Raw genomic sequence first — 68729 nt, 5'->3', positions numbered from 1 at the left:
ACCATTAAAAGATTCATTCATTTTGGAACCAGTAACAGAGCTGTGTGTTGTCTCCATATTCTGGGAAATGGAATGGGTCGTGCCTGTCGGCTAGAATGTCGGATAAGTTGTCGTGGGGGGATGGAATGGAATATCGTAAACGGTGGAGACCGTTACAAATACTTACCTGGTTTCATCAATGTCGTGATTGCTGTTTGGTTTTATTAACTCCTGATGAAGTGGGTCTGGTTTCCCACAAAATGCGTTGAATTTGCCCGGACCCCACCATGTGACCAGCATGCAAGATTGCTGACAAGGCCTTTACTGGCACTTTTTGTTTACAAGTTTTATTCTGTATTTTTTGCTATAAAATTACTTAAAACCCCCAAACAACATATATTTTTTTTTAGCAGAGACCCTAGAGAATAAAATGGCAATTGTTGCAATTTTTTACGTTACACAGTATTTGCTCTGTGTTTTTTTAAATGCAACTTTTTGGGGCAAAATACACTTTTTACATTTTTTTATTGCAAAAAAAAAAACACAATACGTGGGAGGTGGCTGTGTCATGTCCTTCCCCCAAGGCCCCTCCTCATCTTAGTACACCAGAGTTGAGGAGGAGCCTAGAGTAAGCGGACCTTCAACAATTCTGGCAGGCAGCCAGTGGGGAGAGATGCCAGATCCTGTGTGGTATGGGATCAGGGCTGGGGACGCCACTGACTGTCAGATCAGGACAGGTTTGCAAATCCTGCACAGTCCCGATCTGACAGTCCCAATGCAGGAGCGATCAGCAGCAGGAGGAGGAGCTAGAGGGCTAAGAGATCACATCCCATTCCTCCTCCTGGCTCTCTTCTGTCACTACTCCTGTCAGTTTGTAGTGGCAGGATCTCTCCAAGTGGTGCACCCCACCTTACATGAGACCTGTGCACAGGGCAGCCTCCCTTCCTGCCCCCTGTCCCGCTCCTGCTGCTGGGACCCTGGGGAACTCACCAGCTGATGAAATGCCATGCCAAGATCCACTATGTACAATTCAGGGAAGGGAGGGGGAACACGTGCTGGAAGTGGTTATGTCATGGAGGATGGGAGAGTTGTATTGGGTTGGGAGGGAAATATTAGCTTGGGAGGCACTTACTTTAGACCTCTGCATTCTGTACATTACTCACTCCTGATCCCTGCACTGTGTACATTACTCACTCCTGATCCCTGCACTGTGTACATTGCTCACTCCTGATCCCTGCACTGTGTACATTACTCACTCCTGATCCCTGCACTGTGTACATTACTCACTCCTGATCCCTGCACTGTGTACATTACTCACTCCTGATCTCTGCACTGTGTACATTACTCACTCCTGATCCCTGCACTGTGTACATTACTCACTCCTGACCCCTGCACTCTGTACATTACTCACTCTTGATCTTTGCACTCTGTGCGTTACTCACTCCTGACTTTTGCACTCTGTACATTACTCACTCCCTATCCCTGCACTCTGTGCATTACTCGCTCCTGACACCTGCACTCTGTACATTACTCGCTCCTGACCCCTGCACTCTGTACATTACTCGCTCCTGACCTTTGCACTCTGTGCATTACTCACTCCCTATCCCTGCATTCTGTACATTACTTGCTCCTGACCTCTGCAATCTGTACATTACTCACTCCTGACCTTTGCACTCTGTGCATTACTCACTGCTGATTCCTGCACTCTGTGCATTACTCACACCTGATCCCTGCACTCGGTACATTACTCGCTCCTGACCCCTGCACTCTGTACATTACTCGCTCCTGACCCCTGCACTCTGTACATTACACGCTCCTGACACCTGCGCTCTGTACATTTCTCACTCCTGACTCCTGCACTCTGTACATTACTCACTCCTGACTCCTGCACTCTGTACATTTCTCACTCCTGACTCCTGCACTCTGTACATTTCTCGCTCCTGACTCCTGCACTCTGTACATTTCTCACTCCTGACTCCTGCACTCTGTACATTTCTCACTCCTGACTCCTGCACTCTGTACATTTCTCACTCCTGACTCCTGCACTCTGTACATTACTCACTGCTGACTCCTGCACTCTGTGCATTACTCGCCCTGACCTCAGCACTCTGTGCATTACTCACTCCTGATCCCTGTACTCTATACATTACTCACTTCTGACTCCTGCACTCTGTACATTGCTCACTCCTGACCCCTGCACTCTGTACATTGCTCGCTCCCGACCCCTGCACTCTGTACATTACTCGCTCCCAACCAGTGCCCAGCAATGCAGCCTTACCAGTGCCCAGCAATTCTGCCCACCCAGCAGCACAGCCAGCCTCTCCAGTGCACGGGGATTAGAGAGAGGAGCACCGGGGGACTTATCACTGTCAACAAGCAGCTGCAAGGAGGACAAATAGCTGGAATACTTGTGAAGCTTTTCCGGTGCAGGAACGGGCTCTCTGTGTCTCCACCCCCACCCTGGACAGTTCCAGAGATTGGTCCTGTTTCCCTGGACCCTGTGGGGCAGGGTCCAGGGGGATCTCTCCGGGGTGGACCGCTCCTTGTGGGGGCTCCAGTGCCTGAACGGCCGGGTGGGCTGGGTAAATGACCTTGGCAGGCCCTTGGAGGACACTTTGGCTCGTTTCCTGCGCCCCTGTACCTCAGGCCAAATGAGGTACTGCAGGCCAATGTTCGGCATTTCTCGGCTCCTGCGCCCCCCGTACCTCAGGCTAAATGAGGTACTGCAGGCCAATGTTCGGCATTTCTCGGCTCCTGCGCCCCCCGTACCTCAGGCTAAATGAGGTACTGCAGGCCAATGTTCGGTTCTGCTCGGCTCCTGCACCCCGTACCTCAGGCCAAATGAGGTACTGCAGGCCAATGTTCGGTTCTGCTCGGCTCCTGCACCCCGTACCTCAGGCCTAATGAGGTACTGCAGGCCAATGTTCCGTTCTGCTCGGCTCCTGCACCCCGTACCTCAGGCCAAATGAGGTACTGCGGGCCAATGTTCGGTTCTGCTCGGCTCCTGCGCCCCCGTACCTCAGGCCAAATGAGGTACTGCAGGCCAATGTTCGGTTCTGCTCAGCTCCTGCGCCCCCTTACCTCAGGCCAAATAAGGTACTGCAGACCAATTTAGCTTGAATTCTGCTCGTCTTGCGAGTCAACACTCGCAAACCGAGTCAGATTTTTTTTTTTTTTTAACCAGTTCCCGACCCCCGCATGTACATATACGTCCACAATATGGCACGTACAGGCACATGGGCGTACACGTACGTCCTCGCCTATTAGCGGGTGGGGGGTCCGATCGGGACCCCCCCCCCCGGTACATGCGGAGGTCGGGTCCGCTCGGGGAGCGATCCGGGACCACGGCGCGGCTATTTGTTTATAGCCGCTCCGTCGCGATCGCTCCCCGGAGCTGAAGAACGGGGAGAGCCGTGTGTAAACACGGCTTCCCCGTCCTTCACTATGGCGGCGCATCGATCGCGTCATTCCCTTTATAGGGAAGACACGATCGATGACGTCATTCCTACAGCCACACCCCCAAACAGTTGTAAACACACACTAGGTGAACCCTAACTCCTACAGCGCCACATGTGGTTAACTCCCAAACTGCAACTGTCATTTTCACAATAAAGAATGCAATTTAAATGCATTTTTTGCTGTGAAAATGACAATGGTCCCAAAAATGTGTCAAAATTGTCCGAAGTGTCCGCCATAATGTCGCAGTCACGAAAAAAATCGCTGATCGCCGCCATTAGTAGTAAAAAAAAAAAAATTAATAAAAATGCAATAAAACTATCCCTTATTTTGTAAACACTATAAATTTTGCGCAAACCAATCGATAAACGCTTATTGCGATTTTTTTTACTAAAAATAGGTAGAAGAATACGTATCGGCCTAAACTGAGGAAAAAAAATGTTTTTATATATGTTTTTGGGGGATATTTATTACAGCAAAAAGTAAAAAATATTGCATTTTTTTCAAAATTGTCGCTCTATTTTTGTTTATAGCGCAAAAACTAAAAACCGCAGAGGTGATCAAATACCACCAAAAGAAAGCTCTATTTGTGGGGAAAAAAGGACGCCAATTTTGTTTGGGAGCCACGTCGCACGACCGCGCAATTGTCTGTTAAAGCGACGCAGTCCCGAACTGTAAAAACACCTTGGGTCTTTAGGCTGCATATTGGTCCGGGGCTTAAGTGGTTAAAGTTGCTCGCAAATCAAAACGCTATTAAACCAGGTTACTCTTAAACCAAGATTCCACTGTATATTAAAAAAAAAAAAAAAAAAACAGGCAGACTCGATGGACCACTTGGTCTTTCTCTGCCGTCACTTTTCTATGTTTCTATGGCAGGGGCCCTAAGATAGCCAACTTTAGTGTATTTCACACACCTCACAAAATTGCTTCATCAAAATATTTACAATGTAGGCTGCAGACAAACCACTGTTGTTCTGAAATCCATATCTTTATATCATCTCTGTTCCTGTTTATATGTACAAAATATTTCCACATCACCTTCCCCAGAAGGCAACCAAGGACACAGATCAGCTTGTCATGAACATTGAATGGACATTGCAGCTGCAGGCGGCTACTTAACCACTTAAGCCCCGGACCATATTGCTGCCTAAAGACCCAAGGGGTTTTTACAGTTCGGGACTGCGTCGCTTTAACAGACAATTGCGCGGTCGTGCGACGTGGCTCCCAAACAAAATTGGCGTCCTTTTTTCCCCACAAATAGAGCTTTCTTTTGGTGGTATTTGATCACCTCTGCGGTTTTTATTTTTTGCGCTATAAACAAAAATAGAGCGACAATTTTGAAAAAAATGCAATATTTTTTAATTTTTGCTATAATAAATATCCCCCAAAAACATATATACATTTTTTTTTTCTCAGTTTAGGCCGATACGTATTCTTCTACCTATTTTTGGTAAAAAAAAATCGCAATAATCGTTTATCGGTTGGTTTGCGCAAAATTTATAGCGTTTACAAAATAGGGGATAGTTTTTTTGCATTTTTATTTTTTTTATTTTTTTTTACTACTAATGGCGGCGATCAGCGATTTTTTTCGTGACTGCGACATTATGGCGGACACTTCGGACAATTTTGACACATTTTTGGGACCATTGTCATTTTCACAGCAAAAAATGCATTTAAATTGCATTCTTTATTGTGAAAATGACAGTTGCAGTTTGGGAGTTAAACACAGGGGGCGCTGTAACATTTAGGGATCACTGTGTGTGTGTTTACTAGTGTAGGGGGGTGTGGCTGTAGGAATGACATCATCGATCGGATCTCCCCTATAAAGGGGATCACCCGATCGATGCGCCGCCACAGTGAAGCACGGGGAAGTCGTGTTTACACACGGCTCTCCCCGTTCTTCAGCTCCGGGGAGCAATCGCGACTGGGCGGCTATAAACGAATAGCCGCGCCGTCGTCCCGGATCGCTCCCCGAGCGGACCCGACCTCCGCATGTACCGGGGGGGGTCCCGATCGGACCCCCCACCCACGTCTAGCAGAGGACGTACAGGTACGCCAATGTGCCTGTCCGTGTCATTCTGCTGACGTATATGTACATGAGGAGGTCGGGAAGTGGTTAAAATCACATAGGTAGATTCACGTACAGTGGAATAAAGTTACGGCGGCGTAGCCTAGTGTTTTTAGGCTACGCCGCCGTAAATTAGCTAGGCTAGTAGTGATTCTAAATCAACTTACCTGCTAATCTACGGCGGCGTAGCCTAAAACGAGCGGGCGTAAGGGCGCCTAATTCAAATTGGTCGGAGGGGGGCGTGTTGTATGGAAATGAGGCTTGACCTCACGTTTTTTGACGTTTTTTGCCACTGCGCATGCGCCGGGCGCCTACATTTCCCAGTGCGCATTGCGGCTAAGTACGCCGTACGGGCCTATTGATTTCGACGTGGACGTAAACGACGTAACTCCCGATTTGCGGAAACGATTTACGCAAACTACGTAAAAAAATTTGAACCTCGCGGCAGGAACGGCGGCCATACTTTAACATTGTTATTCCACCTCATAGGTGGAATAGCTTTAGGCCGCCTAAGGCCTTACGGAAACAACGTAATTCGACTGCGGCCGGCTGGCGTACTTTCGGGAATCGGCGTACAAGCTCATTTACATAATCTACGCCGGCCGCAATGGAAGCGCCACCTAGCGGCCATCCGAAAAATTGCAAGCTAAGATAGAACGGCGCAAGCCGGCCTATCTCAGCTTTGTTTAAGCGTATCTCTGTTTGAGCATACGCTTAAACATACGGCGGCGTAGATTCGGAGTTAGGTCGGCTTATCTACTGATAAGCCGGCCTAACTCTATGTGAATCTACCTAAAAATGTGTCATTGTCCTTTCAATGTTGGGCTAACATACATGTTCTTCAATGCCAACTATCAGTGCCACCTATCATTGCTCACCAAGGCCCCCTACCAGTGCAGCTTATCAGTGCTGTCTATCAGCGTCCATCAATGCAGACTATCAGTGCAGCATATCAGTGCTCATCAATACCACCTATCAGTGCAGCACATCAGTGCTCATCAATGCCGCCTATCAGTGACACCTATCAGTGCTCATCAACGCTGCCTATCAGTGCCCACCAGTGTAGCCTATTATCTGGATTCAGAGACGTTTACGCCGGCGTATCAGTAGATACGCCGTCGTAACTCTGAATCTGCGCCGTCGTAAATTTAAGCGTATTCTGGAAACCAGATACGCTTAAATTAGGCTAAGATACGAGCGGCGTAAGTCTCTTACGCCGTCGTATCTTAGGGTGCAATATTTACGCTGGCCGCTAGGTGGCGCTTCCGTTGAGTTCGTCATGGAAAATACGAATGAGCTAGATACGCCGATTCAGAAATGTACGTGCGCCCGGCGCATTTTTTTTACGTCGTTTACGTAAGGCTTTTTCCGGGCGTAAAGTTAGTCGAACAAATAGCTGGCCTAGCCAATGTTAAGTATGGGCGTCGTTCCCGCGTCGAAATTTGAAAATTTTACGTCGTTTGCGTAAGTCGTCCGTGAATGGGGCTGGGCGTAATTTACGTTCAAAACCAATACGTCCTTGCGGCGTACTTTGGAGCAATGCACACTGGGATATGTCCACGGACGGCGCATGCGCCGTTCGTTAAAAGCGTCAATCACGTTGGGTCACGAGTTATTAACATAAAACACGCCCCCCTGTTCCTCATTTGAATTAGGCACGCTTACGCCAGCACATTTATGCTACGCCGCCCTAACTTAGGATGCAAGTGCTTTGTGAATACAGCACTTGCCTCTCTAACTTACGGCGGCGTAGCGTATATGCCATACGCTACGCCTGCCTAACGTTGCGCCCGCCTACGTGAATCTGGCTATATGAGTGCTGCCTATCAGCGCCATCAATCATTGCTCATTTATGCCTCCTCATCAATGCAGCCTATCAGCGCTCAATACCCATCAGTGCCACCCGTCAGTGTTCATCATTGCAGCCTATCAGTGCAGCATATCAGTGCCCATCAGTGCTACATATCAGTGGCCATCAATGCTGCCTATCAGTGCTCAATGCTCCTCAGTGCCGCCTATTAGTGCAGCATATTAGTGCCCATCAATGCTGCCTATCAATGCCACTTATTACTGCCTCCTATCAGTGCAGACTATAAGAGCTCATCGATGCCACCTATCAGCGCCCACCAGTGCAGCCTATGAGTGCTGCCTATCAGTGCTCATCAATCCCGCCTTTCAGTGCCACCAATCATTGCTCATCAATGCCACCTATCAGTGCCTCCTCATCAGTTCAGCCTATCAGTGGCCATCAATGCTGCCTAGTGCTCAATGCCCATCAGTGCCACCAATTAGTGCCCATTAATGCTACCTATCAATGCCCATTAGTGCCTCCTGTCAGTGCCCATTATTGCCTCCTGTCAGTGCTCATTAGTGCCTCCTGTCAGTGCCCATTATTGCCTCCTGTCAGTGCCCATTTGTGCCTCCTGTCAGTGCCCATTAGTGCCTCCTGTCAGTGCCCATAAGTACCTCCTGTCAGTGCCCATTAGTGCCTCCTGTCAGTGCCCATAAGTGCCTCCTGTCAGTGCCCATTAGTACGTCCTGTCAGTGCCTCCTGTCAGTGCCCATTAGTGCCTCCATTTCTTGATAAAACACCTGGTAGTTCTCTCTCCCCTCCCTCCTCTCACGCACAGGATGGGAGAGAAGACACATCTGATCTGCTCCTTCTCTCTCCCCCTCCCCCCGCTGCCACTGCCACTCTCACCCTGTGTGTGTATCGCAGGAGGTCAAGTGTAAATCTATTGAGTTCACACTTCCCGCGGTACACACACAGGGTGAGAGCGGCACCAGCGGTCGGGGGGGAGGAGGGCAGGGGAGAGAGAAGGAGCAGATCGGATGTGTCTCCTCTCCCATCTCATACGAGACAGGAGGAAGGGGGGAAGGAGCTGATTGCCTGTGTCTCCTCATCCATCGCATGCGATAGAGGAGGGGCGAGAGAACTACTAATGCCAGCTCTGACGTCACGGGTTGTTAGACGCCAGACGGCTCTAGCAACCAGTGGCCAGGAATGGAGTCAGATGGAGGAGGAGCCGGAGCCAGCGCTACGGTGGCTCACCCCATCCCTGTCCCCTGCATTCCAGACTGCAGGGCTACTGGAATGTCCCAGGGTCCATTTATTTTAATTGGGGGGACACATGGGGGGTACAGTATAATGTTGGGGGGTCGTGGCCCCCTCTGCCCCCCTCAGTGACGCCACTGGAGACAGCCTTTGCTGTCTGTATCTCCATTACTGTGCTGAGTTCTCAGGTCTGCACACATGATCTGCCCACTGTGAGGGTTCTCATCATACCTGTGCTAAGTTCTTGGGTCTGCACACCCATTGAGCCCATTATGGTTCCCACCATCTTTAAACTGAATTCCAGCTGCACACACACAATGTGCCCATTATGAGGATTCCCACCATTACTGTGCTGAGTTCCTAGGTCTGCACACATACACTGTGCCTACTATGAGGGTTACCACCACCCCTGTGTTGAGTTCCTGGGTCTGTACACCTTCTGTGCCCATTATGAGGGGTTTCCACCTTCCCTGTGATGAGTTCCTGGGTATGTACACCTTCTGTGCCCATTATGAGGGGTTCCCACCATCCCTGTGCTGAGTTCCCGGGTCTGTACACCTTCTGTGCCCATTATGAGGGGTTCCCACCATCCCTGTGCTGAGTTCCCGGGTCTGTACACCCGCTGTGCCCATTATGAGGGGTTCCCACTATCCCTGTGCTGAGTTCCCGGGTCTGTACACCCGCTGTGCCCATTATGAGGGGTTTCCACCACCCCTGTGCTGAGTTCCTGGGTCTGTACACCTTCTGTGCCCATTATGAGGGGTTCCCACCATCCCTGTGCTGAGTTCCTGGGTCTGTACACATGCTGTTCCCATTATGAGGGGTTTCCACCATCCCTGTGCTGAGTTCCCGGGTCTGTACACCTTCTGTGCCCATTATGAGGGGTTTCCACCATCCCTGTGCTGAGTTCCCGGGTCTGTACACCTGCTGTGCCCATTATGAGGGGTTCCCACCATCCCTGTGCTGAGTTCCCAGTTCTGTACACCTGCTGTGCCCATTATGAGGGGTTCACCACTATCCCTGTGCTGAGTTCCCGGGTCTGTACACCCGCTGTGCCCATTATGAGGGGTTTCCACCATCCCTGTGCTGAGTTCCTGGGTCTGTACACCCGCTGTGCCCATTATGAGGGGTTCCCACCATCCCTGTGCTGAGTTCCCGGGTCTGTACACCCGCTGTGCCCATTATGAGGGGTTTCCACCATCCCTGTGCTGAGTTCCCGGGTCTGTACACCTGCTGTGCCCATTATGAGGGGTTTCCACCATCCCTGTGCTGAGTTCCCGGGTCTGTACACCCGCTGTGCCCATTATGAGGGGTTCCCACCATCCCTGTGCTGAGTTCCCGGGTCTGTACACCTGCTGTGCCCATTATGAGGGGTTTCCACCATCCCTGTGCTGAGTTCCCGGGTCTGTACACCCGCTGTGCCCATTATGAGGGGTTCCCACCATCCCTGTGCTGAGTTCCCGGGTCTGTACACCTTCTGTGCCCATTATGAGGGGTTCCCACCATCCCTGTGCTGAGTTCCCGGGTCTGTACACCTGCTGTCCCCATTATGAGGGGTTCCCACCATCCCTGTGCTGAGTTCCTGGGTCTGTACACCTTCTGTGCCCATTATGAGGGGTTCCCACCATCCTTGTGCTGAGTTCCCGATTCTGTACACCTGCTGTCCCCATTATGAGGGGTTCCCACCATCCCTGTTCTGACTTCCTGGGTCTGTACACCTGCTGTGCCTATTATTAGGGGCTCCCATTATTCCTGCACAAAAATCCCAGCTCTGTACACCTGTTGTGCCCATTATGAGGTGTCCCCAACATCCCTTTGCTGGGTTCCTGGCTCTGAACACCTGCTGTGCCTATAATAAGGGGTTTGCACCATCGTAAGCACCGATCTCCGGGGCCTACACTATTCTGTGCCCATTATGAGGGGTTCCCATTATCCATGCGCTGATTTCCTGGTTGTGCACACCGGACGTGGACTTTTAGCCCATTCATCAGGAGCCAAACATGATACAGTATATAGTTGCAGGTTTCTCTGGTATGAATTTTGAGGGGGATTCCATGCACTAAAAAAAGCACAAATGTAGTGAGGTCCTCCTCGAAGGCCTCTGCATAAAACTCAATTGAAAAAAAAAAACATGTAGTCTACCTCTAAAATCTATAGCAGACCCTTCTCTGAGCATGCTCACTGGCTGGCCATAAAGAGAGGAGACATGCATGTGCCCCCTTCCTGAACCATATCAATCCCTCAACATACTGGATATCTTGCCAGGGAAAGATGTTGATGAGGACAAGGGCCTCTTCCCCACAACCCTGGCCCAGGGGCTGTTGGGTTCTATGGGCAGGGATACATACCACAGTCTGGAAGGCCCCTTTAACAAAAATTGGACACCCAGGATATCCACCCAGTTTAATGAGTAAGGGGGGCTTCCCAAAAAAATATATATACATATATTAGTGTAAATCAAAACACTGATACAGTTTGACAAGTCCTGTATAAAAAGAAAAAAAAATCCATCAATTACCGTATATACCCGAGTATAAGCCGAGTTTTACATCACATTTTTTTGTGCTGATAATGCCCCCCTCGGCTTATACTCGAGTCTGTGTCCATTTTCAGCTTTGTGCGCCTGATCTCCCGGCGCTGTGACGTCAGTCTAGTCGACGGCCGTGCAGTGTAACAAAGCCCAGCCTCCTCCTCCTCCTCGTCCGTGATAGGCGGAACACTGACTCACTTCTGGGAAAGTGTCGGTGTTCTGTCACAGATGAGTACGAGGATGAGGAGGAGGAGGTGCTTCGTTACACTGCATGGCCACCGACTAGACTGAATATGTCACAGCGACGGGAGATCGTAAGGCGGCAGGTGGACACAGCACCGGTAGATCAGGTAGGGAGATTGGGCACAGTGAGGCATGAACACAGTGAGACACAGTGAGGCATGGACACAATGAGGCATGAACACAGTGAGGCATGGACACAGTGAGGCACAATGAGGCATGGGCACAGTGAGGCATGGATACAGTGAGGAACAGTGAGGCATGGACACAGTGAGACACAGTGAGGCATGAACACAGTGAGGCATGGACACAGTGAGGCACAATGAGGCATGGACACAGTGGGGCATGGACACAGTGAGGAACAGTGAGGCATGGACACAGTGAGGCATGCACATGGACACAGTGAGGCACAGTAAGGCATGCAGATGGACACCCTAGGCTTATACTCCAGCCTCCTCCTCGTCCTCGTCTGTGATAGGCAGAACACTGACTCACTGCCGGGAAAGTGTCAGTGTTCCGTGATGGATGAGGACAAAGAGGACTTTGTTACACTGCAGGGACATCGACTAGACTGAATATGTCACAGCGCCGGGAGATCATAAGGCGGCAGATGGACACAGCGCCGGTAGATCAGGTAGGGAGATTGGGCACAGTGAGGCATGGACACAGTGAGGCACAGTGAGGCATGGACACAGTGAAGGCACAGTGAGGAATGGACACAGTGAGGCACAGTGAGGCATGGACACAGTGAGGCACAGTGAGGAATGGACACAGTGAGGCACTGTGAGGCATTGACACAGTGAGGCATTGACACAGTGAGGCATGGACACAGTGAGGCATGGACACAGTGAGGCATGCACATGGACACAGTGAGGCGTGCACATGGACACAGTGAGGCATGGGCATAGTGAGGCATGCACATGGACACAGTGAGGCACGGTGAGGCATGCAGATAGACGATACTCGAGTCAATAAGTTCTCCCATTTTTTTGTGGTAAAATTAGGTGTCTCTGCTTTTATTCGGGTCGGCTTAAACTCGAGTATATACGGTACATAGTCCAGAAATGTAGATCACATCAAATATAATGAACAATGCCTGCCAAAAGAAAGAAAAAGTCCTACAATGTACATCCATCACACCAACATCCAAAAACAGACACATATGGTCTCTTTGCTTTCCTCGCATGTTCATTTATATTCAATATTATCGCCTGGGAGACTCCACCCGTTTGTTTGAATTTTAGTGGTGGGGATCGAAGCTGTCATTTGGATGAGGGAGGTGACAGGATCAGACTGTTTACCCTTTTTTTGTGAATGTGTAAAGTTACTGTAACGGAATGACCCGGGACAAACAGAGACGTTGGAAGGATGAGGGGTACTCCTGTACCAGCGTCACCAAGGAGTCTTATGTCTAGGGTCACCTTATGTCCGATAGGGCCATAGGGTGACTGAGAAATGATATCCTAAATTACAGGATAGGGGACATTCCTGATAGCTCATATTGCAAAGTGTTGGTTTATTCTATGACTCATCTCTCTGTGTAGACTGTTGACATGCTAATTGAGTCTGGTCCAGGATCTCTAATTATTTATGCTAAATACTGTTTTGTGTGTGGAATGGAACTTGTCAAGCTGTATGTGGAGATATAACGTCTGTCTAAAGATATGGTTTGAGGGGAATTCATTGTGTGATGGTGTTTTGTTTGAATTCTGTTAATGAAGGAATGTGACTTCTCAGGTGGAGTGATTAGATCATGATAATTATAGCCCGGCACCGAGAAGTCTGGAATGTTTAGCAATTAGTCATCTGAAGGTGTATTGAAGCCCCTCCAGGGTTTGAGGTGTGAGTGGAGAGTTTGATTGTTCCTTTCATGCTTAAACTGTATATAAACTTGAGAGCTAGCCATTAAAGTTGTCTTGCATTTTGAAACCAGAACAGAGCTGTCTCGTGTCTGGGGGTAATTCTTATGGTTCATGTTCGTTTGCCTGATTGTGGAGTGTCGATAAGCTTTCATGGGTTGATGGAAGGTCGTAAACGGTGGTGACCGTTACAAGTGGTGGCACAGCAGTGGGATGTTTCCATCGTCAGAAGGACGGCTACAAGGACACAGGACAATGGAGACGCTGTATGAACAGCTGAAGCTCTCTTCCCTCAAGGACTTACTGGAGAGCCGGGGCAGATCGGCCTGCAATCGTAAGAGAAGGGACATTATTGCAGAGCTTGTCCAAATGGATAGAGCTGAAAGGCCCAGCGTAACAGAAAGGCCCAGCATAACAGACAGGACACCCGAGGAAGAGTTTTTTGACCGGGCTGTTAGACGTGGACTGGCACAGTATGGACCTAATCCTCCACCGGAAATCATAGACCGGGTTATAGCGGCTGTGGATGCCACTTGGCTACAGCAAAGAGGTGCTGCAGCAGCAGAAGTCACAGCAGCACCAACTGAAGAGAGAGGAGAGGTACAGATGCCAGTCACCATGGAAGTGGAGTTCCAGGGAGCCGGGGCAGTTGGCCCCTCTCCCCAGCAACAAGCTGTGGTGGTAAAGCGTTTACTCCCAGCTGAATCACTGGCGGCAGGGCAGGATGCTACTGGCTGCTGCACACAACTGCAGCTTGAGCTGACATCGAGGGATGGGACTGTTGTCTCCCCTCAAAGCGACCTAGCAGAAGTGCTGGCAATGGAGCAGAGTGCCACAAGCCTCTGCTCTCAACTAACGGAAGAGGGAGTTCCTGGGGCAGTGGATGGGACTGTGGTCTCCACTCAAAGCAACCCAGCGGAAGAGCTGGCAACAGAGCAGAGTGCCACAAGCCTCTGCTCTCACTTAACGGAAGAGGGAGTTCCTGGGGCAGTGGATGGGACTTCAGTCTTCACTGACACAACCCCAGAAAATGGTGTGTCACCAAAACAGGAGGATGTCGGCTTTGCTTTGCAAGCATCAGGGGATTTTCTACCACCAGTGGATGGGACTTCAGTCTCCACTGGTATACCCCAGGGATGGGGGCCAGTTGTCCCAGATCCCCAACAACATGATGGGCTGAGCCCAGTCACCCTGTCTTCTCTTCAGCAGCTGAAAGGACTCCAGGGAGAAGGGCCAGTCCAGGCCTCTCCCCAGCGGCAGGCAGGTTCTCTGAGAGAGGCAGAGGTTGGCGGGGTGAGTAATGCTCTGTTTGGAGCAATTTATTTGGGGTACGGTATGGATACCAGCATTGAAGGACTGGTACTACTGACTAACTTCGGAGTCAACCCGTTTGGGGTTCCCTCCTGTGTCAGTCTCCCACCAAAAGGGGAGAGATGTAACGGAATGACCCGGGACAAACAGAGAAATTGGAAGGATGAGGGGTACTCCTGTACCGGCGTCACAAAGGAGTCTTATGTCTAGGGTCACCTTATGTCCAATAGGGCCATAGGGTGACTGAGAAATTATATCCTAAATTACAGGACAGGGGACATTACTGATAGCTCATATTGCAAAGTGTTGGTTTATTCTATGACTCATCTCTCTGTGTAGACTGTTGACATGCTAATTGAGTCTGGTCCAGGATCTCTAATTATGTATGCTAAATACTGTTTTGTGTGTGGAATGGAACTTGTCAAGCTGTATGCGGAGACAGAACGTCTGTCTAAAGATGTGGTTTGAGGGGAATTCATTGTGTGATGGTGTTTTGTTTGAATTCTGTTAATGAAGGAATGTGACTTCTCAGGTGGAGTGATTAGATCATGATAATTATAGCCCGGCACCGAGATGTCTGGAATGTTTAGCAATTAGCCATCTGAAGGTGTATTGAAGCCCCCCCCCCCAGGGTGTGAGGGGTGGGTGGAGAGTTTGATTGTTCCTTTCATGCTTAAACTGTATATAAACTTGAGAGCTAGCCATTAAAGTTGTCTTGCATTTTGAAACCAGAACAGAGCTGTGTGTCTCATGTCTGGGGGGAATTCTTATGGGTCGTGTTCGTTTGCTTGATTGTGGAGTGTCGATAAGCTGTCGTGGGTTGATGGAAGGTCGTAAACGGTGGTGACCATTACAGTTACTATGTACCTCTAAGGTATGGTTTACACTTATCTAAAAATGTGGCATTGGATAGGTTTTTTTTTTTATTGCACCCTGACTGCCAATCAAAGTTCATGTCACTAAATAAAAATGGTTCACCTTACATTCCTGGTGACACGTGTTTGCTTTGCTTCAAAAATGATCCCTCATGTCTCTTACTTGGTGCTTCAAAGCGTCTCCAAAGCCTCCATAGAAGTCTATGACAAGACTCGCTAACAACACCTGAAGTTTTGCTTTGTTTTGGAGGTATTGTAGGTATGAGATATCCCAGGATGCACTGGGAGACCAACAAGCAAACCGGAAAGACGCCATCAGCAGTCACTTCTGGTACATGTGTATTAGGAGTGCACATCTTCACTGGCCACACGATTCGATTCGATTACGATTATCATGTCAACGATTCGATTTGATTTGATTCCGCGATGCATCAAGATTACAGCGCAAGTGCGCATGGCTTTCATCAAAAAAAGTACTCAATTTTTTTTATTCTATCTGTTCTTAAAAAACAAACACTTCCTGCATGTAGCAAAGTCTAAACACAGCAGACAACTTAAAGGAGCTCCAGGCTCTCCCCCCAAAATACTAAAGGAGATGATCAGAGACTGCAGACATGCTACAGTAGATGGTCAGAGACTGCGGACATGCTACAGGAGATGATCAGAGACTGCAGACATGCTACAGGAGATGGTCAGAGACTGCGGACATGCTACAGGTGATGATGAGAGACTGCAGACATGCTACAGGTGATGATGAGAGACTACAGACATGCTACAGGAGATGATGAGAGACTGCAGACATAGTACAGGAGATGATCAGAGACTGCGGACATGCTACAGGAGATGATGAGAGACTGCGGACATAGTACAGGAGATGATCAGAGACTGCGGACATGCTACAGGAGATGGTCAGAGACTGCAGACATGCTACAGGAGATGATGAGAGACTGCGGACATGGTACAGGAGATGATCAGAGACTGCAGACATGCTACAGTAGATGATCAGAGACTGCGGACATGCTACAGGAGATGATCAGAGACTGCGGACATGCTACAGGAGATGATCAGAGACTGCGGACATGCTACAGGAGATGATCAGAGACTGCGGACATGCTACAGGAGATGATCAGAGACTGCAGGCATGCTACAGGAGATGGTCAGAGACTGCGGACATGCTACAGGAGATGATGAGAGACTGCGGACATAGTACAGGAGATGATCAGAGACTGCAGACATGCTGCAGGAAATGATCAGAGACTGCGGACATGCTACAGGAGATGATCAGAGACTGCGGACATGCTACAGGAGATGATGAGACTGCGGACATGCTACAGGTGATGATGAGAGACTGCGGACATGCTACAGGAGATGATGAGAGACTGCGGACATGCTGCAAGAGATGATCAGAGACTGCCGACATGCTACAGGTGATGATGAGAGACTGCAGACATGCTACAGGAGATGATCAGAGACTGCAGACATGCTACAGGAGATGATCAGAGACTGAAGACATGCTACAGGAGATGATGAGAGACTGCGGACATAGTACAGGAGATGATCAGAGACTGCAGACATGCTACAGGAGATGATCAGAGACTGCGGACATGCTACAGGAGATGATCAGAGACTGCGGACATGCTACAGGAGATGATCAGAGACTGCAGACATGCTACAGGAGATGGTCAGAGACTGCGGACATGCTACAGGAGATGATCAGAGACTGCGGACATGCTACAGGAGATGATCAGAGACTGCAGACATGCTACAGGAGATGGTCAGAGACTGCGGACATGCTACAGGAAATGATCAGAGACTACAGACATGATACAGGAGATGGTCAGAGACTGCGGACATGCTACAGGAGATGATCAGAGACTGCAGACATGCTACAGGAGATGGTCAGAGACTGCAGACATGCTACAGGAGATGGTCAGAGACTGCGGACATGCTACAGGAGATGGTCAGAGACTGCGGACATGCTACAGGAGATGATCAGAGACTGCGGACATGCTACAGGAGATGGTCAGAGACTGCGGACACAGCATCATACTGGGAATAATAAGAGCAGACATTTTGTGGTTTTATTTCTGACAATCTAATGGTGTCCTGTGTCCCCTCCCAAGCTGTTTTCACATTCAGGAAGATATCACACCATTCCTCCTTTCTATATTTCTCCTCCATATAGCCCAGTCCCTGCCTGCAGTGACAATGACTTATCACAAGTGACACATCAGATTTCACTACATGCCTCCCCCCCCCCCCTGTGTCCCCGGATCACAGCACCCCCCTCCTCTTCTGTTCTTACATGCTGCTCTGCGCACACTACTCGGGCGATAGAGGATGATTGGGAAACTTGTGTCATTGCTGTCCCTCTGACCAGGGCGATCTGCCTACTCACCATCCCCCCCCCATCTCCATTCCATCTCAAGTCAGCAGGTGTTTGTTTATATATGCCGCGCTCATGTGACTGACTGCCCGACCCGCCTCTCTCCTCTCTGCTCTTACGTCTCACGTCTCTCCTGGCGTCAGCCCCGCCCACTGACTGTAACTATCAGAGCAGAAGAGAGGCGGGTGGGGCTGACGCCAGGAGAGACGTGAGACGTAAGAGCAGAGAGGAGATAGGCGGGTCAGGCCAGGCAGTCAGTCACACGAGCACGGCATATACAAACACTACACTATGAAATTAGGTAACAGCCGCACGGAGCGCTCTCCCGGGAGGGGCGGGGCTAGACATCGATTATTGCGGTCGCATGTACCGGTGCCGCATCGTGGACACCCGAATTTGCGATGCAGCAATTAAATTCGGCAGCCCTATTGTGTATATATTCTGGGAGTGTGCAGACGTCACATCTGGTGTGCAGCGTGGAGCAGCCGGAAAGGTGAGCCCGAGTCCGGAACCAGCAGACGGCACACATGGTGTGCAACATGGGAACGCTATAGAGCAGGCATGTCCAAATTCCTGCCCGCGTTCCGGTTTTGAACGGCTCGCCCGGTTATTTAGACATATATATCTTTTGTGGCCCCCGACGATCTCCCAGCGACGGGGGGCCACAAAAGATGTATATGCCTTGGAACGGGACAGGGAGGAGGCAGGACGAGCGCCGCCGCTGTACACACACAGGAGAATTTCCTGTTTACGGGTGGCCTCTGTAATATGAGATCGACTGTTCTGTCCATCAAAGGAGGCGGAACTTTCTAATTAAGAGGCCGCTGTGTAAACAGGAGTTTCTCCTGTAATTAATTTTTGGCGCTCGTGAGTGCATTCCTGGCAATGGCGGGTGCATTCCTGGCAAATGGTGAGGCTACATTCATGGCAATGGTGGGTCTGCAGATGGGCACTTGTGAGGCTGCAGATGGGCACTGACCCTTATTTTGCTTCACAGTTCTTTATTAAATAAAAAAAAAAAAAATCCTGAAAATTCGCTCTTAAAGTGAAGGTGCGTGTTATACGCCAATAAATACGGTATATCCAAATAATACGCCCAAGCTCATCTCTTCACCACACACAGCCACAAAGGCAAGAGAATTATTGTTGGGACGTGTATTAGTTGCTCAGCCGAACACACTTATGCCTAGTACGCACGAGAAGATTTATCCGCGGATACGGTCCTCCGGACCGTTTCCACGGATAAATCCTCTGAGGATTTTGATCCGATGGAGTGTACACACCATCGGATCGAAATCTGGGCCGAATTCCCATCGCGATGACGTGTCGCGCCGGCGCCGCGATGATGACGTGGCGACGTGCGCGACGCTGTCATATAAGGAATTCCACGCATGCGTCGAATCATTACGACGCATGCGAGGGATGGGTTCGGACGGATCGATCCGGTGAGTCTGTACAGACCACCGGATCGATCCGCTGGAGCCGATTCCAGCGGATAGATTTCTTAGCATGTTAAGAAATTTTTATCTGCTGGAAATCGGTCAGCCCGAAATATATCCGCTCAATTTCAGCGGATCGATCCTCTCGTGTGTACGGGGTCTTAGACCAAATTTTAATGGTTCAAATAATGTCAGGCAAAATGGTCGGCCCTCACGCATGTTCACTTCATCAAATCTGGCCCTCTTTGAAAGAAGTTTGGACACCCCTGCTATAGAGGAAGGTGAGCTTGGCATTCTTGGGACATATGCACTGATAATCATTGCACTGATCATCTGTGCAGCCCCATCAGTGCCCATCAGTGCCACAAACCAGTGACCATAGTGAGTGAGTGATAGAATAACTTATATAGCGCTACAAATGTGAACTGAATCGCCTCAAGGCGCTTGGTATCCATGTCCTTCCATTTAGCCTTCAGAAAAGATGGGTCTTGAGTTTTTTCCTAAAGGCCAGGTGATTCTCTTCCGTTCGGATATCGGTTGGTATTGCGTTCAACAGTAGAGGTCCTTGGACTGCAAATCTACGTTCTCCTTTGGTCTTGTAGCGGGCCTTGGGGATTTGTAGAAGATTTTGTTTAGAAGAACGGAGAACGCGATTGGTGGTGTGGTGTTTTATTTTTTCGCACAGATATTGGGGGGGGCGGTTCATTGTACACATTTGTGCGTCAGGCAGAGGGCCTTAAATGTGATTCTGTCCTTTACGGTCAACCAATGGAGGGATCTCAGAGAGGGAGAAATTGACTCGAAGGATTTTTTTTCCTGTTACCAGTCGTTCCGCCGTGTTCTGGACGACTTGTAGGCGAGCGATCTGGTATTTTGGGAGACCGAGGTAAAGGGAGTTGGCATACAGTAGTTAAGCCTGGAGTTGATTATTTTACCTACCACTACTGCGGTAGTACAGAGGTCGGGGAAAAAAGGATCATTGCTCTATAAAACGTTTAATAATGAAATAATACATTTTTATAGAGCTCTATAAATCGGCCCTAAAAAAGGGGAAACTGAGGGGGGGAAAGCGAAATAGAGAGATTTTGATTCCAGAGCAGTTGCTAGGTAGACTTCCCCTTTTATGTTACAGGACTGGAGACACTTCCCCTTTATTGTGGTCATTTCTAAAATGTATTTGATGAGCTCCTCTTGACACATTTATCTCAGAAGACCAGAGAAGTCCCAGACGAGGGAGAATGGCGAGCACGGGAAACCCTGTTCTTTCTTCACACACAACGAGGAATACCGAAGACCTGGAGATGGAATCGAGTAAGATATATAATAATAATTTATCATTTTGGTGTGTTGGGTGAGATGGGAAATGTGTCGGTGTGTTTAGTAACTCATGGTTTTCTTGGTAAAACAGACCCGAATTTGGGGTCTGCAAGTAAAATAATATTTTTTAATGGCATATTCAATGAATTTGCAAGTCTTGGGGTTCCATATCTCTTTCCTCCTGGTTTTTGATGGAGTACCCCAAAAAATACTAAATAGACCTCTTCTATCTTATCTTCTTTATATATAGAGAGGCCCAAAGTACAACCCCAAAGCCATAACGGAGGGCTGGCATGACAGGGGTTAATGGGGCATTGGGTACCTGAGGTGAGGGAAGCAGGGCAGTGTAGTGGGTGATTGAGGTGGGCGGAGCCCTGGAGGGGGAAGTGACGTAGGAGGAGGATGGGGGGCGGCATCAGTCTGCAGTGGAAGAGAGAGGAACTGCTTCCCACCCTCCCGCCTTACATGCTGTGGTAATTTTCCTGTTGGTTTTGGGGGACTGGTGCGTCCCTGAGAGAAAAGTGGTCCACCTGGCGGGGTGCAAGGTCCTTTTAGCTCATGTGGGCACTTAAAATGTATGGTGTAGGGACCCATTTGAGGTACGTCTCCCAGTTGGTACGGGTACCTGCTAGCTGTCTCTGAGTTGGTGGTTCGGGACTGGAGGCCTTACAAGTGACTAGCAGGTACGGTTTTGGTTTATGCTTATTGGGACTAGGGTGACCACATTTCCAAACTACTATTCAGGGATACCCCCCTTCCCAAATATCAGCTTGTGGTGTAACGAATCACAGCACAGTGATTGGACACAAAAGGGGGATTCATGATTTTTCCAATCACAAGCAGGGGGCGGAGACTGTGCTCCTTTAGGCATTCCCGGCCAGGACAAGTACTGTCAGTGAGTAAAGCTGTGATGTGGCGGCCTTTTTTGGGGCATTTGTTAGGCTTATGGGGTGGCTGTGTCAGTTTAATTCCGGGACACTGTATTGTCCTGGAATGAAGGTGCCCGGGACAGACCTGCAAAATGCGGGACTGTCTCGGGCAATCTGGGACACAAGGTCACCCTAATTGGGACCTTGGGCTCCATTATCGTTAATAAACTGTATGTTATGTTTACAGAGGCGGCTCTTTAATTAGGCAAATTAGGCGGTTGCCTAAGGCCTCGCACTCACAAGGGCCTCACGGCCGCCTAACTTGCCCAATGCATTACCCCAGTTTTGAGGGACAGGGGTCCTTAACGCTGCTGTGCTCAGGCAGCTTTAAGAGCCCTGACTCAGGAGCGGGGGCCACCAGCGTCCCTAAAAACCAGTGAATATTGGTGAAACCACCCCTTGTGACATCAATGACCCAGTATGCCCTCAGTCAATGTCGTCACAAGGGAGCGGGTGCACCAGGTGACATCACCAGTGGTTATTAAAGAGCAGGATCTGGGGGCCACCTTGTTAAAGGGGTCTTCCAGATTCCGATAAGCCCCCTGGCCACAGACCCCCACAACCACTGGGCAGGGTTGTGGAGAAGAGGCTCTTGTCCTTGAATTATTTTTCCCATCATGGGTGTGAGTGGGGCCCCATGTCAAGGTTTGCCTAAGGCCTCACAAAGCCTAGAGCCGCCCCTGTATGTTTAAAAGGTTATTGATTCATTATTGGTTATTTATATATTTGCTGCTACAGCAAATGTACCCCAGTTTTGTGTGATGTGGTCATTAAAGGAAAAGGGGTGGTTTTATTGGCATAGCAGGTAACAAGCCATGGTTAATACCATAGTCATGTACTATGCATTGAAACGCGTTGTTTTAAGACCTTCCAGTATATTGATTGCACACAATGCCGGGAGTTGCTCTTTCTATATTTGCCCTCAGGGAACTCTGACGAGGAAGGTGCGTACGCCACTTTGCATGATCGTGGTCCACAGAGAAAGAAGAATTCTGAAAAAGCCAATGGTGAGCTGTAACTATAACAAGATACAACCTTCTGCTCTACTACAGGTCCTACTCCATCGGAGGACACACACCTTCATTTATAGGACATTTACCTTTTACTAACACCAATATTTTGTAGTCTTGGCTCTATAAATCTTGCAACTATTAGGAAGAACTCTATTTATCTGGAGCACATAAGCCAATGAAAGAGGGATTCTTATTGGTCCAATTATTGGTGTATGAAGACCAATACCTAAATGTGACTTTAATTTGAAGGTTGTGGAGGAAAATGTACAACTCAGCAGCACCTGATATACAGGTGATACTCGAAAAATTAGAATATCGTGCAAAAGTTCATTTATTTCACTAATGAAACTTAAAAGGTGAAACTAATATATGAGAGAGACTCATTACATGCAACGCAAGAAAGTTCAAGCCGTGATTTGTCATAATTGTGATGATTGTGGATTCCAGCTCATGAAAACCCCAAATCCACAATCTCAGAAAATTGAATATTACATGCAATCAATAAAACAAGGATTGTACATAGAACAATATCGGACCTCTGAAAAGTAGAAGCATGCATATGTACTCAGTACTTGGTTTGGGCCCCTCAGTACTTGGTTTTGGCCCCTCAATGCGGCGTTGCATGGAAGCGATCAGCCTGTGGCACTGCTGAGGTGTTATGGAAGACCAGGATGATTCAATAGCGGCCTTCAGCTCTTCTGCATTGTTGGGTCTCATGTCTCATCTTTCTCTTGGCAATGCCCCATAGATTCTCTATGGGGTCCAGGTCAGGCGAGTTTGCTGGCCAATCAAGCACAGTAATCCCACGGTCATTGAACCAGGTTTTGGTGCTTTTGGCAGTGTGGGGGAGGTGCCAAGTCCTGCTGGAAAATGAAGTCACCATCCCCATAGAGCTCGTCTGTGGAAGGAAGCATGAAGTGCTCCAAAATCTCCTGGTAGACGGCTGTGGTGACCCCGGACTTAATGAAGCTCAGTGGACCAACACCAGCAGATGACACGGCTCCCCAAATCATCACAGACTGTGGAAACTTCACACTGGACTTCAAGCATCTTGCAGTGTGTGCCTCTCCATTCTTCCTCCATACTCCGGCTCCTTGGTTTCCTCCATTCTTCCTCCATACTCTGGCTCCTTGGTTTCCTCCATTCTTCCTCCATACTCCGGCTCCTTGGTTTCCTCCATTCTTCCTCCATACTCTGGCTCCTTGGTTTCCTCCATTCTTCTTCCATACTCCGGCTCCTTGGTTTCCTCCATTCTTCTTCCATACTCCGGCTCCTTGGTTTCCTCCATTCTTCCTCCATACTCCGGCTCCTTGTTTCCTCCATTCTTCCTCCATACTCTGGCTCCTTGGTTTCCTCCATTCTTCCTCCATACTCCGGATCCTTGGTTTCCTCCATTCTTCCTCCATACTCTGGCTCCTTGGTTTCCTCCATTCTTCCTCCATACTCCGGCTCCTTGGTTTCCTCCATTCTTCCTCCATACTCTGGCTCCTTGGTTTCCTCCATTCTTCCTCCAAACTTCGGCTCCTTGGTTTCCTCCATTCTTCATCCATACTCCGGCTCCTTGTTTCCTCCATTCTTCCTCCATACTCTGGCTCCTTGGTTTCCTCCATTCTTCCTCCATACTCCGGATCCTTGGTTTCCTCCATTCTTCCTCCATACTCCGGCTCCTTGGTTTCCAAATGAGATGCAAAATTTGCTCTCATCAGAAAAGAGGACTATGGACCCCTGAGCACCAGACCAGGTGTGTTTTTCTTTAGCCCAGGTAAGACGCTTCTGACCAGTGGCGGCTGGTGCTCAAAATTTTTGGGGGGGCGCAAACGGAAAAAAAAATTGCAGCCTCACTGTGCCCATCAAATGCAGCCACTGTGCCATCAATTGTCACCACTGTGCCAAGCCATCAAATGCAGTCACTGTGCCATGCCATCAAACGCAGCCACTGTGCCATGCCAGCATAAACTATAAATGCCATCTATATTCTATAAATGCCATTAATATTCTATAAACAATAAATACCATTTATATGCTATAAACTATAAATGCATGCTCAGGAGCCGCACACACAACACGGGGGGAGCCCACTGACATAACTCACGTGCAGTAGTACAAAGCATGGATGCTGGAAGCTGGTGGTGTGAATGCTCAGCCCTGCGTGCGATCAGACAAAGACACAATACCTGGGCGGCGGTGGTGTGGTGTCACTGGCAGCGGTGTCACTGGCGGCGGTGTCACTGGCAGTGTCGGCTGTGTGTGTCCCGGGCGGTTTAGCCAATCAGGTTACCGATAGCCAGAAGCGGTCAACCTGATTGGCTGAGACGCCTGTCAGTCTTATCCAAGGAACGCACCCCGGTACTTTCCCTGGATAAGCATCCGGAAGGCTGAGAGCCACTGGCTCTGATAGGCACTTCCATACAGCCAACCAGCTGCCGCTATTCAGGTGGTCGGCGCTCATATCCGAGTCCGACCATCAGAATCCGGCCAGCGGCGACAATAACATCGATTCATGCAATGCATGAATCAATGTTATTAGTCAGTGGTGTGTGAGGGAGCCAGAGGGGGCGGCGCTCCAGCGCCCTCTATGGACGAACGGCCACTGCTTCTGACGTTGTTTGTTGTTCAGGAGGCTTGACAAGAGGAATACGACATTTGAAGCCCATGTCCAGGATCCGTCTGTGTGTGGTGCTCTGGATGCACTGACTCCAGCCTCAGTCCACTCCTTGTGAAAGTCCCCAACACTTTCATATATTAGTTTCACCTTTTAAGTTGCATTAGTGAAATAAATTACCTTTTGCACGATATTCAAATTTTTCGAGTATCACCTGTAAATGTCACATTTACCCAGTGCAATTGACTAGAGCAAGAGCAAGGCATTCTGGGAATATCCAACCTCATTGTTTAGGATGGTGTTGGAATGGCTTTGTGTATGGAGGAGGATTTCCTATATAAGTTGATGGCTTCTTCACAATTATCTGTCTATAACTATTTCAGCTGCCATGAATACTAAAATTTGGCGCCTACTGATCCTGGTGGTCCTTCTCATCTTCCTGTTCCTTGCTCTGGGTGTTGTCACAGGTTTCCTGTTCATCTCCTGTGAGTATTACTGCTACAGTTAAAAATGTTATTTTCGCCTATATTTTTATAAAACAATTTAGATTTTCAGCCCTCTTTTGACCTAAGATTTTCTTAGCGTGGGCTTACAATACATGGCCAACAGTCTTTAGACCCCTGACCATCACACCTACACTATATTGCCAAAAGTATTGGGGCGCCGGCCTTTACACGCACATGAACTTTAATAGCATCCCAGTCTTAGTCCGTAGGGTTCAACATTGAGTTGGCCCCGCCCTTTGCAGCTATAACAGCTTCAACTCTTCTGGGAAGGCTGTGCACAAGGTTTAGGAGTGTGTCTATGGGAATTTTTGACCATTCTTCCAGAAGAGCATTTGTGAGGTCAGGCACTGATGGTGGACGAGAAGGCCTGACTCACAGTCTCCACTCTAATTCATCCCAAAGGTGTTCTATCAGGTTGACTCTGTGCATGCCAGTCAAGTTCCTCCACCCTAAACTCACTCATCCACACTATATTGCCAAAAGTATTGGGCCATCCCTCCAAATCACTTTGGTGGAGGGGGGATTATGGTGTGGGGTTGTGTTTCGGGGGGTTGGGCTTGGCCCCTTAGTTCCAGTTAAGGGAACTCTTATGCCGCGTACACACGGTCAGAATTGGGCACTTTTCCGACAAGAAAAATTCAATGTGAGCTTTTGGTGGGAAATTCCGACCGTGTGTATGATCCATCTTTGGGAGCTGGTTCTCAAATTCCAATCGTCGTCTGTATGCAATTCCGACGCACAAAAATCCATGCATGCTCAGAATCAGAAGCAGAAGAGCAGCACTGCCTATTGAACTTCATTTTTCTCGGCTCATCGTACATGTTGTACGTCACCGTGTTCTTGACGGTCAGAATTTTGTGTGACCGTGTGTATGCAACACAAGTTTGAGCCAACATTCCGTCGGAAATAAATCCACGGTTTTCTTGTCGTAATTTCTGATTGTCTGTACGTGGCATTAGGCTTGGTTCATATATGAGCTGCATGCGGCTCACAGCAGGGGTTCTGTGTCTCCTGGTTCACCGTTTCAGGTCCGATTTCAACCCAAATTTTGGGCTGAATTCGGACCTGAAACGGACCAAAAAACGCAAACGTTTTTGTGCAAATCACACCAGACCCTATGCGGAGATATCTGAACCGGCTCAAAATGATCTGCTATTGCTAATTGGATGCGGGGAAACCACATCCAATTTGCAATGGTGTGAACCTGGCCTAAAGGAAACAGCATAGCAAGCATACCAAGACATTTTGGACAATTTCAATGCTCCGAACTTTGTGGGAACAGTTTGGGGATGGTCCCTTTCTGTTCCAACATGACTGCCCACCAGTGCACAAAGCAAGGTCCATAGATGAGCGAGTTTGGGGTGGAGGAACTTGACTGGCCAGCACAGAGTCCTGACCTTAACCAGGTCGAACACCTTTGGGATGAATTGGAGTGGAGAATGCGAGCCAGGCCTTCTTCTCCAACATCAGTGCCTGACCTCACAAATGCGCTTCTGGAAGAATGGTCAAACATTCCCATAGACACCCTCCTAAACCTTGTGGACGGCCTTCCCAGGAGAGTTGAAGCTGTTAAAGCTTCAAAGGGTTGGCCAACTCAATTGTGAACCCTACAGACTAATACTGGGATGCCATTAAAGTTCGAAGGGTGGGCCAACTCAATATTGAACTCTACAGACTAAGACTGGGATGCCATTAAAGTTCGAAGGGTGGGCCAACTCAATATTGAACCCTATGGAACAAGACTGGGATGCCATTAAAGTTTGAAGGGTGGGCCAACTCAATATTGAACCCTACGGAACAAGACTGGGATGCCATTAAAATTCGAAGGGTGGGCCAACTCAATATTGAACCCTAAGGACTAAGACTGGGATGCCATTAAAGTTTATGTGTGTGTGTAAAGGCAGGCGTCCCAATACTTTGACAATATAGTGTATATGAGCTTGTTGGACATCATATTCCACCCCATTCCATCCCATTTCAAAACCATAATTGTTAATAGTGAGTTCTGACACTTTTCAATAGATTTCACTCTTCTGGAAAGACTATGCACAAGATTTTACAGGGTGTCTGTGAGAATTTGGGCCCATTTGTGAGGTCAGGTACTGATGTTGGATCAGAAGACCTGGTTCACATTAAATGTTTCAATTCATTGCAAAGGTATGCAGTAAGGTGGGGGTCAGGGAACTGTGCAAGACACTCTAGTTTTTAAAAACTGGTCAAACCACGTCTTTATGGAGATGGCTCCACTCTTCCGAGAAGACTTCCCTCAAAAATTTGGAGTGTGTCTGGGAATTTGTGTCCAATGAGCCAAAGAGCATTTGTGAGGTTAGACACTGATGTTGGATGAGAAGACATAGCTCACAATCGACATTCCAATTCATCCCAAAGGTGTTCAGTAGGGTTGAGGTCAGGGCTCTGTGCAGAACACTTGAGATACCCCACCCCAAGCTGGTCAAACCGTGTCTTTATGGGGCTGGCTTTGTACACAGTATTGCTGGAACCATAAATGGTCTTCACCAAACTGTTACTACAGTAGTTGCTCACTGTAGCATTAGTAGAACCTTTTTTTAATGGAAAAAACTTGAATTCTAGGATTTAATACTAAACTAAATGGGTCGGTGCAATTATTATTATTTTTTTTATACCACAAGTGTGATGGGAATTCAGAATGGGTTGAAATTTCAGAAGTCTGAACATTAAATTTTAGTTTTGAAATCCAGATTTGGGATTGAAGTTGAATCGGACCTGAATCCACATTTCAGAGATAAGATAAGTTTGGATTTGTGCCTTGGATAAACTTTCCTGTAATTATATTAATTTTTTCTTCCTGACCAGATGTGAACATGGCCGAGGAGCAGTCACGTCTGAGGGAAACTGGTAGGTGGAGAAGGAGCTTGTATTGGCATCTGGCAACTTCTATAAATTATTTCTAGGTTTAATGCAGGTTAAGGTTTTAAGTTCAGTTGTTGTTAATAAACGTTTTCAGGCATCAAGCTTATGGCTGATATAATAGGGTGTCTAAGGTCTTTATCATTGCTACACTGGATGGTACCAGTGCTTTGTTTATCCTACTGTAATATGAGACATCACAACTAGATTTATGGCCAGTGGCGGCCTGTCCATAGGAGGGTGCATGGGCACCTCCCCCCAGCAGTCACAAAAAAGGCCCTTAAAAAAAAAAGAAAAAATGTCCTTTTAGTGCACTGTGTTCGGGCGCCTGACACAGTGCACTATGGGAAGCACCATGTCTGTGCAATCACAAGATTGCAGATGAGACACTTAATCTGCAGGGTTTAAATGGGCTTGTGGCGCAGGCCATCGCGCCGAACTTACGCCCGCCCGTAGTATCACTACGGCTGGGTGCTTTGTTCTCTGGGTAAGATGTCACTTCCAGTGGGCTACAAAAAGATGGCCGCCGTAATCCCCTTGTGTTCAGAGGAGAGGCCCTTCCCCTCTCTACTGAAAACACGGAGATACCTGGGAACTGACTAGCTGCAGCTGAAGGGGACAGATGCAGCATGAAGGAGGGGCTCCCCTGCCGGGGACACATGTGTGGAGGACTCTGCTGATGGGAACATACATGTGAGGATGACTCTGCTGATGGGGACATACATGTGAGGAGGACTCTGCTGATGGGGACATTGAGATGTGAGGAGGACTCTGCTGATGGGGAAGCTGATGTAAGGAGGGTCTCTGCTGATGGGGACACACATGTAAGGAGGGACTCCGCTGATGGGGAGACTGATGTATGGAGGGGCTCGGCTGCTGGGGACACAGGTGTAAGGAGGGGCTCCGCTAATGGGGGCACCTTATGTAAGGAGGGACTCTGCTGGAGGCATCTGATGTAAGGACAGACTCCGCTGGGGGCACCTGATGTAAGGACCGACTCCGCTGGAGGCACCTGATGTAAGGACGGACTCTGCTGGGGGCACCTGATGTAAGGACAGACTCTGCTGGGGGCACCTGATGTAAGGACGGACTCTGCTGGGGGCATGTGATGTAAGGACAGACTCTGCTGGGGGCACGTGATGTAAGGACAGACTCTTGGGGAGCTGCGGTGGCTCAACGCGATTGGCACTGCACTGACAAGCCATTCACCTCTGCAGCTAGAGGTTTGGATCCCGGTCTCAGCTACATGTGAATTGAGTTTGGTGGTCTCAGCCCGGCTCCCGGTGGGTGTGCTATGCGAGGTAAGCTTGCGCTTAGTACGTCCACCCCCCTCCCGCAAAAACCACCACACTTACACGCACTCGAAATTGGGTTAACATGCATGCACTTTGACCACGCGGTCTCTAAAGAGAGAGGCGAAGGACTAACGGGGCTGGTTGAGCGGGCTAGATCCTCTAACTCCCTTATAGGGAGTCCCTCTGCCCCGTTGGGCTTCAAAGCGGAGCAGGTAGGGCGGGCTGTGTGGGAGGACCCCCTCACACACCCACCATTGCCACCCGGGGCATGGAGAAAGGTGGCAGATTGCCTCTGGGGGAGGCCTGCCTACTCCCAACTCCTGCAGTCCGGCTCCTCTCTCGGTTACACGCACAAAATACACTTTAAAAATAAATAAATAAAAACAAACAAAAAAAAATTTAAGGACAGACTCTGATATTGGGGGACCTGATATAAGGATGGACTCTGCTGGGGACACCTAATGTTAGGACGGACTCCGCTGGGGGCACCTAATGTGAGGACGGACTCCGCTGGGGACACCTGTTGGAATTTGGTGGCAGGCGACATGGCAGGTGACACACTCAGGGCTCCCACTGGTTCTTCATTATGGTGAGTTGAATGATTTAATTTTATATTACAATGTAATTATAAAAATAATGCGCTTCAATCATCCCGACACCATAACAACCATGGTGCCGGGATGATTGAAGCGCCAACACCAGGTGTTTGGAGTATCTTTATCTGCTGATTGTTAAACTTTCTGGAATACACATATTTATATTGTGGAGTAGGATCTGGGCCCGCTGTCCCTCCATCCCTCATTCATCTCATGCCGCTCAAGATCGGAAATTCCGACAAGAAAACCATGGATTTTTTCTGACGGAATGTTGGCTCAAACTTGTCTTGCATACAAACGGTCACACAAATGTTGTCGGAAATTCCGACCATCCAGAACGCGGTGACGTACAAGACGTACGACGAGCCGAGATCAATGAAGTTCAATAGGCAGTTCGGCTCTTCTGCTTGATTCTGAGCATGCGGGTTTTTTTGCGCGCTGAGCGGATTTTCCGATTAGGAACTTTTCTCGTCGGAAAAAAAGAGAACCAGCTCTCGAACTTTTGTTGGCGGTAATTCCGACAGAAAAAGTCTGACGGAGCGTACACACGGTCGGAATTTCCGACCAAAAGCTCACATCGGACTTTTCTTGTTGGAATTTCCGCCAACAAAAGATTGAGAGCTGGTTCTCTATTTTTCCAACGGAAAAAGTTTTTATCGGAAAATCCACCCCCAACCACACACCATTTAAGCCACGCCCAATGTTCCGCTGAAACCACACCCATTTTTGTAAAATGGGAGGGGTCAAAAGAAGGGCGTGGTCTGGCACCCCCCCCTTCCTAAAACTTCACCAGCCGCCACTGTTTAGGGCTGTTTCACACCTAAATCACAAAGGAAGGTGGACTGCGCAGGGCAGATTTGTAGCCCATTCGCTTCAAATCGCAATGGAATGCAATAAAAGTAGTGCATGTGCTACTTTTTAAAAATGGCAAATGGCATGGCACTGTGATATCATGCAATTTGGTGCCTGCACACTGCGTTTGCAATCTGCATGTACATATCTGACAAGAACTAGAAATCAGTTCTCATGCGTATGGTTGAATGCATGTGTAAAAAGAGTTATAAAGGACGATTTAGCAATGCGTGCCTGCAGGCATGTACTGGCCATCGGGACTACCGGGAGTTTCCTGGTGGGCCGATGGCTCAGTGGGCCGGTTTCAGTGACAGCGGAGGTAGAGTGGGCGGGAGCACTGCTGCAGATTAATCCATCTAAAGCCGAAAGTGATGAAATAGTCCACTTTCTTGCCTTCGGCCCCCACTGAACACAGGGGAAAAGGAGACCCGAAGAAAAACCGAAACAGCTCTGCGCCCCCCACCCCAAAGCACCTTGCCCCCATGTTGATAGGGACAAGGGCCTCTTCCCGACAACCCTTTCCCGGTGGTTGTCGGGGTCTGTGGGCGGGGGGGCTTATCGGAATCTGAAAGATCCCGACCCCCTTATGTAAATGAGTATGGAGTACATTGTACCCCTACCAATTCACAAAAAAAAAGAATACTGTAGTGTTAAAAAATGCAGTAGACAGATTTTGACAAGTCATTTATTAAAAATATCTTCTTCTCTGCTTCTTCCTCCAGTCTTCCTCCATCTTCTCCCACATCTACATCCTCAGGTCTTCTCCTCCTCCTCCCCCTGCTTCTTCTTCCGCTCTTCTTCTTTCTTCTGTCTTCTTTGTCCGGTGTTCTTCTTCCTCTGCCGCCACTCCCCTGATGACCCTCCTCCGATGTGTGTCCCACGCCGATGTCAAGCATTTCTTAAATAATGATGGGGGCGTGGCAATCGGATTACATAATCCAGTGGCCATGCCCCCTGTGAGGTCACAGACCCATCATGCCCCTGGCGGTGACGTTACAAGGGGGCGTGGCCTCCGGATGACGTAATCCTCCACACTCCTCTCCTGTATATACTGCCCACTGTCATACCCTCTACACTCCTCTCCTGTACATACTGCTCACTGTCATACCCTCCACACTCCTCTCCTGTACATACTGCCCACTGTCATACCCTCCACACTCCTCTCCTGTACATACTGCCCAATGTCATATCTTCCCACACCCCTCTCCTGTACATACTGCCCACTGTCATATCCTCCCACACCCCTCTCCTGTACATACTGCCCACTGTCATATCCTCCCACACCCCTCTCCTGTACATACTGCCCACTGTCATACCCTCCACACTCCTCTCCTGTACATACTGCCCACTGTCATACCCTCCACACTCCTCTCCTGTACATACTGCCCACTGTCATATCCTCCACACTCCTCTCCTGTACATACTGCCCACTGTCATAATCTCCACACTCCTCTCCTGTACGTACTGCCCACTGTCATACCCTCCACATTCCTCTCCTGTACATAGAACCCACTGTCATACCCTCCACACTCCTCTACTGTACAAACTGCCCACTGTCATACCCTCCACACTCCTCTACTGTACAAACTGCCCACTGTCATACACTCCATAAACCTCTCCTGTACATACTGCCCACTGTCATAATCTCCACACTCCTCTCCTGTACGTACTGCCCACTGCCATACCCTCCACACTCCTCTCCTGTACATACTGCCCACTGTCATACCCTCCACACTCCTCTCCTGTACATACAACCCACTGTCATACCCTCCACACTCCTCTCCTGTACATAGAACCCACTGTCATACCCTCCACATTCCTCTCCTGTACATAGAACCCACTGTCATACCCTCCACACTCCTCTACTGTACAAACTGCCCACTGTCATACACTCCATAAACCTCTCCTGTAGATACTGCCCACTGTCATACCCTCCACACTCCTCTCCTATACATACTGCCAACTTTCATATCCTCCACACTCCTCTCCTGTACATACTGCCCACTGTCATACCCTCAACATCGCTCTACTGGTCATGAAGTAATATAAATATGTGTATAGTTTTTAGACTGCATAATAATTTTGGTGAATTTATTTAAAAAATGTAGGTTTGTTTTTCTCTTTCTACAGTCTCCAGTTTGACCAGTAAAGTAATGGAGATCGATTCCACAATTAATTATATTTCAATAAATGGTAAGTTGAATTTCTAAAACAAATAACTTTTTTGCAGTCCAATTCTTCCCATAATGCCCCCTCTCAAGTGTCCTGGTTGAGTAGCACAGTCCTTGTTCCAACTGTCATACCCTCCATGCCCCTCCCCTGTACATACTGTCCATTGTCATACCCTCCACACTCCTCTCCTGTACATACTGCCCACTGTCATACCTTCCACACTCCTCTCCTGTACATACTGCCCACTGTCATACCCCCAGACGCCTCTCCTGTACTTACTGCCTAATGTCATACCCTCCACACTCCTCTCCTGTACATACTGCCCACTGTCATACCCTCCACTCTCCTCTCCTGTACATACTGCCCACTGTCATACCTTCCACACTCCTCTCCTGTACATACTGCCCACTGTCATACCCCCAGACGCCTCTCCTGTACTTACTGCCTAATGTCATACCCTCCACACTCCTCTCCTGTACATACTGCCCACTGTCATACCCTCCACTCTCCTCTCCTGTACATACTGCCCACTGCCATATCCTCCACACTCCTCTCCTGTACATACTGCCCACTGTCATACCCTCCACACTCCTCTCCTGTACATACTGCCCACTGTCATATCCTCCCACACTCCTCTCCTGTTCATACTGCTCACTGTCATACCCTCCACACTCCTCTCCTGTACATACTGCCCACTGTCATACCCTCCACACTCCTCTCCTGTACATACTGCACACTGTCATACCCTCAACATTCCTCTCCTGTACATTGAACCCACTGTCATCCCCTCCACACTCCTCTCCTGTACATACTGCCCACTGTCATACTCTCCACACTCCTCTCCTGTACATACTGCCCACTGTCATAACCTCCACACTCCTCTCCTGTACATACCACCCACTTTCATACCCTCCACACTCCTCTCCTGTACATACCACCCACTGTCATACCCTCAACATTCATCTCCTGTACATAGAACCCACTGTCATACCCTCCACACTCCTCTCCTGTACATACTGCCCACTGTCATACCCTCCACTCTCCTCTCCTGTACATACTGCCCACTGTCATACCCTCCACACTACCCTCCTGTAAATACTGTCCCCTGTCATCCCTTCCACACTCCTCTCCTGTACATACTTCCCACTGTCATACCCTCCACACTCCCCTCCTGTACATACTGTCCCCTGTCATCCCTTCCACACTCCTCTCCTGTACATACTTCCCACTGTCATACCCTCCACACTGCTCTCCTGAACATACTGCCCATTGTCATACCCTCCACACTCCTCTCCTGTACATACTGTCCACTGCCATACCCTCCACACTCTTCTCCTGTACATACTGCCCACTGTCATACCCTCCACACTCCTCTCCTGTACATACTGCCCACTGTCATACCCTCCACACTTCTCTCCTGTACATACAACCCACTGTCATACCCTCCATACTCCTCTCCTGTACGTACTGCCCACTATCATACCCTCCACACTCCTCTCCTGTTCGTACTGCCCACTGTCATACCCTCCACACTCCTCTCCTGTACGTACTGCCCACTGTCATACCCTCCACACTCCTCTCCTGTACGTACTGCCCACTGTCATAATCTTCACACTCCTCTCCTGTACATACCACCCACTGTCATACCCTCCACACTCCTCTCCTGTACATACTGCCCACTGTCATACCCTCCACACTCCTCTCCTGTACATACTGCCCACTGTCATACCCTCCACACTCCTCTCCTGTACGTACTGCCCACTGTCATACCCTCCACACTCCTCTCCTGTACATACTGCCCACTGTCATACCCTCCACACTCCTCTCCTGTACATACTGCCCACTGTCATCCCCTCCACACTCCTCTCCTGTACGTACTGCCCCTATCATTCCCTCCACACTCCTCTCCTGTACGTACTGCCCACTGTCATACCCTCGACACTCCTCTCCTGTACATACCACCCACTTTCATACTCCCATATTGCTCTAATGGTCATGAAGTAAAATAAGTGTTTTAAATGTTGTATGAAGTCTTGATCGATTCAGGTTTGTTTTCCTCTTTCTACAGCCTCCAGCATGACAAGTAAAGTAATGGAGATCGATTCCACAATTCATTATATTTTTGTAAATGGTAAGTCTAATTTCTAAAACAAATACATTTTATTGGAGTCTGTGAGTTCCCACATTGCCCCACTCTTCGGTGTCCTAGTTGAGTAGCACATTCCTTGTTCTTGGACTCTTATGCCCCATACACATGAGGAGAGCTTTTGGCAGGGGGAATCCCGGCCGTGTGCAGTTTTTCAGACGGCAAAACTGCCGGAATCGGCCAGCTTTCCTTTTTCCCGTCGGGATTCCCGGCTGAAGAAAAAAGGGGGACCACCCGAAGGTGTTTGGGACTTTAAATGAGAATACCTCTGTGATGTATCTCCATCCTTGTGTCTGGACTTTATATGAGATTACATCCATACTATATCTCCATCCCATATGCGGAAAATTGCAACAAAGGGAATTTGGGACTTTAAATGAAACAGTGGGCTAAATGGGGACAAAGTAATGAAACAAACCATAGATGAAATGTTCATGTATTGAGAAAATAGAATATTTGGTAGAAACAAATAACTTGTACAAAAATACAGAACATACATTTCATACATAATACAATAGTTGATATAAAAATACATTGAATAAATAACAGTCGATGACAACATATATAGCCACATAGAGGTTGGGCATAACCACGCAATAGGTGAAGTATAAAATGTAAATAGATCATAGAAGTACTGGTTGATCAGAATGGGTCCCATAAACGCGTATAGCTACATCTTTGTAAGCCCGACGCGGCGTTTCGTGTATATGAAAAACACTCATCAGAGGCGGATGTAGTGGGATATCTGGAATACAGATTTGATTAGTGATCAAGGTATTAAAATTGGATCCACCAAAAAAGAGGTAGTAAGTAAATTCTGGTTACTTACATAGTATGTCTAAGTGGTAATGTAAATACAGTTAAGACCAAACATATGCCCGTCCCGGGACAGAGGTGGCAGACCAGCAGGCAAACAACAGAGCGCATAAAGCATCCTTCCCAGACAGCACAGCGACCATGGGTAAAATAAAATTATAGTGTATCCTCAAAGTACAGGTAGGTATCTGTAATGAATGAATGAATAGGTCCATCAAACAGTGACCCACATGGTAGGGGGATAAGGGCATAACAAATACATAGAAATTAACAAAGGATACCTGGAATGCGAGTAGGATGGCCACAGCTAGTGACAGCTGTAAGGCCTGCCAAGTTTTTGGCAGTTTTCCTGTGGGGAAAAAGTCTGATGGAGCATACCTGAGCTCTCATCTGAGTTTTCCCGACGGGAAAACCGAACGTGTGTGCGGAGGAAAAGTAGAGAGCAGGTTTTCGGTTTTCCCCTCTGGATTTCCGACGGACCTTTTGCCGTCGGGAATCCCGGTCAGTCATGTGTACAGGGCATTAGGCTGGGTTCACATTGGTGCGATGCTAAACATTGCATGTGATTCACACCTCATTGCTGTGCAGATCAGAGTTTATGGCTGAATTTGCATGGTATTGGCACCAAAATCATGCATTACCTTTTTTTGTTGCGCACTGGAATTGGATCACCTGCGTGTTCACACCCAGGTGATCCGATTCCTGAACCCTTTGGCAGTTCGCACTGCGAACCGATCTGGGGGTGTCAATAAATTTGCATTGATGCCCGCATCGGTTCACAGATGTCAGTGAAACCCTCTGGCAGGTGACATGTGATGCGGAAACGCTGGAATATCGCTGGTTCCCGCATCGTATATAAGTGAACTGGGACTTAAAGGGGACAGAACACAGTATATACTGTATGTAATGTTTGTTATTAAAGATAGATCAATTAGATATAAATCCCAACAAGAGGGTTATGAAGCATTAATCTGTTTGTGCTCAGTCATGCCCTCAAGTTAACTGGGACAGTCGGGTGTAAAATGTTGCCATGTCTTAATGTGTCCTTTAGGTTGACCTGTGAGCTAAGGGTAACTGAGTAGGAAGGGCTAGCGTATGTCCTGCAATTTGTGCAACGTTATCGCCCCCCTACCAATAAATTAAGGGGTCTCAACCAATGTTGTAGAGATCAGTTCCTGGGAAAAACTGTATGTAGTAGTAGTTACTCTGTTGGAGTGGAACACCTCCTTTGGGGATGGGGAGGTGGTGGGAACCCAGTCGGGGTTCTCAGTCGGGTCTAGAATCTAGAGACCATCGTGGACTTACAAATCCCAATGATGAACTTTACTACCTTTTATGGATTACTGCCAAATCCAGTGGCGGCTGGTGCTCAAAATTTTTGGGGGGGCGCAAACGAAAAGAATAAAATAAAAAAATTACAGCCTCACTGTGCCCATCAAATGTAGCCACTGTGCCATCAATTGTCACCACTGTGCCATGCCATCAAACGCAGCCACTGTGCCATCAATTGTCACCACTGTGCCATGCCATCAAATGCAGTCACTGTGCCATGCCATCAAACGCAGCCACTGTGCCATCAATTCGCACCACTGTGCCATGCCATCAAACGCAGCCACTGTGCCATGCCATCAAACGCAGTCACTGTGCCATGCCATCAAACGCAGTCACTGTGCCATCAATTGTCACCACTGTGCCATGCCATCAAACGCAGCCACTGTGCCATCAATTGTCACCACTGTGCCCTTTAATTGTCACCACTGTGCCCTTTAATTGTTGCCACTGTACCAATTGATGTCACTTTAAAGCAGCCAACCAACCAGTGAATGGGTGACAGGCAAGTGTGATGGACACTCTGATAGTGAAGGAATGTGATGCTTGGACCCTTGATTAGCAACTGGCTCCCCGCATACCGGGGCTTTCCTTGCAGCACAGAGTGCCTAGGGACTTAGTCCAGAGTCATTGGAGAGAGTGGGATGTATGAGGTACCCAGGAGTCCAGGGCACCACATCCCCTTTAGTAACTTCAGACTAGGCCATGAGCAGTTAAAGCAACTTTACTGAACTTTTGGCAAAACATGTACAACATGCAGTAATGTCTTTTCCATAACTGAACCCAACTGTGGTTGCCCCAGGTTACCTGCACAGAAGAAGTCTCTCGGAGGAAAGTCCAAACTTAGCGGTGCTGTAACAGAGAAGTCCATGTTCCAGTCTTCTTCCAGCGAATCAGCCTTCCAGAGGAGACCATAGATCCCAGCATGTCTTCAGTGTAGGTTCCCCATGCGTTTCCCCAAGTGTTCCATGGAACCCCCCTCAGGATCTGGACCTATTTCTTTTTATAGAACACAGGAGGGAGGCTGGAAAGCAAAACATTAAAGGGGTTGTAAAGGTCATTTTTTTCCTAAATATCTTCCTTTACCTTAGTGCCGTCCTCCTTCACTTACCTCATCCTTACATTTTGCTTTTAAATGTCCTTATTTCTTCTGAGAAATCCTCACTTCCAGTTCTTCTGTCTGTAACTCCACACAGTAATGCAAGGCTTTCTCCCTGGTGTGGAGTGTCGTGCTCGCCCCCTCCTTTGGACTAGTGGAGAGTCAGGAAGCCCACCAACACACAGCTCCTTTCTCTATCTGCAACGTAGAGAGCGTCCTGACTCTCCTGTAGTCCAAGGGAGGGGGCGAGCACGACACTCCACACCAGGGAGAAAGCCTTGCATTACTGTGTGGAGTTACAGACAGAAGAACAGGAAGTGAGGATTTCTCAGAAGAAATGAGGACATTTAAAAGCAAAATGGAAGGATGAGGTAAGTGAAGGAGGACTGCACTAAGGTAAAGGAAGATATTTAGGAAAAACAAATTGTACCTTTACAACCCCTTTAACCTGACCTGGGCAGCCAGGTGCTAACTAAATACACACAGTAGGCAACCTGCCTACAAGCGGAATGGGGTCTGTCTGGTCTGTACCAAAATTGGGAGGTTTCCAGGAAGTGTGGCATGTCCCTTTCCTTTCCCTACTCATCTGGAACCTCTCCTCTAATCACTGTCCCTGTCAGACGGGTGACCTGTCCGTACACTACCCACACACAAAATGCACGCCAAACCAGGGAGCCAGGGCCTTAAATTGGCTTTGGGTGAACCAAGATGACTGCCAGAGTTAATCAGATAGCTTCCCCAGTGACCCAAGAAGTCATAGAGGAACCAAGTTCCTCTTGACTTTCCCTCCAACTGCAATGCTGCTGTGGTCAAGCGCCACCTACAGTGGAGAAAATAGACTGCACCTGCCTCCAAATCCAAAATCCAAAATGTAATATATTACAGTTGCTGTCCTCAGCATCACAACACAGTACAAAGCAACATGAAAAAATCATTTGATGTATTTAAAGCACAACAGGAAAAAGTTCAAACAACATAATCAGAGTAGTCTGCAGGAAACTGGCAGCGGTTAGACTGCACACACGACCAGAAACAGTGTCCTCTGGGGAGTCAGGTAGCAGGTAGGGTTGTCCCGATACCACTTTTTTAGGACCGAGTACGAGTACCGATACTTTTTTTTTTTATGTACTCGCCGATACTGAATACCGATACTTTTTTAAATGTGTCCCCAAATGCAGCCATGTCCCCCCACATATGCAGCCATGTCCCCCCACAAATGCAGCCATGTCCCCCCACATATGCAGCCATGTCCCCCCACATATTCCAGCCATGTCCCCCCACATATGCAGCCATGTCCCCCCACATATGCAGCCATGTCCCCCCACATATGCAGCCATGTCCCCCCACATATTCCAGCCATGTCCCCCCACATATTCCAGCCATGTCCCCCACATATTCCAGCCATGTCCCCCCACATATTCCAGCCATGCCCCCCACATATTCCAGCAATGTCCCCCACATATTCCAGCCATGTCCCCCCACATATTCCAGCCATGTCCCCCCACATATTCCAGCCATGTCCCCCCACATATTCCAGCCATGTCCCCCCACATATTCCAGCCATGTCCCCCACATATTCCAGCCATGTCCCCCACATATTGCAGCCATGTCCCCCACATATTCCAGCCATGTCCCCCCACATATTCCAGCCATGTCCCCCCATATATTCCAGCCATGTCCCCCACATATATTCCAGCCATGTCCCCCCACATATTCCAGCCATGTCCCCCACATATTCCAGCCATGTCCCCCCACATATTCCAGCCATGTCCCCCCACATATTACAGCCATGTCCCCCACATATTCCAGCCATGTCCCCCACATATTCCAGCCATGTCCCCCCACATATTCCAGCCATGTCCCCCCACATATTGCAGCCATGTCCCCCACATATTCCAGCCAAGAAACTAGTATTTTCAGAAGGGAAGTCAGTAAAAGCAGACTGGCTTTGCAGTGCAGTAATGCAACACACATTGGCGCACTTTGTACGTATTAATGTTTGCACTGACATTTTTTTAATGGCTTCTCAATGCACTAAAGGATCACACCTGCTGCATGGTAATACACTTGGTAATCATACACTTTGATTTTTACTATATGAAATTGTGATTTTTATTATTCGAGTTACTCGAATAATAACAATCACAATTTCATATAGTAAAAATCAAAGTGTATAATTACCAAATATTACCATGCAGCAGGTGTGTTCCTTTAGTGCATTGGGGAGCCATTAAAAAAATGTCAGTGCAAACATTAATACTATTTCAATTTTTTGAAATTGTGATTGTTATCATTCGAGTAGTGAGCCATTTTGCAAGTGTGTGTGGTGTGTGTCTGTGTGTTAAACTTGCCTAAACAGCGGCGCTGGCTCCTCTTGGTACAGCTCTCTACGCTCCTCCCATCAGTTCCACGATGATCCCCTCCCGGCGTGAGTGACGTCACGCCGCCAGGACGAGCACTGGACTGGCCTGGACTGTAGGGGGAGTGAGCGATCATCTATTGGCTGGCCGGAAAATAGGGGCGAGAGCCGAGCGTAAGGTAAACAAATGCAACACAGACTGACTTGATATGCCGCTGTCCCGCTGACATACATGACAGAAAGACAGTGACAATCGCAGGTACGAGAGGCGGCCGCGGCTAAATGTGTGTCACTGATTCCAGGGGGGGCGAACGCCCTAGCTTGCCCTATGGAGCGGACGCCGTGCAGGGAACATTGCAGCTTTCGTTTGAATAGCTGTATCCCCGCCGTATATAGACACTCCCCCTTGCTCTGGATTGGACAGATCATCCGTCCAATCCCGCGCAAGGGGGAGTGTCTATACGCGGCGGGGATACAGCTATTCAAACTAAACTGTAATGTTCCCCGCACGCTGATTAACGGCGGCGGCTTTGCGGTTTGCGGCGACGGGTTTGCGGCGACGGGGGGGGGGGGAACAAGTATTCTATTTCGGTATCGGGGGTATTTGCGGGAGTACGAGTATCGGTATACTGGTATCGGTATCGGGACAACCCTAGTAGCAGGTAATCATATTCTGGCTGTGACTCCAGAGTCATAAGTGGATGGGGGCCAACCAGGCTTTCCATACCTCCATCGCCTGGGCTCAAGTCCGAATCATCTGTCCCGTCTGGACAGTGGAACTTACAGGGGCTGTTGGACTGTCCATTGTTGCTGCACTGGGGCTTCCCACTGCTGAGCCCGGAGGCTCGAGCAGGAGAGGAGGCAGGTACCACTCTGCGGGAACCTCTTGCACTGGCGGAACGTCCACAAGGTCAAACTCTTCCCGGTCTCCAGCTGATCTGCCGGAACAGTCACCAGTTAGCACACAGGGCCTCAGCAGCTTTCAGTAGAGACATCTCTTGACAGGATTGGATCCTTCTGAGACCACATCATATACTGGAGTAGGGGGAAAGGGCTGTCGTTCCACCTGATATTGGGTACATTCCCACTTGGGCTCTAGCTTAATGCCTCGCTTATTTTTGATATTTGTTACCAACATTTGGTCCAACATGTTGGTCCAAGACATCGCTTGACAGGATTGTTACCAACATTTGGTCCAACATGTTGGTCCATGACTGATGTATAACAGATGGAATTCTTCCCACTTTACCCCAAATCCTCCCACCACTCATAACTATAGTAATTGAGACCACACCGGTGCTGGAGTTATAAAAGGCCGTAGCAGCCTATTTTATTAAACCAATATATATATATATATATATAAATAACACAATAACATAAAATCCCATAAATAACATAAACTCTGTTAACAAAACCATAAATCTAACTAGTGTTGGTCTAAGCAGGAGCTCAATACCCCTATGAGGGGAAAAACCATAATGCACTGCGGTACCTAACAGTGATTTGATAGGCCTCCTGCCGACGAACTGGCCCAGAGACAGCCCACTGACCGCAGTGCCCCATTACCACTTCCCAGTTAACCTCCATTAGCTGGAAACCATTATCGGGACCCATAGCAACGATGGGTCCCCAAAACTCCTCCTTCTGCCACATCTTCCCTCTCCTGGCCGAAACCAACACCCGCCACTGCCACGACATCCAATGGATCCGATAACCTGTTAAAACAAAGCAAAACGCACAAAGCAAAACCAAAGCAAAACATACCCCCAAAACCATTAAAATTAGGGTGGGTGGGTGGGAACTTTCCCCTGCACTGTGCTTGACTCTGATGGGAGGGACCAGCTTTTATCTGCCTCTCAACCCCTCCCCTAAGAAGCTCCCACAGCAAACTCCTCCAAACTTCACTTCCCCTGCTAACCCTGTCATGTCCGCCCTGCGCATATGCAATTGCATTCTATTGCTCCGGGCTTCTCTAGACATCTCTTGACAGGATTGTATCCTTCTGAGACCACATCATATACCGGAGTTATTGGGGAAAGGGCTGTCATTTCACCTGATATTGGGTACATTCCCACTTGGGCTCTAGATTAATGCCTCGCTTATTTTTGATATCTGTTACCAAAAATTGGTCCAACATGTTGGTGCCATCTATCACTGTGCCCTTGTTCGAGAGTCCATAACATGCCCAGCAGGGTGCGGTTGAACCATTCAAAAGCTCCATTACCCTGGCCTATGGGTGGTAGGGGGTGATATGAGACTTACACTGAGGGGGCACAGCTCAGACATAATCACTGACTCAAAGTTGGTCTGAGAGTATCTGTTTGGGGAAACTACATGGCTGGGGCCATCTGGTCCTTAGTGGGGACTACCACCTCAAACTTGGTGAAGTCTTTGACAAAAACTAAGGCATAGTGATATCCTGGTGGGGTCTTATGTATGGAGCAAGTTTCACACTCCCAGCAAACTTTCTGGACCCAATCTGCCAGCTGCAGGCAGAAGAAGTATCTTCTAACCAAGGACTTGGTTCTGTTGACTACTATGGGCCAGATTCACGTAGATCAGCGGATCTATAGATCCGCTCGATCTACGTGATTTAAGATCCGCTCCCGCAAGTTTGAGAGGCAAGTGGCTAATTCACAAACCTTTTACCTCCAAACTTGCGGCGGCGGATCCCAAATTCAAATTCCGCGGCTAGGGGGAGTGTACTATTTAAATCAGGCGCGTTCCCGCGCCGATTTAAATGCGCATGCGCCGTCCGGGGAATTTCCCGGCGTGCATTGCTCCCACTGACGTCACTAGGACGTCAGTGGTTTCGACGTGAGCGTGACTTGCGACGCGCGTGTTTGTGAATCGGCGTACGCAAACGACGTCAGAAAATTCCAATTTGACGCGGGAACGCTGGCTATACTTAACATTGGCTGCGCCTGATGAAAGCAGGGGTAAGTATACGACGGGTACGCCGCTACGGAAACGTCGTAAGAAGACTGCGTCGGGTCCGCGTACGTTCGTGAATTTGCGTATCTCGCTGATTTACATATTATTCACGGTAAATCAGCGGGAATGCCCCCGGCGCCATTTTTAAATTGAAAATAAGATCCGACAGTGTAACACAGTGTAACACTGTCGGATCTAGCCCTATCTATGCGTATGTGATTCTATGAATCAGGCGCATAGATAGGACCAGTGTAAGTCAGAGATACCATGGTGTATCTGTAGATAATACACCGTCGTATCTCTTTGTGAATCTGGCCCAAAGTGTCCACTCACAGTATGTAGCACCCGGCAGAGGATGTGCGATTAGGGGACCACAATTCGTAGGATGTCCTGCTATTCGGTAGGAATGCGCACCTTGCAATAAAACACACAGGGCCGGATTCACAAAGCACTTACGCCGACGTATCTCGAGATACGCCATGTAAGTGTAACTATGCGCCATCGTATCTGTGCGCCGTGCCCATAAACTGAGATACGCCTGAAAATAGGCGTCCTACGACCGACGTAACTTGCCTACGCCGTCGTATCGTGGGCGCATAGTTACGCCGGGCGCATTTGCCGCTCCCATAGATTTTCTATGCACATACGCAAATGAGGGAGATACGCCGATTCACAAACGTAGTTGCGCTACAAACCCAAAACCAAAAATGCAATATACTGTATTGCAACTTAACAATCATGAAATGTAGTGGCTGCATTTTCTTTTTTAGGCTTTTCACCTGGTGATCTGGCCAGTAACATACCTTCTGTATTAGAGCACCCTCAATCTGGATGAAGGAGCACAGGAGGTATAGCAGGCAGCAGCATTGCCAGTCTAGGGATAGGGGAGTGTTAAATGGACTAGCAGATTTAGATACACTATCAAACTGAAGTCAAACTCAAGCTCACATTTTATAAGCAGTTACGGCAAACAGTTGGTTTTCCTTTTTTGGATAGAGTTGCATAAATAAAAGCTGACCATTGTTAGTACCCCTGTCAGTGGTAAATGGTTTGTTTCATCTCTGTAACTGATACAATCTGCAGGCGAGCTTGTTCTTTTGAAAAACAGACTCTCTGGCTGACTTTAACCGCTTGCTGACTGCCTCACGTAGATATAGGTTGGCAGAATGGCATAGGCAAGCAAAGCAACGTATATATACGGTGTTTTGAACCTGCCCCCTAGCAGGCGCGCTCCTGCTGTGGTCTCAGTGACCGTGCCCGCGGGACCCACGGACTCGATGTCCGCCGGGTGTCCCACAATCGGGCCACGGAACGGCAGAACAGGGGGGATGCCTTTGTAAACAAGGCATTTCCCTGTTTTGCCTGGTGGCACAACACTGATCGTCTGCTTCCTCTCATCGGGAGCAGCGATCAGTAACGTGTCACAGTAAGCCACGCCCCCTAACAGTTAGAATCACTCCCTAGGACACACTTAACCCCTTCCCGCCCCCTAGTGGTCAACCCCTTCCCTGCCAGTCCCATTTATATAGTAATCAGTGCATTTTTATAGCACTGATCGCTGTAAAAATGACAATGGTCCCAAAATAGCGTCAACAGTGTCCGATGTGTCCGCCATACTGTCGCAGTCACAAAAAAAATCGCAGATCGCCGCCATAATAAGTAAAAAAAATATTATAATAAAAATGCCATAAAACTATCTCCTATTTTGTAGACGCTATAACTGTTGCGCAAACCAATCAATAAACGCTTATTGCGATTTTTTTTTTTTAACCAAAAACATGTAGAAGAATACGCATCGGCCTAAACTTTTTTTTTAAAGAAACAGGGGCCCAGATTCAGGTAGCCTTGCGCTTTTTTTACGTAGGCGCAGGGCACCGTTTTTGCCCTGCGCCCCCGCAAATTTTCTGCACTACCCGCGATTCACGGAGCAGTAGCTCCGTAAATTGCGTGGGCGCTCCGGCAAAATGCCCGGCGTAAGCGTGCGCAATTTAAATGATCCCGTAGGGGGCGGGAATCATTTAAATTAGGCGCGTTCCCGCGCCGAGCGTAGGGCTCATGCTCCGTCGGGAAACTTTCCCGACGTGCATTGCGGCAAATGACGTCGCAAGGACGTCATTTGCTATAAAGTGAACGTGAATGGCGTCCAGCGCCATTCACGATTCACTTACCCAAACTACGTAAATTTCAAACCTCGCGACGCGGGAACGACGGGTATCCCTAGCATTGGCTGCCCCTGCTTTTAGCATGTGCAGCCTTACGCGAAACCCGACGTACGCAAACGACGTAAACTGCGTACGCAGGGCTCGCGTAACGTTATGAATCGGCGTTAGTATGCAATTTGCATACTATACGCTGACCACAACGGGAACGCCACCTAGCGGCCAACGTAAGAATGCAGCCTAAGACATGAGGGCATAAGAGCCTTATGCCACGCATATCTTAGGCTGCAGTCGGCGTAACGAGCTCTCTGAATCAGGAGAACTCGTTACGCCGGGGCAAGTAAGCAATTGCGCTGCGTAACTATGGTTACACAGACACAATTGCTACCTGAATCTACCCCACTGATATCTATTATAGCAAAAAGTAAAAAATATTGCTTTTTATTCAAAATTGTCGCTCTATTTTTGTTTATAGCGCAAAAAAAAAAAAAAAAACGCAGAGGTGATCAAATACCACCAAAAGAAAGCTCTATTTGTGGGAAAAAAGGACGCCAATTTTGTTTGGGAGCCACGTCGCACGACCGCGCAATTGTCAGTTAAAGCGACGCAGTGCCGAATCGCAAAAAGGGGCCTGGTCATTTGGCAGCCAAATGGTCCGGGGGCTGAAGTGGTTAAGAAACATTTTTTTCTGTTAATATATACAAAGAAAAGGGTGAACAATTGCTTTCAAGCAAGAAAAGACCCCCGTTAATCGGAGGTGTGACCACTTCTGTAGATGTTTTATTTAGGGATTTGTTCCACTTGGGATAAGGTGACAGTTCAGTACTAGTGTTGCTCACGAATATTCGTATTGCGAATATTCGGCTCGAATATGGCATATTCGAGTATTCGCGATATATTTCGAATTTCGCGGTGAATATTCGCTATTCCGAATATTCAAATTTTTTCAATTTTATTTTTAGAACAGATCACATCCTAGTGATCTCCATCGACGTCTAAAAGCATTGCTGGTATGATTAGAGACCTTGGGCCGAGTAGCTGAAGCGTTCATTGTATCTTGCCGAAAAATCGCAATGCGATTATTCGGCAATCGGAATATCGCGCGATTATTTTCTCCGCCCTTCTTTTGCATCAGAGCCATTCAGAGTTCTCCTACCACAGTTGTCGAAATTCCGCAATAAATATCGCATTCGCATTTTGCGAAATTTCGATAAAATATCACGAATATTCTGAGCCAATCAGAGGGCTCCTACCGCAGTTGTCGAAATTCCGCAATAAATATCGCATTCGCATTTTGCGAAATTTCGATAAAATATCACGGATATTCTAAGCCAATCGGAGGGCTCCTACCGCAGTTGTCGAAATTCCGCAATAAATATCGCATTCACATTTTGCGAAATTTCGATAAAATATCACGAATATTCTGAGCCAATCGGAGGGCTCCTACCGCAGTTGTCGAAATTCCGCAATAAATATCGCATTCACATTTTGCGAAATTTCGATAAAATATCACGGATATTCTGAGCCGATCGGAGGGCTCCTACCGCAGTTGTCGAAATTCCGCAATAAATATCGCATTCGCATTTTGCGAAATTTCGATAAAATATCACGGATATTCTGAGCCAATCAGAGTGCTCCTACCGCAGTTGTCGAAATTCCGCAATAAATATCGCATTCGCATTTTGCGAAATTTCGATAAAATATCACAAATATTCTGAGCCAATCAGAGGGCTCCTACCGCAGTTGTCGAAATTCCGCAATAAATATCGCATTCGCATTTTGCGAAATTTCGATAAAATATCACGGATATTCTGAGCCGATCGGAGGGCTCCTACCGCAGTTGTCGAAATTCCGCAATAAATATCGCATTCGCATTTTGCGAAATTTCGATAAAATATCACGGATATTCTGAGCCAATCGGAGGGCTCCTACCGCAGTTGTCGAAATTCCGCAATAAATATCGCATTCACATTTTGCGAAATTTCGATAAAATATCACGAATATTCTGAGCCAATCAGAGGGCTCCTACCGCAGTTGTCGAAATTCCGCAATAAATATCGCATTCGCATTTTGCGAAATTTCGATAAAATATCACGGATATTCTGAGCCGATCGGAGGGCTCCTACCGCAGTTGTCGAAATTCCGCAATAAATATCGCATTCACATTTTGCGAAATTTCGATAAAATATCACGAATATTCTGAGCCAATCAGAGGGCTCCTACCGCAGTTGTCAAAATTCCGCAATAAATATCGCATTCGCATTTTGCGAAATTTCGATAAAATATCACGGATATTCTGAGCCAATCAGAGTGCTCCTACCGCAGTTGTCGAAATTCCGCAATAAATATCGCATTCGCATTTTGCGAAATTTCGATAAAATATCACAAATATTCTGAGCCAATCAGAGGGCTCCTACCGCAGTTGTCGAAATTCCGCAATAAATATCGCATTCGCATTTTGCGAAATTTCGATAAAATATCACGGATATTCTGAGCCGATCGGAGGGCTCCTACCGCAGTTGTCGAAATTCCGCAATAAATATCGCATTCGCATTTTGCGAAATTTCGATAAAATATCACGGATATTCTGAGCCGATCGGAGGGCTCCTACCGCAGTTGTCGAAATTCCGCAATAAATATCGCATTCACATTTTGCGAAATTTCGATAAAATATCACGAATATTCTGAGCCAATCAGAGGGCTCCTACCGCAGTTGTCGAAATTCCGCAATAAATATCGCATTCGCATTTTGCGAAATTTCGATAAAATATCACGGATATTCTGAGCCGATCGGAGGGCTCCTACCGCAGTTGTCGAAATTCCGCAATAAATATCGCATTCACATTTTGCGAAATTTCGATAAAATATCACAAATATTCTGAGCCAATCAGAGGGCTCCTACCGCAGTTGTCAAAATTCCGCAATAAATATCGCATTCGCATTTTGCGAAATTTCGATAAAATATCACGGATATTCTGAGCCAATCAGAGGGCTCCTACCGCAGTTGTCGAAATTCCGCAATAAATATCGCATTCGCATTTTGCGAAATTTCGATAAAATATCACAAATATTCTGAGCCGATCAGAGTGCTCCTACCGCAGTTGTCGAAATTCCGCAATAAATATCGCATTCGCATTTTGCGAAATTTCGATAAAATATCACGAATATTCTGAGCCAATCAGAGTGCTCCTACCGCAGTTGTCGAAATTCCGCAATAAATATCGCATTTGCATTTTGCGAAATTTCGATAAAATATCACGTATATTCTGAGCCAATCAGAGGGCTCCTACCACAGTTGTCGAAATTCCGCAATAAATATCGCATTCGCACTTTGCGAAATTTCGATAAAATATCACGAATATTCTGAGCCAATCAGAGTGCTCCTACCGCAGTTGTCGAAATTCCGCAATAAATATCGCATTCGCATTTTGCGAAATTTCGATAAAATATCACGGATATTCTGAGCCAATCGGAGGGCTCCTACCGCAGTTGTCGAAATTCCGCAATAAATATCGCATTCGCATTTTGCGAAATTTCGATAAAATATCACGGATATTCTGAGCCGATCGGAGGGCTCCTACCGCAGTTGTCGAAATTCCGCAATAAATATCGCATTCGCATTTTGCGAAATTTCGATAAAATATCACGGATATTCTGAGCCGATCGGAGGGCTCCTACCGCAGTTGTCGAAATTCCGCAATAAATATCGCATTCACATTTTGCGAAATTTCGATAAAATATCACGAATATTCTGAGCCAATCAGAGGGCTCCTACCGCAGTTGTCGAAATTCCGCAATAAATATCGCATTCGCATTTTGCGAAATTTCGATAAAATATCACGGATATTCTGAGCCGATCGGAGGGCTCCTACCGCAGTTGTCGAAATTCCGCAATAAATATCGCATTCACATTTTGCGAAATTTCGATAAAATATCACGAATATTCTGAGCCAATCAGAGGGCTCCTACCGCAGTTGTCAAAATTCCGCAATAAATATCGCATTCGCATTTTGCGAAATTTCGATAAAATATCACGGATATTCTGAGCCAATCAGAGGGCTCCTACCGCAGTTGTCGAAATTCCGCAATAAATATCGCATTCGCATTTTGCGAAATTTCGATAAAATATCACAAATATTCTGAGCCGATCGGAGGGCTCCTACCGCAGTTGTCGAAATTCCGCAATAAATATCGCATTCACATTTTGCGAAATTTCGATAAAATATCACGAATATTCTGAGCCAATCAGAGGGCTCCTACCGCAGTTGTCGAAATTCCGCAATAAATATCGCATTCGCATTTTGCGAAATTTCGATAAAATATCACGAATATTCTGAGCCAATCAGAGGGCTCCTACCGCAGTTGTCAAAATTCCGCAATAAATATCGCATTCGCATTTTGCGAAATTTCGATAAAATATCACGGATATTCTGAGCCAATCAGAGTGCTCCTACCGCAGTTGTCGAAATTCCGCAATAAATATCGCATTCGCATTTTGCGAAATTTCGATAAAATATCACAAATATTCTGAGCCAATCAGAGGGCTCCTACCGCAGTTGTCGAAATTCCGCAATAAATATCGCATTCGCATTTTGCGAAATTTCGATAAAATATCACGGATATTCTGAGCCGATCGGAGGGCTCCTACCGCAGTTGTCGAAATTCCGCAATAAATATCGCATTCGCATTTTGCGAAATTTCGATAAAATATCACGGATATTCTGAGCCGATCGGAGGGCTCCTACCGCAGTTGTCGAAATTCCGCAATAAATATCGCATTCACATTTTGCGAAATTTCGATAAAATATCACGAATATTCTGAGCCAATCAGAGGGCTCCTACCGGAGTTGTCGAAATTCCGCAATAAATATCGCATTCGCATTTTGCGAAATTTCGATAAAATATCACGGATATTCTGAGCCGATCGGAGGGCTCCTACCGCAGTTGTCGAAATTCCGCAATAAATATCGCATTCACATTTTGCGAAATTTCGATAAAATATCACAAATATTCTGAGCCAATCAGAGGGCTCCTACCGCAGTTGTCAAAATTCCGCAATAAATATCGCATTCGCATTTTGCGAAATTTCGATAAAATATCACGGATATTCTGAGCCAATCAGAGGGCTCCTACCGCAGTTGTCGAAATTCCGCAATAAATATCGCATTCGCATTTTGCGAAATTTCGATAAAATATCACAAATATTCTGAGCCGATCAGAGTGCTCCTACCGCAGTTGTCGAAATTCCGCAATAAATATCGCATTTGCATTTTGCGAAATTTCGATAAAATATCACGTATATTCTGAGCCAATCAGAGGGCTCCTACCACAGTTGTCGAAATTCCGCAATAAATATCGCATTCGCACTTTGCGAAATTTCGATAAAATATCACGAATATTCTGAGCCAATCAGAGTGCTCCTACCGCAGTTGTCGAAATTCCGCAATAAATATCGCATTCGCATTTTGCGAAATTTCGATAAAATATCACGGATATTCTGAGCCGATCGGAGGGCTCCTACCGCAGTTGTCGAAATTCCGCAATAAATATCGCATTCGCATTTTGCGAAATTTCGATAAAATATCACGGATATTCTGAGCCGATCGGAGGGCTCCTACCGCAGTTGTCGAAATTCCGCAATAAATATCGCATTCGCATTTTGCGAAATTTCGATAAAATATCACGGATATTCTGAGCCGATCGGAGGGCTCCTACCGCAGTTGTCGAAATTCCGCAATAAATATCGCATTCACATTTTGCGAAATTTCGATAAAATATCACGAATATTCTGAGCCAATCAGAGGGCTCCTACCGCAGTTGTCGAAATTCCGCAATAAATATCGCATTCGCATTTTGCGAAATTTCGATAAAATATCACGGATATTCTGAGCCGATCGGAGGGCTCCTACCGCAGTTGTCGAAATTCCGCAATAAATATCGCATTCACATTTTGCGAAATTTCGATAAAATATCACGAATATTCTGAGCCAATCAGAGGGCTCCTACCGCAGTTGTCAAAATTCCGCAATAAATATCGCATTCGCATTTTGCGAAATTTCGATAAAATATCACGGATATTCTGAGCCAATCAGAGGGCTCCTACCGCAGTTGTCGAAATTCCGCAATAAATATCGCATTCGCATTTTGCGAAATTTCGATAAAATATCACAAATATTCTGAGCCGATCGGAGGGCTCCTACCGCAGTTGTCGAAATTCCGCAATAAATATCGCATTCACATTTTGCGAAATTTCGATAAAATATCACGAATATTCTGAGCCAATCAGAGGGCTCCTACCGCAGTTGTCGAAATTCCGCAATAAATATCGCATTCGCATTTTGCGAAATTTCGATAAAATATCACGAATATTCTGAGCCAATCAGAGTGCTCCTACCGCAGTTGTCAAAATTCCGCAATAAATATCGCATTCGCATTTTGCGAAATTTCGATAAAATATCACGGATATTCTGAGCCGATCGGAGGGCTCCTACCGCAGTTGTCGAAATTCCGCAATAAATATCGCATTCGCATTTTGCGAAATTTCGATAAAATATCACGGATATTCTGAGCCGATCGGAGGGCTCCTACCGCAGTTGTCGAAATTCCGCAATAAATATCGCATTCGCATTTTGCGAAATTTCGATAAAATATCACGAATATTCTGAGCCAATCAGAGGGCTCCTACCGCAGTTGTCGAAATTCCGCAATAAATATCGCATTCGCATTTTGCGAAATTTCGATAAAATATCACGGATATTCTGAGCCGATCGGAGGGCTCCTACCGCAGTTGTCGAAATTCCGCAATAAATATCGCATTCACATTTTGCGAAATTTCGATAAAATATCACGAATATTCTGAGCCAATCAGAGGGCTCCTACCGCAGTTGTCGAAATTCCGCAATAAATATCGCATTCGCATTTTGCGAAATTTCGATAAAATATCACGGATATTCTGAGCCGATCGGAGGGCTCCTACCGCAGTTGTCGAAATTCCGCAATAAATATCGCATTCACATTTTGTGAAATTTTGATAAAATATCACGAATATTCTGAGCCAATCAGAGGGCTCCTACCGCAGTTGTCGAAATTCCGCAATAAATATCGCATTCGCATTTTGCGAAATTTCGATAAAATATCACGAATATTCTGAGCCGATCGGAGGGCTCCTACCGCAGTTGTCGAAATTCCGCAATAAATATCGCGTTCGCATTTTGCGAAATTTCGATAAAATATCACGGATATTCTGAGCCGATCAGAGGGCTCCTACCGCAGTTGTCGAAATTCCGCAATAAATATCGCATTCGCAATAGCGAAATTTCGCAAACATTTCATTTCGATAAAATATCACGAATATTCGAATTTAGCAAATATTTCTCGAATATTCGGCTATATATTCGTGATATATCGCGAAATCGAATATGGCGTATTCTGCTCAACACTATCATCAGTACGAGTCTCACCATCCTCTCCCTCTCCCCCTCTCTCTCAGGCACTGCTGGTCTATTGTGCGGTAAAGATTGGACGTTCTATAAACTCAATTGTTACTACAAGTCTACAATTAAGACCTCCTGGAATTCCGCCAAAGAAGACTGTGAGAAAAAGATGTCCCACCTGGTGATCATCAACGGGGATGGCGAGATGGTAAGAGTATCGGGCACCTCAAACTAGGGTGACCACGTGTCCCCGGATTGCCCTGGCCGGGAATGCCTGGAGGAGCACAATCCCCGCCCCCTGTTTGTGATTGGAGAAATCATACATCCCGCCTCTTGTTTCCAATCACTGTGCTGTGATTCGTTACAGCACAAGCTGATTTTTGGGAAGGGGGGGTGTCCCTGAATTGTAGTTTGGAAATGTGGTCACCCTACCTCAAACATGTCTCCATGACTTGTGTTACCGACTCAGCATGGCCTCTCCTCCAATGTTTAACCACTTCGTTACCGGGCCTATTTTGGCACCCTAGGGAATAAAATGGCGGTCATTGCAACTTTTTTGGTATTTGCGCAATAATTTTTCAAACGCCTTTTTTTAGGGAAAAAAAACAGTTTCATGAATTAAAAGATAACAAAACAGTAAAGTTAGCCCAATTTTTTTGTATAATGTGAAAGACGATGTTACGCCGAGTAAATAGATACCTAACATGTCACGCTTTAAAAATGCGCACACTCATGGAATGGCGCCAAACTTCGGTAATTAAAAATCTCCATAGGCAACGCTTAAATTTGTTTTACAGGTTACTATTTTTAAGTTACAGAGGAGGTCTAGTGCTAGAATTGTTGCACACGCTCTAACGCACGCGATGATACCTCACATGTGGGGTTTAAACGGTGTTTACATATGTGGGCGGGACTTGCATGTGCGTTCGCTTCTGCACGCGAGCGACCGAGACAGGGGCGTTTTACATTTTTTTTTTTATTATTATTTTTTTTTTTTTACTTCATTTTTTTATTTTTACACTTTTTTTGACATTTTTTTTTTTTGATCACTTTTATTCCTATTACAAGGAATGTAAACATCCCTTGTAATAGGAATCACTGTGACAGGTCCTCTTTATGGAGAGATGTGGGGTCAGTAAGACCCCACATCTCTCCTCCAGGCTTACAAGCATGAAATCGGTGAAAAAAATTTCACCGATTACATGCCGACAGCCGCCATAGCGCCTTTGTTTACTTCCGGGTACCGGGCGTGACGTCATAACGTCGCGCCCGGCCCTCCGACGGTCATAGAGATGACTGTGACCATCTGGTCACCAGTCATCTCTATGGTTCACCAACGAGCGCCGGCCGATTCGCTCTCCGGGCCCCCGATGGCACGGGAGAGCCCGGAGAAGCACCGGATGGCGGCGGGAGGGGGAGACGTCCCCTCCCGCTGCCTAGAAGAACGATCGAGCGGCGGAACCGCCGCTTTGATCGTTCTTTTGGTGCACAGAATCGCCGGCTGAAGACAGAGATATCTGAATGATGCCTGCAGCTGCACCCATCATTCAGATATCACCGCACAAAGTGGAGGACGTCCCAGGACGTCCTACTGATCTAAAGTGGTTAATCTCCACTTCAGATATTGATCTCTTCATACATAAAAGATTTCTCCATCAAAGAATTATTAACCACTTCAGTACCGGCCCATAGTCATATGACGTCCACAGAGGGGATCTCCCATCCTGGGTGGACGTCATATGACGTCCTGGGCTTTGTGAGGGGATATCTGAATGATGGGTGCAGCTAGAGGCATCATTCAGATACAGAATTATTGTTTGCCGGCGGCAATTCTGCGCACCATAAGAATGATCATCCTGCCGCTTGATCGTTCTTATAGGCGGCGGGAGGGGAAATCCCCCCCTCCCGTTGCTATCCAGTGCTTCTTCGGGCTCTCCCGTGCCATCGGATGCCTGGAGAAGGAATCGCCCAGCGCCATCTAGGAAGCATAGAGATGTCTGGTGACCAGATGGTCACCAGTCATCTCTATGACCGTCGGAGGCCCGGGCGCAACGTTGTGACGTCACGCCTAGGGCTAGTAAGCATGAGATCGGTGAATTTTTTTTTTCATGACCTCATGCTTTCTAGTCTGGAGGAGAGATGTGGGGTCTTTTTGACCACCCCGCATCTCTCCATAAAGAGGACCTGTCACACACCATTCCTATTACTTTTTTTTTTTTTTTTTTTCGTGTATTTTGTGCGTGTACTCGAGAGAGGAGCCGGACTGCAGGAGTTGGGAGTAGGCAGGCCTCCCCCAGAGGCAATCTGCCACCTTTCTCCATGCCCCGGGTGGCAATGGTGGGTGTGTGAGGGGGGTCCTCCCACACAGCCCGCCCTACCTGCTCCGCTTTGAAGCCCAACGGGGCAGAGGGACTCCCTATAAGGGAGTGAGAGGATCTAGCCTGCCCAACCAGCCCCGTTAGTCCTTCGCCTCTCTTTTTAGAGACCGCGTGGTCAAAGTGCGTGCATGTTAACCCTATTTCGAGTGCGTGTAAGTGTGGTGGTTTTTGTGGGAGGGGGGTGGGCGTACTAAGCGCAGGCTTACCTCGCATAGCACACCCACCGGGAGCCGGGCTGAGACCACCAAACACCATTCCTATTACAAGTGATGTTTACATTCCTTGTAATAGGAATAAAAGTGATCAAAAAAATTAAAATGTAAAAAATAAATAATGAAAAAAACTTAAAACGCCTCTGTCCCCAGTAGCTCGCGCTCAGAAGCGAACGCACACGTAAGTCCCGCCCACGTATGTAAACGAAGTTCAAACCACACATGTGAGGTGTCGCCGCGTGCGTTAGAGCGCGTGCAACAATTCTACCACTAGACCTCCTCTGTAACTCTAAACTGGTAACCTGTAAAACAATTCAAAGCATCGCCTTTGGAGATTTTTAAGTACTGAAGTTTGGCGCCATTCCATGAGTGTGTGCGCAATTTTAAAGCGTGACATGTAAGGTATCTATTTACTCGGCGTAACATCATCTTTCACATTATACAAAAAAATTGGGCTAACTTTACTGCTTTGTTATTTTTTAATTCATGAAACCATTTTTTCCCCCAAAAAAAGGCGTTTGAAAAATGATTGCGCAAATACCGTGCAAGATAAAAAGTTGCAAGTTGTTTTATTCCCTAGGGTGTCTGCTAAAAAAAAAAAAACATCTATAATGTTTGGGTGTTCTGAGTTATTTTCTAGCAAAAGAATGATGATTTGTACATGTAGGAGAGAAGTGCCAGAATAGGCCCGGTATGGAGGTGGGTATAAAAGCCCTGTATGGAGGTGGGTATAAAAGCCCGGTATGGAGGTGGGTATAAAAGCCCGGTATTGAAGGGATAAATATGCTGTAGTTCAATGGTTGTTATTCACATCCCACCACGCTTTCTCGCACTGGTGTAGTATAATAGTTACACTATATTGTCAAAAGTACAGTGGAACCTTGGTTTACGAGTAACGCGTTTAATGAGCGTTTGGATAGACAAGCAACTTTTTAAAAGAAAAATCCTGACTCGGTTTGCGAGTGTTGTCAGGATTTAAGCCAATGGGGTGTGCAGTGCGGTGCAGTACCGCATTTGACCAGAGGTGGCGCTCCATTCGGAAATACTCACAACCACATGGAAATACTCAGATACACTCTGAAACACTCTGTTCCCGAGCCTTTCCAAGGGTTTCCGAGTTCAGCCGAGCTGTCCCTGATTATTTCTGAGGCTCTCCGGGACCCCCCTTCATACCTTGATATATATATATACTACTGATTCTACCCATAGGTAAGAGTGCTCGGACTTTAGTTCTATAGTTCTCTCCTTCCTTGTGCTAATCAATTACTATTGTGCTAATCAATTACCATTGATTAGGGGAGTGTACTATTTAAATCAGGCGCGTTCCCGCGCCGATTTAAATGCGCAGGCGCCGTCCGGGGAATTTCCCGGCGTGCATTGCTCCCACTGACGTTACTAGGACGTCAGTGGTTGCGACCATTGATTACCAATCAATTTTCTATTCATTTAAGGTAATACCACGTATAGTCGCTCCTGATAAGTGGATTGAGTCCACGAAACGCGTAGATCCCCCCCCCCTGTTATGTTGACGTCATGTCACAGTAGTCATGTACATACCATGGGTTTTATTCTGTTTGTATCATCCAATCAGTATACCAATCATTATGTTGTTACTATTTTTTACCTGAGTCAATTGCTGGGCCATGTTTTATCATGTATAACAATGTTTTATTATATTACCAATTGTATTATGTGATTACCAATCATGTGCTTTTCTGTTTTTTGTATTATACATGAAGGGCCTGATTCACAAAGAGATACGACGGTGTATTATCTACAGATACACCATCGTATCTCTGACTTACACTGGTCCTATCTATGCGCCTGATTCATAGAATCAGATACGCATAGATAGGGCTAAGATCTGACAGTGTTACAATGTGTTACACTGTCGGATCTTATTTTCAATTTAAAAATGGCGCTGATTTACGATAAATAATATGTAAATCAGCGAGATACGCAAATTCACGAACGTACGCGGACCCGTCGCAGTGTTCTTACGTCGTTTCCGTAGCAGCTTTTCCGTCGTATACTTACCCCTTCTTTTATCAGGCGCAGCCAATGTTAAGTATAGCCGGCGTTCCCGCGTCGAATTTGAATTTTCCTACGTCGTTTGCATACGCTGATTCACGAACACGCGCGTCGCAAGTCCCGCTCACGTCGCAACCACTGACGTCAGTGGGAGCAATGCACGCCGGGAAATTCCCCGGACGGCGCCTGCGCATTTAAATCGGCGCGGGAACGCGCCTGATTTAAATAGTACACTCCCCTAGCCGCGGAATTTGAATTCCGCCGGGGGATTTAGGATCCGCCGTCGCAAGTTTGGAGGTAAGTGGTTTGTGAATTAGCCACTTGCCTCCTAAACTTGCGGGAGCGGATCTTAATTCACGTAGAACGAGCGGATCTATAGATCCGCTGCGCTACGTGAATCTGGCCCCAATTGTCTATGGTTACCATGATTGCACTATGTTCTATTATATGTTAATAAACTTTGATTGCTATTTGATTCAACGTACCCCAATGTGCTGTTTCATACAAAGTCCCCCCATCTATGGGTGTTTCTTTCCCCATTTTCACTCTTCCATCATACATTAGGGATGGAGACCCTTGAGTCATGGTCTCACGTAAAGTCCCACACCTTGGGCCAGATTCACGTAGCTCAGCGGATCTATAGATCCACTCGATCTACGTGAATTAAGATCCGCTCCCGCAAGTTTAGGAGGCGAGTGGCTAATTCACAAACCACTTACCTCCAAACTTTGGAGGATTCTAAATCCCCCGGCGGAATTCAAATTCCGCGGCTAGGGGGAGTGTACTATTTAAATCAGGCGCGTTCCCGCACCGATTTAAATGCGCAGGCGCCGTCCGGGGAATTTCCCGGCGTGCATTGCTCCCACTGACGTCACTAGGACGTCAGTGGTTTCGACGTGAGCGTGACTTGCGACGCGCGTGTTCGTGAATCGGCGTACGCAAACGACGTTGGAAAATTCGACGCGGGAACGCCAGCTATACTTAACATTGGCTGCGCCTGCTAAAAACAGGGGTAAGTATACGACGGGAAAACCGCTACGGAAACGACGTAAGAACACTGCGACGGGTCCGCGTACGTTCGTGAATTTGCGTATCTCGCTGATTTACATATTATTTATCGTAAATCAGCGGGAACGCCCCCGGCGCCATTTTTAAATTGAAAAAAAGATCCAACAGTGTAACACATTGTAACACTGTCAGATCTAAGCCCTATCTATGCGTATGTGATTCTATGAATCAGGCGCATAGATAGGACCAGTGTAAGTCAGAGATACGATGGTGTATCTGTAGATACACCGTCGTATCTCTTTGTGAATCTGGCCCCTTATATATATGTGTATGCTATACACTTATATATATATATTGACTAACTAGAAAAAGTGTCTTCAAATCTGAATCCCAGCAAGTCTCAAAGGCCCCGTATGACCACTCTACATAACTCAAGCGAGAAAGGAAAGGGATACCCAGAGCTCCACACACTCTCAGGCCGCGTACACACGGTCAATTCAAACTGATGAGAATGGTCCGACGGACCGTTTTCATCGGTTCATCGCTGAAGTGGCCTGATGGTCTGATGTGCGTACACACCATCAGTTCAAAAACCGATCGGGTCAGAACGCGGTGACGTAAAACACACGACGTGCTGAAAAAAACGAAGTTCAATGCTTCCAAGCATGCATCGACTTGATTCTGAGCATGCGCGGTTTTTGAACCAATGCTTTTGTGTTCTAACCATCGGTTTGGACCTATCGGGCAGCGGTCCATCGGTTCGATTTTAAAGCAAGTTCTAAAATTTTTGACCGAAGGACAACAGACCGATGGGCCGTACACACGGTCGGTTTGGACCGATGAAACTGGACTTCAGTCCGTTTTCATCGGTTTATACCGACCGTGTGTACGCGGCCTCAGGCTTCTACATTTAAGGGGCACTTAAGCAAGAAATGGTCCATTGTCTCCTCCAGACCGCCACAATCCACTGTTGGACAACCACGGTTCTCCACAGAGCGATGCTTCAGGTTGTTCTTCACATAGAGTCTGCCATGGAATGAGCGCCAGGCCAAATCTCAAAAATGTAAAGGGATTCTGGGCCATATTCTGAGAGAAGTTACGATGGAGTATCTCAGGATACTCCATCGTATCTCTCTTTTTTGGCCCGCGTATCTATGCGACTGATTCTTAGAATCATTTTCGCATAGATACACTTAAGATCCGCCATGTGTAAGTCACTTACACTGTCAGATCTTAAATGTAATGACGCCGCCCGCCGCTAGATGGCGTTTACGTGAAGGTCTCATTTGTTTATGCAAATGAGCCTGCTACGCCGATTCCCGAACGATTTCGCGTCGCGTACCCGTCGCTAACGTCGTTTGCGTAAGCGGAAACTTACTCCTGCTATATGAGGAGTAAGTTTCCGCATGTGCCACGTAGGCCATGTTACGGATAGCGTCGGGTCCGCGTCGTGTTTTTCCGTCGGCTACGTCGTTTCCCTAAGTCGTTCTTGAATACGACTTTACGTCAATGACGCACACGTCGGCCGCCGAGAACTGGAGCATGCGCACTGGGCTTTTTTAAGCCCGGCGCATGCGCAGTTACTTAGAATCGGGGGCGCGCTTAATTTGAATAGAAGCCGCCCCCCTTGAAGATACGCGTGGCTACGCCGGGCCATTTACACTCCGCCGCCCCAAACTACGGAGCAAGTGTTTGGGGAATACAGCTCCTGTAGTTTGGGGCGGCGGAGTGTAAATGCCTTACGCGCCACCCGCGGACATTTACAGAGAATATGGGCCTCTCTCCATATTCAGGACACTTGAGTGTATATGTCAGAGCTATATGAATGTATAATAATAATAGTGTGTGACTATTGGAGGACATTAGACTGTAAGTGCCTTATAACAATGATAATTAAATGTCAAGATGAAAATCACTGCATTGTAACAATTTCCATCTTTTGTCTTTTTGAAGAATTTCCTACGTACATTTTCACAGAAAGAAAGTCCATGGGTTGGTCTCAACAAGACGGAGCCTAATAAATGGCAGTGGGTGGATGGGACTGTTTTTAACACTACAGAGTAAGTCCCCCCTCCACAACAGATTTCTTTAGAAATTACGGGCCAAATCCACAAAGACCCGGCGTAACGGCGAAATTCTAATTTAAGTTACACTGCCTTAAAAGTTCTACCTAAGTGCCCGATCCACAAAGCACTTACCTAGAAATTTCTGGCCGTGTAACTTAAATTCCGCCGGCGCAAGGCTGTTCCTCATTTCATGGGGGCGATTCCCATTTAAATGAGGCGCGCTCCCGCGCCGGCCGAACCGCGCATGCTCGTGACGTCATTTTCCCGACGTGCATAGCGCGAAATTACGTTACGCCGGGCTTTGTGGATTGCGACGGGTCAATAAAGTTGCGTCGGGAAAAAAAAAAGATACGGCGCGAAAAAAAAAAATCAAATTCGAAAAAAAAACGCGTCGCTAGACAGAAGGGTCTGCTTTTACATGGTGTGCTAACTTTACACCATGTAAAAGCAGCCCTAATTTTACGTATGCAACTTAATACTTACGGAGAAAAAAAACGAAGCTGAAAAGCTTTGTGGATCTCCGTAAGTGCTAATTTGCATACCCGAGGCGGCATCTCGACACGAAATGCCCCCAGCGGCGGATGCGGTACTGCATCCTAAGAGCCGGCAGTGTAATTCAATTACACATGTTGGATCTTCTCCCTAACTTTGGAAAACTGATTCTGTGGATCAGTTCCATAGTTAGGACCAGGGATACGACGGCGTAACAGCAGTTACTCCGTCGTATCCCTTTTGAGGATTTGGCCCTACAAGTCATGAATGTGATCAGCCTCATTGTCTGTGTAGATGTTGAAGATTATATAGACTGTACCCATTGTAGATATCACCATTAGTACTTTTTTAGGTTCAGAGAACATTAAGGAATCCCCTGCCCTAGCGGCTAATGGAATTTCTTCCTTGCAGGTTCTGGCAGAATGGTCAGCCCGATAATAAGAAGGGAATAGAAGATTGTGCTCAGTTCAGAGAAGGAGATGGCTTGAATGATGTGGATTGTTCTGCGACAAAACCGTACATCTGCGAGAAGGAATTATTCTGAAGTGTGCCGGTGAACCTCGGAAGACGCCTCCCGGCTCTATCTGCTCTTTTATTCTCCCACTTCCTACTACAGTAATAAAAAATGGGCTAAAAACAAAGGCCCAGGTTCTTAAAGGACGTTGTACGCCGTCGTAACTCGTAAGTCCTAATCCGACCTGTCGTATCTATGCGTCTGATTCTTAGAATCAGTTACGCATAGATATCCATTAGATCCGACAGGCGTAAGTCTGATCCGTCGGATCTTAACCACTTCCCGACCTCCTCATGTAAATATACGTTAGCAGAATGGCACGGACAGGCACATCCACGTACCTGTACGTCCTCTGCTAGACGTGGGTGGGGGGTCCGATCGGGACCCCCCCCCCGGTACATGCGGAGGTCGGGTCCGCTCGGGGAGCGATCCGGGACGACGGCGCGGCTATTTGTTTATAGCCGCTCCGTCGCGATCGCTCCCCGGAGCTGAAGAACGGGGAGAGCCGTGTGTAAACATGGCTTCCCCGTGCTTCACTGTGGCGGCGCATCGATCGCGTCATTCCCTTTATAGGGAAGACTCGATCGATGATGTCATTCCTACAGCCACACCCCCCTACACTAGTAAACACATACACAGTGATCCCTAAATGTTACAGCGCCCCCTGTGTTTAACTCCCAAACTGCAACTGTCATTTTCACAATAAAGAATGCAATTTAAATGCATTTTTTGCTGTGAAAATGACAATGGTCCCAAAAATGTGTCAAAATTGTCCGAAGTGTCCGCCATAATGTCGCAGTCACGAAAAAAAATCGCCGCCATTAGTTGTAAAAAAATAAAAAAAATAAAAATGCAAAAAAACTATCCCCTATTTTATAAACGCTATAAATTTTGCGCAAACCAACCGATAAATGATTATTGCGATTTTTTTTACCAAAAATAGGTGGAAGAATACGTATCGGCCTAAACTGAGGAAAAAAAAATTTTATATATGTTTTTGGGGGATATTTATTACAGCAAAAAGTAAAAAATATTGCATTTATTTCAAAATTGTCGCTCTATTTTTGTTTATAGCGCAAAAAATAAAAACCGCAGAGGTGATCAAATACCACCAAAAGAAAGCTCTATTTGTGGGGAAAAAAGGATGCCAATTTTGTTTGGGAGCCACGTCGCACGACCGCGCAATTGTCTGTTAAAGCGACGCAGTCCCGAACTGTAAAAACCCCTTGGGTCTTTAGGCAGCAATATGGTCCGGGGCTTAAGTGGTTAAAGTCTATGGGACTCGAACGTGAGAAATCAAAAGTGCAAATTTTAAAGGGTAATATGCAAGTTATTGTCCTAAAAAGGGTCTGGGGACCCGGGTCCTGCCCCTGGGGACATGTATCAATGCAAGAAACCTTTTTAAAAACGGACGTTTTTTCAGGAGCAGTGATTTTAATCATGCTTAAAGTGAAACAATAAAAGTGAAATATTCCTTTAAATATCGTGCCTGGGTGGGTGTCTATAGTATGCCTGTAAAGTGGAGCGTGTTTCCCGTGTTTAGAACTGTCCCTGCACAAAATGACATTTCTAAAGGAATAAAAGTGTAGCACTATACCCCCGGAGGAGCTGCTGGTTTAGATTTGGGTTTTGCACGTCACCTCTAAATTTGTTGTCAGGGGAAGAAAGTCTATAGAAATTGCAATGTCCACACAAGATGTAAAACCTTCAACTGTTTTATTTTTGCTGCATAAAACTTGTGAAGAAAGTATAGAGAGAAGGGGGAAGGTTCAGGTACGCTGTACAGAGTGCACAAAAATATCTAAAGTTCCAATCAGTCAGTCACCACTCCCTCTTGAGTGGGTGTTGCTCACTCGGATAGACCCCTCTCACGTGGCCTAGCAGCCGGGATGATGCACAAACCAGTATGAGAACAGTCTCTGTCACAGAACGTCTGAGAATGATTCTGGATAGCCAGGAATCCTCTGCCACAGGATTTTAGTCCCGAAAATTTTATTTCGAAAGGAATTCGATTCAAATGCAATTTTAATGGAATTAGATTCAAATTTGAATCAATAGAATAGAAAATAAAAGAATAGAATAGAATGGAAAATAACAGAACGAAGAAAAGTAGAGAATAGAGAGAATAATAAAACAATATAAACCATTTTCCCAAAAGTGAATTTCGAATAGAATAAATTTGAATAGAAAAGAAATAAAATAGAAAAAAAAGAAAACAATAGAAAAAAAAGAAAACAATAGAAAAAAAACAATACAATAGAATGAAATAAAAAAATATAACCATCTTTCAAAATTACAATTTTGAATAGAATAGAAAATAAAATAGAAAAGAATAGAAAATAATAGAACAAATAATAGAAAAGAAGAGAATAGTAAGAATATAACAATTTTCCCAAAAGTGAATTTCAAATAGAAAAAAATTGAATAGAATAGAAAATAAATAAATACAATAGGAAATAAAAACAATAGAAAAAAAAACAACAATACAATAAAATGAAAAAAAAAAATAACCATCTTCCAAAAATTCAAATTTTGAATAGAATAAATTTGAATAGAATAGAAAATAAATAAATACAATAGGAAATAAAAACAATAGAAAAAAAAACAACAATACAATAAAATGAAAAAAAAAATAACCATCTTCCAAAAATTCAAATTTTGAATAGAATAAATTTGATTTAGAAAGGAATTTGATTCAAATGCAATTCGAATGGAATTAGATTCAAATTTGAATCGATAGAATGGAACAAAGAAAAGAAGAGAATAGAAAGAATAAAACAATATAAACCATTTTCCCAAAAGTGAATTTCGAATAGAATAAATTTGAATTTGAATAGAAAAGAAAGAAATAAAATAGAAAAAAAAAGAAAATAATTGAAAAAAAAACAATACAATAGAATGAAATAAAAAAAATATAACCATCTTTCAAAATTACAATTTTGAATAGAATAGAAAATAAAATAGAAAAGAATAGAAAATAATAGAACAAATAATAGAAAAGAAGAGAATAGTAAGAATATAACAATTTTCCCAAAAGTGAATTTCAAATACAATAAATTTGAATAGAAAAGAAAGAAATAAAATATATAAAAAAAAAAAAAGAAAAGAATAGAAAAAAAAACAATACAATAGAATGAAATAAAAAAATATAACCATCTTTCAAAATTACAATTTTGAATAGAATAGAAAAAAAAATAGAAAATAATAGAAAATAATAGAACAAATAATAGAAAAGAAGAGAATAGTAAGAATATAACAATTTTCCCAAAAGTGAATTTCAAATACAATAAATTTGAATAGAAAAGAAAGAAATAAAATATATAAAAAAAAGAAAACAATAGAAAAAAAAACAATACAATAGAATGAAATAAAAAAATATAACCATCTTTCAAAATTACAATTTTGAATAGAATAGAAAATAAAATAGAAAAGAATAGAAAATAATAGAACAAATAATAGAAAAGAAGAGAATAGTGAGAAAATAACAATTTTCCCAAAAGTGAATTTCAAATACAATAAATTTGAATAGAAAAGAAAGAAATAAAATATATATATATAAAAAAAAAAAGAAAAGAATAGAAAAAAAACAATAAAATAGAATGAAATAAAAAAAATATAACCATCTTTCAAAATTACAATTTTGAATAGAATAGAAAATAAAATAGAAAAGAATAGAAAATAATAGAACAAATAATAGAAAAGAAGAGAATAGTAAGAATATAACAATTTTCCCAAAAGTGAATTTCAAATACAATAAATTTGAATAGAAAAGAAAGAAATAAAATATATATATAAAAAAAAAAAGAAAAGAATAGAAAAAAAACAATACAATAGAATGAAATAAAAAAATATAACCATCTTTCAAAATTACAATTTTGGATAGAATAGAAAATAAAATAGAAAAGAATAGAAAATAATAGAACAAATAATAGAAAAGAAGAGAATAGTAAGAATATAACAATTTTCCCAAAAGTGAATTTCAAATACAATAAATTTGAATAGAAAATAAAGAAATAAAATATATATATATATAAAAAAAAGAAAAGAATAGAAAAAAAACAATACAATAGAATGAAATAAAAAAATATAACCATCTTTCAAAATTACAATTTTGGATAGAATAGAAAATAAAATAGAAAAGAATAGAAAATAATAGAACAAATAATAGAAAAGAAGAGAATAGTAAGAATATAACAATTTTCCCAAAAGTGAATTTCAAATAAAATAAATTTGAATAGAATAGAAAATAAATAAATACAATAGGAAATAAAAACAATAGAAAAAAACAACAATACAATAAAATGAAAAAATAAATAACCATCTTCCAAAAATTCGAATTTTGAATAGAATAAAATTGATTTAGAAAGGAATTCGATTCAAATTTGAATCGATAGAATAGAATAGAAAATAAAATAGAATAGAAAAGAATGGAAAATAATAGAACAAAGAAAATAAGAAAATAGAAAGAATGTAACAATATAAACCATTTTTCCAAAAGTGAATTTCAAATAGAATAAATTTGAAACTGAATAGAATAGAAAAGAAAGAAATAGAATAGGAAGAAAATAGAAAAAAAAACAATACAATAGAATGAAATAAAAAATATAACCATCTTCCAAAATTCTAATTTGAATAGAATATAAATTAGAATTAGATAATAGAATAGAAAATAATAGAACAAATAATAGTAAACAAGAGAATAGAAAGAATATAACCACATAACCATTTTCCGAAAAGTGAATTTTGAATAAAATACATTTTAATTTGAAAAGAATAGAAAAGAAAGAAATTGGAAAAAGAATAGGAAGTAAAAGAATAGAAAAAAAAAACAATACAATAGAATGAAATAGAAAAAATATATCCATCTTCCAAAATTTGAATTTTGAATAGAATAGAAAAAGAAATAGAATAGAAAAAAAAGTAAATAGAAAAAACACAATAAAATAGAATGAAATAAAAAAATATAACTATCTTTCAAAATTAAAATTTTGAGTAGAATAGAAAATAAAATAATAGAAAAGAATAGAAAATAATAGAACAAATAATAGAAAATAAGAGAATAGTAAGAATATAACAATTTTCCCAAAAGTGAATTTCAAACAGAATAAATTTGGATTTGCATAGAACAGAAAATAAATAAATACAATAGGAAATAAAAACAATACAAAAAAAAACAATACAAAAAAGAAAATAGAAAAAACACAATAAAATAGAATGAAATAAAAAAAAAATAACCATCTTCCAAAATTCTAATTTTAAATAGAATAGAAAATTTAATAGAATAGAAAAAAATACAACAAATAATAGAAAACAAGAGAATAGAAAGAATACAACAATATAACCATTTTCCGAAAAGTGAATTTTGAATAGAATACATTTTAATTTGAAAAGAATAGAAAAGAAAGAAATAGGAAAAAGAATAGGAAATAAAAGAATAGAAAAAAAAACACAATACAATAGAATGAAATAGAAAAAAATATAACCATCTTCCAAAATGTGAATTTTGAATAAAATAGAAACAAAAGAAAAATAATAGGAAATAAAAGAATAGAAAAAAAATGCAATAGAATAGAATGAAATAGAAAAAAATATAACCATCTTACAAAATGTGAATTTTGAATAGAATAAATTTTAATTTGAAAAGAATAGAAAAGAAAGAAATAGGAAAAATAATAGGAAATAAAAGAATAGAAAAAAAATACAATACAATAGAATGAAATAGAAAAAAAATAACCATCTTCCACAATGTGAATTTTGAAAAGAATACATTTTATTTAGAATGGAATTCGATTCAAATTCGAATCTATTCAAAATTTTCGAATTCGGTTGAATTGAGTTCAACTCGACCGAATTCTGAACATTTCGAATCAATTCAAATTTGAATAAACAAAACAAATTCCGTAAAACGAATTGAAACAAAAACAATCAACACAAAACAAAGCAAATATTTTCATCCTGCCCCGGTCTAATTACCATTGCGCCAAAACAGAACGGTTGTCACAGCGACAGTAATTCCTTTAGAGCATCATGTTTTCTGTACAGAGTATACAAATTACCTTCATTACTGGCTAATCAGAGAAACTTGAGAATTTTTTTTTGGAATGCGGAAATTCATCAACTGAAATAATGTAAAATTCACCTACAAATGATCCAAAGACATTGCTCTAGTGCCCCCTGGCTGTCATGGCTGGAAAATAACACGTGTCAATCGAGTAATACCAAAGCATGCTCTAACTGGCCAATTTTGGTAAATTTTTTGCTCATGCAGCAAAAATATACATAAAAAAAAAATAAACGAGGAAGAGGACTTCCTTGGTTCCCCCCAGAGACTTCACAACACAACCAAACTGGCAATACTAAAAAAATGTATGTTATTACAAATGC

At 45.6% G+C, this 68729-nt stretch overlaps 1 protein-coding gene across 1 annotated transcript; it reads left to right on the top strand.

The window, feature by feature from the left end:
• Window positions 1-20414: 20414 nt before the first annotated feature.
• On the top strand, window positions 20415-62484 carry LOC120931037 (hepatic lectin-like). Its single transcript, XM_040342163.1, has 9 exons — window positions 20415-20509; window positions 22371-22451; window positions 25443-25544; window positions 28401-28442; window positions 33328-33390; window positions 35438-35500; window positions 53701-53852; window positions 61227-61333; window positions 62243-62484. The coding sequence occupies exons 1-9, from the start codon at window positions 20437-20439 to the stop codon at window positions 62373-62375; spliced, it is 816 nt and encodes a 271-aa protein (XP_040198097.1). The 5' UTR covers window positions 20415-20436; the 3' UTR covers window positions 62376-62484.
• Window positions 62485-68729: the final 6245 nt, after the last annotated feature.

The sequence above is a fragment of the Rana temporaria genome, chromosome 3 (genome assembly GCF_905171775.1).
Source record: "Rana temporaria chromosome 3, aRanTem1.1, whole genome shotgun sequence".
NCBI lineage: Eukaryota > Metazoa > Chordata > Amphibia > Anura > Ranidae > Rana > Rana temporaria.
This window is presented reverse-complemented; position numbering and strand designations above follow the sequence as displayed.

Coding starts and splice junctions, on each gene's coding strand:
- LOC120931037 (XM_040342163.1), top strand. CDS start 20,437: ATGGCGAGCACGGGAAACCCTGTTCTTTCTTCACACACAACGAGGAAT. Junction 20,510..22,370: donor AGACCTGGAGATGGAATCGA/GTAAGATATATA, acceptor ATTTGCCCTCAG/GGAACTCTGACGAGGAAGGT. Junction 33,391..35,437: donor TAATTATATTTCAATAAATG/GTAAGTTGAATT, acceptor CTCTTTCTACAG/CCTCCAGCATGACAAGTAAA.